Source organism: Phyllostomus discolor, chromosome 14, assembly GCF_004126475.2.
Source record: "Phyllostomus discolor isolate MPI-MPIP mPhyDis1 chromosome 14, mPhyDis1.pri.v3, whole genome shotgun sequence".
Taxonomy (NCBI): domain Eukaryota; kingdom Metazoa; phylum Chordata; class Mammalia; order Chiroptera; family Phyllostomidae; genus Phyllostomus; species Phyllostomus discolor.
Genome location: NC_040916.2, coordinates 28,329,423 through 28,395,653, shown reverse-complemented (window position 1 = coordinate 28,395,653; position 66,231 = coordinate 28,329,423). Strand labels below are relative to the sequence as shown.

The following is a 66,231-nucleotide window of genomic DNA, read 5'->3' as shown; positions in this document are numbered from 1 at the left end:
CTAATGTAAATAACACTATTTGTGAAAAATAACTTCTTTGAGAAGCAAAATTAATGCTGTGCCATTGTTCAGTTTGTTACGTCTGGCTTAACAGAAGCCTGGATGCTCATGTCTGTTGACGTGAGAACGTGGAATCCTGCAGAGAGTTTTCATGAGAGTTAATCTGAGGCCGACTGCCGTCGTGATGGGGGGAGGACCTGACCGCTCTGGGGAATGACAGGTGGGCAGCTTCTGTTGTGTGTGCACTGAGGGGACATGAGGGTGCCAGGAAGGAGGGAGAAGGAGAGGGACCACGACCCCGAGCTCCTTGGAGGGCGGCCACTCTCCCAGGGGCTGAGGGACAGGGTGACCTCTGCCCCTCAAACGCAGGTTAATCCAGGGGCCCGAGGACAGTGGACAGGGTTTGCTGAAGGTGAAGGAAACCTCTTACCAAAGACTTATCGACCTGGGCCTGACTCCCACCCTGACCTGCCCAGTGAGAGGTCTGTGGTCAGATCACCCTGTGAGGTCACTGAGGTCACTGATTTGTTCCAGAACCTTCTTCACTTTGTAGCACCAGAGTCTTGAGAGTAAAACAGAGGGAGAGGCATCTTAAAATTCAAAGTCCAGATAAATAGATAATTCTGGTTTCAATTTCTGCTTAGGGGAATTTACCGTGTGAGAATTCCCTTCTTTCTTATTTTGTCACTGTCCGTCCCTTCTCATTATCACACCCACGTCCAGGGACTGTCCCTGTGTCCTGTCTGTTGCTTCCCTGGAAGTCCTCACCTCCAACCCTGGTCTTCCTCTGACCCGAGTCAGAGCTCCCCCAGTGAGAGCAGCCTCTTCTCCAGGGGCAGTTTGTGAAACCAGTTGGTGGCAGTGATTTAACTTGCATCTGCCTGAGACGGTTGGTGCTCAGCAGTTTGAGGGAGACAGGGGCTCACCCCCGCCATCCATGGAGGGGAGTCTGCCTCCAGGTGACAGACAAGCCCCTTTCTACACAAGTGACAGCACAGCTCAGCCAGGAGGAACCTGGAGCAGCCGCCCAGGTCCACAGGAGGCTTTGTTCCCAACCTACCCCCCTCCCCACCAGCACCCTCTGCTGTGGCTGCAGCAGCCCCGGCCTCTCCGCCTCCCCAGCAGTTACTCTGTCTGCAGGGCGTGTGGCCTGGACAGTTGTTTCCCCCAATAACACGGTCTGACCCCGCAGGGTGTGGTGGAGAGCCCGGGCTCCCACCCCTGCCGCCCTTAGTAAGTAACGGGGGTCCTTCCCTGCCCCTCACCCTGTGCGGTTGAAACGCGGAATGAAAGAGCTCGGAGGAGAGGCCGTCAGAGGAGATGGCGTCAGCGCGCAGGCAAACCAGCGGAGGGCCTTCCCGCAGACACGCAAGTGGAGCTTCCGTCGTCTGTGCATTTGGCCAGAACATGGGACTGACCCGCTTCTGTCTCCACGGGAAACGGGAGGGAGACAGCATTGATATGAAGAGAAATATGTGGATTTTTAGCTTTCAGAATTATTTTTTAAAACCCATGTCAAAACCTAGAATTTGAAGTTCAATTTTTGAGTTTCAAAGTCGGTCCCTTGGACAAACAGAGCAGAGCCCCGCGGGCCTGGGGGCGCCGCGTTCCCGCGGACAGACGGTCCTCCCGGAGCAGCGCCACCTGCAGGGCCTGCGCCGCCGGTGGGGGACACGCACACACTGCGCAGTGAGCGACGTTTATGTGAGAAACTCGAGCTGAACTATGAGACCATAAAGCGTGTGTATATATATATACATCTGAGTGTGTCTCCTCAGTTCCAATATAAACTGTATTTCTCACCGTGTTTCGCAGTTTTAAAAAACGATTTGCATTTATATTACACAAACTTTGGGAACCTGGCGGGACTCCCTGGTGGATGGAGCGCGCACGCAGTTCCCAGGCGCCCGGACTGCAGTGAAGTGCTGCAACCACTAGGGGGCGGAGGAGCCTCAAGATCCTGATCTGAGAATTTGGAGGAACAGGGGTTGGGTGGAGGAGCTGGGTGACACTGATCGGATGGAGAGGGGTCAAGAACTGGGGAGAGAGATGGCACACGTGTCCTGTAGCTCCTGCCCCAGAATGGAGACACCCACGGAGCTGACGGGACCAGACCTGCAGCCCCCCATCAGCCAGGCCCCAGCGAGCCCGCCGACCCAGCTGCACCACGTGTGCTGCAGACCCACGACAGAGAAAAAGAAACGTCCGTAGAATCCCCTGAGATTTCGGTGTTTGCTTTATGACGCGATTGCATCAGCAACTTGTCTAATACGCATGCGCCCAGCGCAAAGTAAGCATTAGTCCAGTTATTCTTCCTCTAATGACGGTAACTCCTCGCCACTGATTATTCGGGGGTCGATTCAGGCTGGTCTGTGGATCCCGGCAGCTGACTCGCCTTGCTGAGCACGACGGTGGGGGAGGACCAGGAGGAGGAAGCGCTCCCGCTGATCCTCCCCAGGGAGGGTGTCGGAGACAGGGTGAACTCTGGGGCTTGACTTGGATGAAGGGCCTTGTAGCATCCAGCAAACGTGAGAACAAATATCGGAGACTTTCAGGGTATCAAAGATATTACTTTATTGGCCAAGTTTAACCTGCGCAGGGGCGAACTCTCAAAGTGTCCAGCGACACAGTGCCCACAAGGAGCTGCAAATGAGAGACGCGCCGAGCGCTTACAACTACGTTCTTATATAGGGGCGGGCAAGCAAGCGTTATACAGAAGCAGACTTGGCACTTAGCAATTCGCTTACAAAGACCGCGCGTGAATTTCAAACCAAGCATTCTTGCATCAGGCGGGAAGGCAGGATGTTTGTTCATTAACCTAGTAATCTATCTCCTGGCTCTAGCTAGCTAGGTTCTTATTTTCTCATTAAAACTACAAAGCACCGCTTATCTAGCCTACTCAGGGGAGAGCGTCTGCTCCACACAGGATGTTTGCTTAACTGCACTTTGTCTCTTTTATCATTTCTTTTTAGCTACAATGTGGTTCTTGTTTACTAAAGTGAAATTTAGTTCTTAATTTCCGTATTCCCAACAGGCCCCAGGAGTGAGAAGACGCCCCTGCACCGGAAAATCCGTTTCCAATCTGCGGACTTTCCCTGAAGCCTAGTGAAGTGAGGAGACAGCGTCTTATCCCACAGTGGAAATAAGAGATCTCAGATGCAATGTAACGGAATGGATCAGGTGAGTTTTAGGATACACAACGATGGAAATGTCTCTCCGTGTGTCTTTATATCTTTCTCTTTATTTAACCAGAGGCTTGGGCAGCTGCCTGTGTCTCTAACTCCATTTCTTCAAGTGTGCAAATGTGAAACAGGTACAGGACTTGTGGGCAGATAAGGTCAAACATTCAGCAGGCCCTGGGCATCTGAAACTGGGGACACTTTCCACAAATTGGCCTCAGGGGCAGTGCAATTATGAAACACACAGACTCGGATTGGAAGGCCCGCGCTCCTTATTTCAGGGCCCCGACCAGCCTTTACCGGTGCCCTGACTCAGTGAGACACTGCCCTCCCTGCAGCTGAGACGAACATCTCTGGAGGACATCTGGCCTTGGCTCACAAAACCGCCCCATCCACACTCCTCACCCCCCACGCCCGTCACACACGGAGCAGAACAGATCATCTGCAATGCCCAGGTGAAAACTGGATATGTCTCCGTTTGTTGGCCCATGTCACGCACATTTCCCTCCCAGCGCCGCCCACAGGTCTGTGTGAGAACTGCGCCTGGGACGCTGGATCCCGGGAAACTCTAAAGAGGTGAGAAACCATCTGCCCAGAAGCTCCCCTCCAGGTGGGGACGAGGCGGCTTCTCTGTGTCAGGGAAACCGGGGTGCTCCAGACAAGACTGGCATGTGTCCCGCTTACTGATACGACTTCTAGCGGCAAAGCTTTCGGTGGATGAATCTGTGGGTGAGACAGCAGGGGCCTCAGAGAAGGGGCTCCCCCCCACTCTGTGGCTGCAGCCTGACCTGGGCAGGAAAGTCACGCCCTGTCCCCCGCGGGGTTGGCTGGGAGGGACGCGCCTGTCGCCCCCGCCTGACCACGGGCAGGGAGAGTTCTCGTGCAGCCCCGGTGCTCTGCGCCGCAGGGCCCGGCTCCCGCTGGATTTACCCTCTGGGCCAACCGCGGGCCTGTCCGCAGCTCCCTGCCGGCGCCCACAGGCCCGGCCGATTCAACAGCAACAGTGACCCCCAGACTGGGGGGCAGGGAAGGGATCTGCTCCGTGCAAATCAGCTCCACTGGAATGGAGCAGCGACGTGGGAACCGGGCTGTGGGACTGTCCGGGGGACAAGAGGCCCAGGGACCAGTCCACTGAGTGACTGGACAGCTGCCCCCAGTCAGCTCTGCGCCCCTGCTCTGCCCCGGGAGAGATGTGCCCCCTCTGCCCCAGGTTCAGTCCCAGGTGGGAAGAGAACCTGCGTCTCCAACACAGAGGAGAGCTGGTTACCTGAACAGAAATTCCATTCCTAGTCCCTCATTGGTCCGCTGTCAAGCAAACAAGGACTCCAGATCTACAATTTGATTGGTCCGAAGGCCACTGTCCTGTTTGAGCCTCTGTGATTGGCCGGGGCTGCACTCCTATGACTGGAATTGGAAGCCGGGGTCCTATTGCTTGAAGTGGGATTCCGGGAGGTTTCCGCAGAAGGGCGGGCTCCGCGGGAAGAATCACCTGCGGGAAGGGTCAGCGTGGGGGCCGACAGCCCAGTGCAGGCCTCTCCGTGACGTCCAGTTTGTGGGAGGGGCCCTGAGCAGAAATGGCCGCCAGGCTCTGTTCTTCAATGTGTGAGCCCAGGTAGCCACCAAGACCCCTTGTTAGTGGGTGTCTTTTTTTCTCAGGCTTCACACTGCCATTCTTCAGGGGATTCATGGAATCCCACATCCTACAGGTCCCCAGGAACGACAGTCCCCTGCTGTGGCATCAGCGGTGAAGCCAGAACCTCTGTCATCAGATGCCAGGGGACCAAGGGAAGGGGCCTGAGTTGGAGCTTGTCCTGTGTCAGGCTGTGGGGAGCATCCTGCTGACAGGCCTTTGGATGTGGCCTTGACCTTAGCAGGAGGGGCCAGGGACCTGGGTCAGACCATCCGTAAAAAGGAGGGAGACTAGACATTTAGAAGTGAGGGATACCCACTGAGTGTTTTCAAATTACAACTGAAAATTACTCCTACATCCATGTTTTAAGCACAGCTTCGGTGTCTTGCGCATTTCAGGACTGAGTTCTGTGTGACAGGTGTGTGCAAGTTCCCAGGGGAAGGTGTGCTGACGCTCCCAGCTTACTTTAAAAGGCTGCAGATAACTAAGTGCAGGGACATCAGCAGAAGGATGGATGACTATGAAGTAAGCGTGTGTTATAAACGTGCACTGTGGATTCTCAACAGCAGGTGTGCAGAGGCCTGGATGCACAGGACAGACTGACAGCCGTCAGAAGGGAGGGGTGGGGGGCTGTGTGGAAGAAGGTGAAAGAATGAGCCATAAACACACACACACACACACACACACACGCACGCACACCTGGGTGTGTGGTGACAGCCAGGGGGGAGGGGTGGGTGGAGGTGGGCAAAGGGACAAAAAATGGGGACAGAAAGGGACTTTCCTTGCAACAACAGGTGCACAAAGCAGTGAGCAGATGAAGTTTTATTGGGTTCTACACTTCAAAACTGAGTTTGTGAGTCAATATCATCCCAATACATTCAATTTTAAAACTATAGTGCAATTTATAAAAGGAAAAAGAGAAACTATTAAAAAACAAGCAGTAGGTATATTCAGTGTTCATTGAAACATTCTCTCAGCTGTGCTCTATCTTTGTAGTTTTCCTGACAAACTGCTGACAGAGGGGGTGGGGCGGGAAGAACCGTGTTCTGCTGCTGGTAACAGAGACCAGAGGTGCCAGGGGCTTCAACTAAACACGGTCCACGTTCCTCTCACGGGAGATGACCCCAGAGGGCGGTGGTCCAGAGCTGGTCTGAGAGCTCAGAGAGGCATCCACATCCCAGTCTCCACCTCTCTCCATTCTCTGCCCTCTCAGTGTGTGCCTTCCACCCCCAGGCAGCCTGTTGGTGACAAGATAGCTGCTGAGCTCCAGGACCAGAGATGGTGTCCACCCAAGAGGAAGGAAGAAGTGGGGGGAGTGTGGGTCTCTTGAGAAACACAACCAACAACTTCAACCTGCAAACCATCAGCTCAAAATTAGTCCCTAGAATTCAGGTTTGTCAAACTCATTTTCACTGGAGACAACATCAGCCTCACGGTTGCCCTCAAAGGCCGGAATGTAATTTTAGGACCGTATAAATGTAACTGCGCCTTATTAGGGGCAAGGAGCTCGGCACTGATGCCAGGTAGAAACTAGCTGCTGGGCCGGATAAAACGAAGCAGAGGGTCGGTTTTGGTCGTTGGGCCTTGTGTTTGCCTCCTGTGCCCTAGATGCTCCCGTCATTGACAGGGATGGACACACGAAGTACCTTCCCCCCAGAAACAAGGTGTGTTCACTGAGAAGCAGCAGGGAACAGATGGGGCACAGGGAGCAGCCTCCTCCACCCCAGAACCCACATTCACACGACGGAATGCATCACAGTCCATCAGCCACAGTCACACTCTGCCCTGGGGGCACAACTCACAGCCTTGAGACCTAAAAACAGTGTCTCTGGAGGCCCCAGGCCACAGGTGGACCCTGTTGGTCCCCAAGTCCCCTGAAAGACATACTCACATCCTCTCCCATCCAACCTCAGAGAACACAGACCCTGCAGCAGAGAGAGGTGAGCACACCTGAAACCCAGGTGCAGCTCAGATGAGGGGCAGAGGGTGGATGGACCCTCTCAGCAACGCCCCCATGAACCTTCCCTGGAAAACCTGGAACCTGCCCATGGGTCCCTGACAGCACTGCCCGTGGGAACCTGAACACGGTGCTGCCTGGGAGTGGATCTCAGACCTGAGTGTCACAGGGGCCAGGACAGGTGGCGGGGGCCTGCCCTCTCTCTGTCACACCTGCACTGGGCTCTGCTGTCAAAGACATTAGCAAAGGACCACAGTGACCCTGTAATTCCTGCACCCTCCTCTCCTCCCACACTGCCCTCTGCTGCTCTGTCCTGGTTCCTCTGCTAAACACACTGTGACACAAGGGACATGAAGCAGGTGTGTGCAGTGAGGTACTGCTCACACACCCCCACACCCAGGACTGATTCACGCAGGTGAGCACACAGAGACACACAGAGGGAGGGAGTCAGGGCTGGAGCTGGTCTGCACTGCCCCATCCAACTTGGGGTCCCTGTTCATGCCAACCTTGTCCGCTGGTTTCTGCCCAGCAACTGATGAGACCCAGGCTCTGAACCAATCAGAGAACAAGTGTTTTCAAAGAGAGACTTTTGCCCTGTTTCCCTTGCTGAGCACCCTTTCTCCTTCCCCACCCTTTCATCCACGTCAGAGACTCACCTATAATAAAGAGCTCTGGAGTACCTTTGCTCTGTGATTTTCATCTGGGAGTGTCAAGGTTAATTGAGGGCAGTTGGTGAAAGCCAGGGTGCCAGCCCCTTTGGGAGGGAAGCTGAGGAGCTGGGGGAGCCTGCAGGGTGTCCTGCACCCAGAGAAGGAGTGTGGGGCTGTGAGCCTGCAGGTGAGGGCACAGGGGAGCGTGGAGCAGGGCAGGTAAGGTCTGCACTGGAACACTTGTGGGAGGGAGACAACGGGAACCAGGGAGCTGGACACCTGCCCATCCCTGGGAACTTCCTGTGGTCAGAGAGGAGCAAGGCCCCTCACAGTCTCTCCTGCTCGTCCTTGGGAACGTGTTCTAGGAGATTCTAGAAGAGACGTGGACATCAAACCCAGGTTCACCTGCCTGCTGCTCAAAAGCCAGTAATTGAGAGACAAGGCCTGGTGGGAGGAAAGTAGGTCCATTCAAGGACCCACAGCTGGAGAAGACGGGGGTCTGTCCTGACAAATCTGAACAATGGACACAGACAAGGGATTTTGTAAGGAGAGAGAAGGAAGGAAACAAAAACACAACAAAGACACGGAAAGGAGGGTGCTGAGAGTTCTGTGTCGAGGGGACAATGTGCCAACAGCACAGTCTGTTCAGGTGACTGGTCGAGGTCAGCAAACCTCCTAGAGCTGAATGTCTGAGGGTGGAGTGAGCTCCTTCTGAAGTCAGTGTCTGGAATTATTCAGCAAACTGGCTGTTTATCTGAGTCACATGTAAGTTAACAGGTCATCATTTACAGAAATAATGTGGAAAGAACAGTGGGGTGAGTTACCAGGTGTGTGTCTTAAAGATTAATTGTAAAACCCTGGCCAGTGTGGCTTAGTTGGTTGGAGCATCATCCCACACACCAATAGGCTGGGGGTTCGATTCCTGGTCAGGGCACAGACCTAGGTGTTGGGTTCCATCCCTGGATTTTGCAGCCTTGGAGAGGCAGCCAACTGATGTGTCTCCTTTATGTCCATATTTCTCTCTCCCGCCCACTCTCTTCATCTATTTATCTCCTTCTCTCTCCTCCATCCTTCTGCTCCCTCTGAAAGTAATGGAGAAAAATGGCCTTGTGTGAGGATATAAAAAGATGTATGTGTAAAGAAGGTTGTTAAAGACATACTTGTGACATGGAACAATCTGCAGCATCCACACACACAACGGTTGAGGGATGCATGACTACACAGTGTCTGACCACAGAGGGGGTCCAGGCCGTGTGTCTGTACCTCCTTTTTGGAGAAATGTCCATTCTGGTCCACAGCTCATCTTCTAAATCAGATTGTTTGGTTTTTTGGTGTTTAGTTGTATGAGTTCTTTATAAATTCTGAATATTAAACACGGTTTAAAAAGTGATTACTATTACTATCTGCTTTTTATTTTATTTATTTGTTTAGTTTAAGATTCCATTTATTACCCTGGCTGGCATAGTTCAGTGGATTGAGCACGAGCTGCGAACCAGGCATCGCAGGTTCGATTCCCAGTCAGGGCTGGTGCCTAGGTTGCAGGCCACGGCCCCCAGCAACCCCATATTGATGTTTCTCTTTCTCTCTCTCTTTCTCCTTCCCTTCCCTCTCTAAAAATAAATAAATGGAATCTTTTTTAGAAGATTTTATTTATTTATTTATTTTTAGAGAGGGGGAAAGAGAGGGAGAGAGACATTGAACTACAAGAGAAACATTGGTTGGTTGCCTCTCACATGCTCCCTACCAGGGACCTGGCCAGCACCCCAGGCCTGTGCCCTCCCTGGGAATCAAACTGGCAACATTTGGGTTCACAGGTTGGCACTCAACACACTGAGTGACATAATTCAGGGCTAAACACTTTTTAAATGTATTATTGGCAAATATCTTCTTCATTTATTGCATGGTGTTTACATTTTGTTGATGGTTTCCTGTGCTGGGCAAACACTTGTTACTTTGAAATGGTCTCATTCATTTATTTTTTCACTTTTTGTCCTTGCCCAAGGGGACATGCCCAAAATGATATTGTGAACAGTGATGTTAGAGAATTAATGGCCCATGTTTTCATCCAGTTTTATGGTTTCAGATTTTACATTTAAATCTTTAATTTTATTCTGTGTTCTTTGTACTTGGTTTAGGAAAGGGATGCAGTCACACCCTTTTGCACGTATCCGTCCAGGGTTGTCAACAGCATTTAGAAGAGGGTCCCTTCACCTCAGACCGATTGCCCACAGAAGCGAGGACTCGTTGCTGGCTCTCTGGTCTGTCCCTTTGACTTTGGTGACTGCTGTCCTGCCAGGTCCTGCTGTCTCTGCAGTGCAGACGTGTGACGTCCTGTCATGTGAGGGAGTGTGACACCACCGACTTTGTTCTGTCTCAGGGTTTCTCTGGCTGTTCAGAGTTTTTGTGTTTCCACATACTTTTTAGGGTTAGTTGTTGTGCTTCTGAGAAGTAGGTGGTTGGTACTGTAGTAGGGATTGCACTGAGTCTGTGTATTGCCTTAGGCAGTGCGGACATTGGGACAATATGAACCCTTCCCAACACCAGCACACTGCATGTCCCCACTCATTTGTGTCTCCTCAGTTTCTGTCCTCACTGTCCTACAGTCGTCACTGTGTAGGTCTGTCACTCTTCACTTACATTTAGCCCTAGGGACTTTGTCCTTTTGGATGATATTGAAAGTGGGATTTGAGGACTGTCTCATTCTGAATATTCAGTGTAGCTGTGTAGACAGGCAGCAGGTTTCTGCTTTTATATCCTGCAGTGTGACTGCATTCATACTAGTTCTAATAGTTGTTTGGGGTTTTCTCGAGTGGAATTTTCAGGCTTTTCTCTATTTTGTATCATGTCATCTGCAAATGGTGAGAATTTTACTTTTTCCTCTCTGATTTGTATGATATTTATTTCTCTGTCCTGTCCAATCAGTGTGGCCAGGACTCCCAACCCTGTACTGAATGGAAGTGGTCACTGTGGGCATCTGTTTCTTCTTCCTAATCCACAGGAGCAGCCTTCAGCTTTGCACCACTGAGACTGTGTGGGTTGTTGGTGTAGGAATCATGTTTTTTATAAAAAGGTTTTCTATGTATTTGTAACAAAATTAGTTGTAGTTTGGCTATTTAAATTGTATCTACACTTTGCTATTGCAGATTTTACCGTGGTGAACACACTTAAATATAAGCCTTTGTGATAATGCCTGATTTGTCTTCTTTGAGATTAATTCTTGCAAAGGAAAACATTCTTAAACCAGTGTGTGTGACTGTGTGTGTGTGTGTATATATATCACATTCAGTAATATTTACATTCATGTGAAGCAAAGTATATGATTTCCGTTATAACATAATTTTTTATTTTATTATTGTTATTACTACTAATATTATTTGGGTTATTTTAAACTTGTATATGATCGGGATTAAAAAACAATAAATATCTCCAGAAATAAATGAAAATACATCCCACACTGTGAAAACTTTTAATTTAAAACATTCAGGTAATTGTAAAAGTACAGGGTGCGAAGGACTCAGCTTCTGCTCTGGATGGAATGGGGGCCCCTGGGAGGGGCTGAGCAGCAGGGAGGGGAGGGGTCAGGACGTTGTGGATGCTGTGCGGAGCACGGCCTGCAGGGGGCAGCAGTGGGAACAGGGACTCAGAGCAGTGGGGCCTGTCTTCCTCAGAGGGTGATGCTGGGGGCTGGGCAGCTGTCGGGTGCAGGGAAGTGTGGGCGAGTGGAGGGATTCTGAGCACGTTTCTGAAAGGAGACCCAAGGACTCTCTGCTGGTGAGGGTGAAGGTGCTTGCATTACTGTGCCATGTTTTGGGTGATTTCCATGTTGGGATCCAAGGTGAAGAGACTCTCCAGAGGATATTTGCAGAGGAGGCTCTCCTGTCAGCAGGGATCCCGATTGCACCCAGGGTCTGCCCCAAGGAGGACGCGTCTCCAGTGGAATTCTCCGCCTTCTCCCAGGTCGTCACTGCCACCCAGCCCCTCCTGGCATCTGTCTGCCCAGCAGGGAACGATGGTGAGGCGCCTGGTCCTCCGTCTGCCGGCCCTCCCTGTCTGCCTCGCCGTGGTCCACCTGCTCAGCCCCTGCTCAGGTAGGACCTGCTCTGCGTTTGTGCATCTGAACCTTTCCCTTGGGGCCCAGTCAGAACCCTGGACTCCCCCCACCCCTGCAAGGCCTGTCCACACCGCACCTGTGTGAGGACTGAGTTCCTGTCTAGGTGTCTCTCTCCTCGCCCTCCCTGCTGGGGCACACCCTGGTCCTCTGGCCCCAGCTCCCTCTGATGGAGCCCCCCCTTCTGATGACCAGCTCAGTTTGCTGTGGTTGGACCCCCCAAGCCCATCCTGGCCATGGTGGGTGAAGACGCTGAGCTGCCCTGTCACCTGTCCCCGGAGATGAGCGCTGAGACCATGGAGCTGAGGTGGGAGCGACCCAGCCCCAGGCAGGTAGTACACACGTATGCACATGGGCAGGAGGACACGCCGGCAGCAGAGTATGGAGGGAGAACTTCGATTTCAAGACAGGACATCACTGCGGGGAAGGCTGCTCTCCGGATTCAGGACCTCAGAGCCTCTGACAGAGGAACCTACCTGTGTTATTTCCAAGATGGAGACTTCTTTGAAAATGCCCTGGTGCAGCTGCAGGTTGCAGGTGAGCCTCAGGTTTGATCTGTGCTTGTTTCCCTGGAGTCAAGGGCAGAGGGTCCATGCCCACCAGGGAGCACTGAGGGCTCCTCACCACCAAGGGTCTCCCAGGGCCCCCCCACCCTGCCTCCAACTCTGCTTCTCTGAGGCCCGAGACAGACCCAGGTCTTCCCCCAGGAAGGGCTCCTCCTGCATCCAGTAAAGAGGCCCTCACGCTGCCCACCAGGTCTCAGCAGGGAAGTGGAGGTCGGGGACAGGAAGGAGGAGGACACGCCCCCGCAGTGGGTGGCACACAGGTGTTTGGGTTCAGTGTGTTCCAGACAGTGGCCGTGGGCCCCCAGGTGCCCGCTGCTGTGGGACCAGGGGGCTGAGCTACAGGGACAACACCTGTGGTGCCCACACCCTCCAACCAAAGGCCCCGGGACACACGTGCAGTTGAACAGGGTGTGTCCATCCCTGGGGCAGGGAGGGGGGACACACAGGGAAGGAAACCAGGGTGTCTCAGAGAGGGGGTGTCAGGAAGGACTCGGTGTGACCCCTGGGCTGTCAGGGGACTTGGGGGAATGTGGAAGCAGGGCTCTGCTCTGGGCTGGATGCTGTCAGGAAGGTGCAGGGTGTCATGGGTCACTCCCAGCCAGGACAGGGGAGGGTGGTCACTGCTGAGGTCTGCACACTGTTCCTGCTTCCTCTGTGCTCAGACCGACTGCTGGGTGGTCTTGACCTTGTCCTGACCTGTCCCAGTGACAGAGTGACCTTGTCTGAGGTGCTGCCCCGTGAAAGTGCTCGTGTCTGGGTGTCAGGGCCGCACTTCACCTTCTCAGGACACAGCCCCGCCCTGGGCTTCTGCCTGGTGGGTCCCTGGGGAGCCCGGCAGGGGATGGGCTGTGGAGGGTCTTGGCTTTGTCCCTGCAGGGCCTCCTGAGCCAGACACTGTCCCTCCCTGTAGACCACAGGTCCTTTGAAGAGAGCCCTCCCCACAGGACTCTGTCCTCTCAGGTCTGTAAGGGCTCCCTCCCTGCTCCCCTTGTGTTTAGGGATTCAGTGTCAGTAGGAAAAACCCCACAGTTCCTGCCTGGGTCAGCGCTCCTCTGTGGAGAAGTGTTCCCCTCTCCACAGTCAGGTGACAGAAACCTCTCATGGTACAGAGACGCCAAAAAGAGGTTGACACCTGCAGCATGAATTACATCAGAGTTTCCCACGGGGACAAGCACACAGAGCACAGCTGGGGCGGCAGCAAGATGAGGGGCAGATCCATCCCCCACACGGCAGGGCAGAGGCTCACACAGGACAGGCGGGAAGGATGGGGCACTGGGGTGGGACTTGCTTCAACCAAAGGAATTTACATCCTTGCCCTGGGCGGGGTGAGGGGCTGTTCCAGGAACCAGCATGTCTGGGCCATGGGGGAGGGGCGGGTCCAGCAGTCTCTACAGGGGATTTAGGGGAATCAACCTCTGCTCTGGCCCAGATCCCCCTGGATCCGGCACGAGGGTCCAGCCATGGTCAGGCCGTGGTCACACTGTGGGTCAGTCTCTCCTGCACAGCACACTCTGGGACCAGCTCCTGGTGAATCCCTGCTGGGCTCATCCAGGGTGGGTGTGCCCCTCCCTGCTGTGGAGACCCCCACCAGTGCAGAGGGCTCCCCAGGATTCAGACTCACTGTTCCTCCCCAGCGCTGGGCTCTGACCCCCACGTTGAAATGAAGGGCTACGAGGCTGGAGGGATCCGTGTGGAGTGCACGTCTGCCGGCTGGTACCCGCAGCCCCAGATCCAGTGGAGAGACGCCAGGGGACACAGCTTGTCTGCTGAGGTGGCCACAGGGGCTGCAGACCCCCAGGGCCTTTATGCAGCCTCAGCCTCTGTGATCCTGGAGGACAGCTCTGGGGAGGGGGTGTCCTGTGTCATCAGAAACCCCCTGCTGGGCCAGGAGAGGTCAGCCATGGTTTCCATCCCAGGTGAGTGCCCTGCCCACTCCATGGGCTCCTGGGCAGAAAAAATATGTGCAAAAAAAGTCTTAGAAAAGGGGGTAATTTCCTTAAAATATTCAAAAACCCGGTAGAAAAACAAGCGAAGAACAGGGATTGTCAGGTCACAGAAGAGGGAATAGCCCTTGAGAGGATGCTCAGTCTCACTGACCAGGGAACGTTTCCACCTGTGAGCCTGTCACCAGAACAGAAACGAGGTGGTTGGCACCACGTTCTGATGGCGGATTGTGCAGAGACAGTGGGTCTTACATGTTTCTTGCTGTTGTTTGGTATATTTTTGGTGTAAGTTGGCAGAACTCTTATGGAGGTAATAGGGCAATCTTTATTCAAAGTATTAATTATTAGTAATGACCCACATAAAAGGTTACTTCCTGCACCATTAACTATAGTAACAAATAGTCAGAGACGGTGCAAGTGCCCCCGAGGGGGCGTGTGTGCAGGGGGCGCTGCCCTGTGAGAGCAGACACAGACCTGCCCCCTGTGCTGAGGCGGGAAGGTCGCCCAGACCCAGGATGAACCTGCAGATGAGCTTGTATAGAGTGCTGTCTGTGGTGTAAAACACATATTTTTAATTTATTAAGTGCTCAGGTGTCACTCTCTATGTGTCAGGCACTGTGTAAACATTAATCCTCTTATCCATCAGGACACCAGGAACAGATGGTTAAGTCATTAGTTCAAGGTCACAGACCTAGTCAGGCAGAAGATCTGGAATTTGAACCCAGACCCTCTAGCCCCAAAGTTCACCATCTTCATCACCAGATCAAGATGACTGGGGTTTGGAGAGGACACTTTAACAACTTTGTAAATCTGTCCGATATTCGAACTTCTCCCATGTGAGGAGCAGACATTTCAATAAAACGGTACTAATTATGTGACAGTAAGAGTTCTGGGCACTTTGGGAAGAGAAGGATCGCCTTGTGCCCTGTGATGCCCTGAGAAGACTCCCAGCTAATGGCTCAGGCTCACCCTTCGCAGGACCCTTCTTCCGGAACACGCAGCCCTGGGTGGTGGTCCTGGGCGTGACCTTGGGCGTGACCCTGCCGGCTCTGCTGGGGCTCCTGGCTGGGACGTGGTACTTCCTGTGGCGACAGCAGAAGAAGAACCAGGCCCTGTCCCAGGAGAAGGAGAGGGAGCGAGCGGAGAAAGAAGCAGCTCAATTGGGAAAACAAGCAGCTCAGGAGGAGAAAGAAGCGATGAGGGCAGAGCTGCAGAGGGAGCAAAGCTGCAAAGGTGAGGCCCCGCAGCGGGAGAGCACAATATCCTGCTCCAGCCCACGCCCTCCACCCATCACTCGGGTCTCCCCTCAGTCCCCATGACAGGAGTTTTCTTCTGCTTATTCCCAGAGCGCCTTCAGTATGAAATCAGTAAGTACTGATCGCTGTCCCCGCATGTCCCTGGGGCCCGGCCTTAGGCGAGTCACCAACATCCCTCACCTTGTTCCCTGCAGGGTGGACAAGGACCTCGTACCGACCACGTGAGTGCCCTGGACCCACAGCCCAGCCCCTGTGCTCTGATTTTTCAGCCCCTTCCTCACCCCTGACCGCCCAGGGGAAGCAAGGAGGGCGCTGTTGTAGCCTGGGCAGGGGTGGGGAGGACCAGGCAGGTTTTGTCCTGGGGAAGGGGCTGCGGTCTCTCCCCACCAGGGGGCGCTCGCGCGGGACGCCTGGGAGCCCTGGGAAGGAGGGGGGCGGGGCAGGGGACTGGGCCCGTGAGGTCCTCCCTCCCTGGTGACTTCACAACATCTGCAGCACACGGACCAGAAGAGCAGCAAAGAAAAATCACAAAAAGAGTGTGGCCACAGTGTCAGTTGGTACAGATCTGTCGTCACTGCTGAAAAATAGTGTCTGAAATTTTCTAAGTTGCCCAGTTCTTTGCAGCAGAAGCAGGCAGGGATTAACACAGATCGATGAGGATGGATTCTAGCACACAGGTGCACACTCGTGTGCACAGGCTGACCCAATGCCCAGCATCCCCGGGTTCGGGGTAAGGCGGTCACCCCTTACCCGATGGAGGTACCGTCCACTACCAAACCCTGAACACACGAGGGTTTCCTTTCCGTGTGCAGGACGGCTCCTCATCGGCACAGCAGCACTGCAGCGTCGCTGTTCTGTGCTTGGGGACGTTACTGGGTAAAATACGGGTGACCGAGCACCAGCGCTGTGATGCTGGGACCCTCCGTCTGTCACAGAGACGCTCCTCAGGGACTAAGGGGGGGGGGGACGGTCCATAGGGTGGACGTGCAGGACTCAGGGAAGACCCATGAGGGGGCAGCGTGGTGGTGCAAGATCTAATCACGCTGCTCAGAATCATGTGCAATTTAAAACTTATAAATTGTTTTTTTCTGGAACTTTCTGTTCAATACTTCCCCAGCACAGTGGACAGAATTTAACTGAAAGTTGGAAAGAAAAAAGTCAGATGAGGGGTGACTGCTGCACACAGACAGGACAGCTGTGCGGTGACCCTGGGACAGCCCGTGCAGGGCGCCTGGGGGTCTTGAGCTGCAGCTGATGGAAAGAGGAGGGGGAGGAGCCCGGGAGGGAACAGGCAGAGGGGGAGGTGGGGAGGGTGGGGGGCACACAGGAAGATGACAGGGGGCACAAGGGAGAGGAAGGAACCAACTCAGAAAGGACAGCTCAGGTGACTGTCTGTCTCCATTGCAGGTGGGGAGCAGTCTCAGGTCTATGCAGGTGAGTGAGCCTGAGGCTCTCTGGTTTCCCGGCTCCTGTGTGGGAAGCACGTGCAGCCTTTCCTGCTGGGGGAGGGGCCATCCCATCCGGCTCAGAGGCTCATTCTCTGTGTCTGCACCACCCCCTCCTGCCTGGTCACTCAGAGAGGACCTTCCAGACCCAGTGTCCCCTCACCCTGCTGACACCCACGCCCACACCCGGCACAGCCTGGTGGTGTCTCCACAGCCCCAGCATGATGGGGGGAAGCCCAGCACTGGGAGAGGGTTCAGCCTGGCCCGCAGAGCTGCAGATGAGGGGAGTGGATGTTGGAGGGGACTGAGGAGAGGAGGGAGAAGAGGCTCAGTGAGGACAGTGGGGGGGGGGGGGGAGGACAGAAAGAATGACCTTTCCTTGTCTGTGTCTCCTTCCTTCCAGAGTGGAAGACGGCCCTCTTCCAGCCTGGTGAGTGGGTCCCTCTGTGTCCCCAGGACAGCCCCGAGGGCCCCTGTTCCCTCTTTCCTCTGCAGCTCTTGACAGGGACAGTTCTGGTGGGTGACCTGAGGTCCTGGTCTCAAAGGTGTGCCCACCTGCTGCCCAGGGCCCAGGGACCAGGGACGGCAGGTGTCCTGGGGCCCACAGGTCTCTGTGGGAGGAAGAGGCAGGAGGGGCGGGGCTGGAGGGAGGGGCTGCAGGGAGAGGGAGGGGGGACCTGACCAAGTTCCTCCCCTCCTGCCCCCGTGTGTCCCCGAGTTCTGCCGTGTTCCACAGTCACTGCTGCTCTGTGAGGGCTGGGACAAGGACCGAGTGAGGTGGTGACTGTGTGTTGTCAGAGCACCCGCAGGAAACAGAGGCCTGTTTGAAGGGGGTGTTTGTCTGATGGTAATGACCATGGTGAGGAGAAGGTGTCATAAGACCTAAAAACGATGCAGACAACTCCTCAGACTGTGACAGACTGTGTTGTAGGGTGACTCACTCCCAGGGGTGCAGGGTCAGAGAGGACAGAGGACCCCACAACCTGCACAGATTATCCCCTGACAACACACCCCTCACAGCACTTTCTCACACTGTGACTCAGGCACTGATGACTGACAGGAACAGGGACAAAGAATGGGGCAGCACCAGCCACACCTCCTGGTGGTCCTGTGACAGGTGACCCTTTATCATCCACACAGTTCCCAGTGTGGAGTTGACCTCGGTGCTCCTGTTACTCTGGCTGTTGGTGACAAAAATGCTCATGGCCGTGTTTAAGGGACATGGATGACCGTCACCTGGAGGCTTTGGTGTGCTGGCTGAGGACAGTGAGCTAGGTCAAAGGTCACAGAAGGGAGAGGTGAAAGAGATCCCTGACACAGAGACGGGGTCGGGTGTGTTCACAGTGACAGGTGGGTTGACATTAGGGAGACCAACAAGGACAGATGAGGCCCCAGGGCTCCCCGCAGTGGGAGCTGTGACGACCCCTGGGCCGAGGGCAGAGGGACAGGGAGGACTCCCTGGGGCCTGGAGGGGGCAGCTGGGGCTCAGGGGGGGCTCCTTGGGGAGGTGCTGGGGTGGAGCGTCTCCCTGGGGGTCGTGGGGGTCAGTGCTGTGCCCCCCTCCTCCCTCCTTCCCTGTGTTCAGCCTGCACCTCCCCTTGGCCAAACCCAACAGTAACCAGAGCCCAGGGGCCCAGGGGTGCTGTCCATGGAGGACTGAGTTCTGGGCCAGAGGGGGTGGCACAGGTGGGGAGTGGACCCCAGAGCAGGTGGAGCCCCAGCCTGGCCCCGAGCACAGGAGGGACACGGTGTCTGTTGTCACACCTGGCACTTCCTCTGTGCCCAGCCTGGGGCTCAGTCTACCACCCATTTGTCCTGTTCCTCCCCAGAGATCAGCGTTTTACCCCCAGTTCACAGACATGATATTGAACTTGAGATATTCCGCAGCTGGTGTCTGAGGAAAGGGAGACTGTGCAGGAAAGGACGTCCCCCAGCTCAGGGGGCAGAGCCAGGGCTGACGTTTAACCCATGTGACTGTGCAGCACAGGTGGGCTCGGACATTCTGGGGCAGAAACAGGAAAATGGTAGAAGGAAGCATCCAGCTTCAGATGGTGGGAGGTTCCTCACCAAACACAAGGCCCCTGTGGACTCTCTTGGCATGGCCAAGGGTCACATCCAGGGTGGGCTGGGGACCCCGGACTGTGAGCTCAGGCCTCCTGCACAGACCCATGTCATGAGGCTGAGGCTCAAGTTTGACAACCACGGCTGACCCCACGCCCTCTGACCCCGTGCAGCGGATGTGTTTCTAGACCCAGACACCACCTACCCCGTCCTCCTTGTTTCTGAGGACAGGAGGAGCCTGCAGCGGGCACACACATGGCAGAACCTGCCAGAAAACCCCAAGAGATTTCAGGGGAATCTCTGTGTGCTGGGCTGTGAGAGCTTCACGTCAGGGAGACACTTCTGGGAGGTGGGGGTGGGGGACAGGGCACAATGGTGTGTTGGGGTGTGCAGGGAGAACGTGGAGAGGCAATTCATTGAAAAGACACCTGAGAATGGATTCTGGGTTATAAGTAAGTCTTTTGGGGGTCAGGTCCTCACAGTCCCCAAAACCATACTAACAAATGTGCGCCCCCCTGAGAGGGTGGGGGTTTTCCTGGACTGTGAGCTGGGGCAGGTCTCCTTCTACAATGCCCTCGACGGGTCTCCCATCTTCACCTTCCCACACACCCGCTTCTCTGGGCCTCTGAGGCCTGTTTTCTGCATTATGGTGTTTGAACCCACTCCCTTGACCATTTGCCCAGCCCAGCCCAGAATTGAGGGGGAATGTCCCTGTGTCTGACCCAGGGCCTAACCCTTCCCTGGAGACCCCAGTGGCCCCGGGCTCAGCTGCTGGGAATGGGGACCCTCAGGCTGAAGAAACGTCTGTGCTTCTCGCTGCCCCGCCTGGAGCTGAGGGCCTCCTGGACAGCAAAACGTCTCAGCAGGAAGGGACTGAGGATGCAGAGAAGGGACCAGCGGCCACTTTCTGAACCAGCCTGTGACCCGTGGGCACAGAGCAGACCCACCCTCCCACCTGCCACCTGAAGGTCCTCTGTGAGCAGGACGATGGGGGAGGGGGCAGACAGACATCAGTGGAAGTTTCATCACACGGTGGGACCCACGTGCAGGACAGGGACGCCCACCGCTGACCACCCACTGAGGTTCCCGAGGTCCCTGTCACCTGTGGGTCCTGGGGAAAGGCCGCTCTTCCTCCTCATCATTGTCACTGTGACTGTTCACCAGGTGTCCCCTCCCCCGGCATGTGGATGTCATGTTACCTGTGCTAAATAAATGTGTCAATAATAGTCACACTTCAACACAGCTCTTTCTAGGTCTAACCCCATGGGTGACTCACCAGGGTCACAGTTTACCTCCTGGGCACAGGTTTCCTAATCCTTATTGGGTTAACTTTCTATTTTTGCTGTAATAGTATAAATTTCATGACCCAATACAACACAAATCTGTTATCTCACAATTCTCTGGGTCAGAATCCAGCACGGCTCTCGCCAGACTTTGTTTAAGGTGTCTGCAGGCTGCCATTTCTTGTTTGTTTGTTTGTTGTTGTTTTGGGGGTGACCCAGGGACGAGTCTGCGTTGCTGACTCTGGCTGCTGGCAGAGCTGAGTTCCCTGCAGTGACGGGACCCAGGTGGCCCCTCTTGCTGCTGTCAGAGGAGCTGAGACCCTCCAGGCTGGGAACGTCTGGGGTTGTTCTCCCAGGGACAGATGTGAGGGAACAAATCAGGTGAAGGATCGACAAGGGGACAGGGTCCCAGGAGTGGAGTCATTGTTGGTGGGGCCCTTGCTCGTGAGCTACCTGCAGCGTGGATGGTGTCAGAAGGAATCCGGGTTCCAGAGGAGGTGTTCTGGCACAGGCGGGAAATGTTATGCCTGTGCTTTGGGAAGATTATTCTAGCAGAAATGTACCCAGTGGCCCAGTTGGGATCTGCAGACCTGGGAAGGGAGCATCGTGTGGGTGCAGGGGAGCTGGACCCAACCAGACCCTCTGCCGGCCGAGGAGGAAGCCGTTGCTCGCTGCTGTTGTTGCAGGCCCTGGAGACTGAACCAGAGGGAAACTCATCCTAAAAACCAGAGTCCAGATAAACAGACAATTCTGGTTTCACTTTCTGCTTCGGGGAATTTACTGTGTGAGAATTCCCTTCTTCCTTATTTTGTCACTGTCTGTCCCTTCTCATTATCAACAAGCCTCTCTGCTCAGTCACCTCCCCCTGCTCCCTGCAACACTCTGGTGCATGAGGGGGTGGAGAGGTGCTGGTCCCCTTGCAGGAGCAATGCTGTGCTCTCCGGGGGAGAAGCTGTGGCTTCCCGGTGAGGGAAACAGGCGTACACTCCCCTTCTCTCTTTCTTATTAACAACTAGTGAACTACCCACAGTAACTCCGTGTGGTTACTTTCAGTCTCTGAGGTTCTGAGTTTCACCGTGCAGCCTCCCCTGTGCTTGTCAGGGGTAGAAAGTGGCCCCTTTGTTGTCCACAATTGGTACCAATAAACTACAAGGAAATTCTTGTCTTTGGACTAGGGACCTGGAACTGCTTCTACTTTTTCTTCTTTTTCATTTAAGGGCTGGACATTACAGATTTTTGGCTTTGAGGACCACGTGGTTCCTGCCACAGCCCCTTTTGTGACCCAGTCCTCGATGACAGTGTTACCCTGATTTTCAGTCCTTGTCTCCAGATGTAAAAGAATTCAGACCAGGGACACTGATGAAAGCAAAGGCAGGTTCACTGAGCCTCTGCAGAGGATGAGAACCCTCAGCTGGGGCCTCGGGGTCCGTGCCCCACATGTGGGGTGAGGGGTTTTCACTTTTGGGGAACAGAAGTGCTGGGACTAACCAATCCAGGTGGAGGTTGGCCAGCTGTTTCCTTTTTAGGAACACTGGGCTCTGACTGAATTCTGGGTACGTGTCAATAAAGCAGGGCATTCTGGGATTGTGCAAATGTTATTATGGGATGCAGAAATGAGCTATACCAACCAGGTACTGAGTTTGTGGCTGGGTTTGTGGCTGGACTTTAGATCTGGAAACAAACATAAAAGACGTCGGGGTCATTGCTGGACCCTGGTTACAGCTGCCTGTTGGTGCTGCCGCAGCTCTGGCAGGGCCAGGTCCACGGAGCACTTTGTGGGAACTTTGTATTCCGCCTGGTCCAAGTGGATTGTCTGCATCCCAGTGAAACCTTGTCTGTGGGGGCTGACATTTCCATGTCCTGTAGCTGTGACTAGTCCCTGAATGGTCTGTGGATCCCCCCCGTGTCCAGCAGAGAGAACATGACTGCAAGGAGGACAACAGCGTGCCGCCACATCCCAACCTCAGTGCTCTTGTTAACTGAGGAGAGTCTGCACTGTTCTCCCCAGTAACAGGGTCTGACACCCCAGGGTGTGTTTGGAGAGCTGAGACCTTCTGCATGCCAGGCCCATTCCCCCACCCCTGCCGCCCTCAGGAACCTGGGTCCTGTCTCTCCCCCTCACTGAGGTGAGAAAGGTCAGATGAAGGGGTGAGGAGAGGGGAGAGGGGTGCAGCAGGAGTCCTGTAGCCTTGGGCCCGGGGATGGAGGGACCCCGGGAAGCTGGTCCGATGCGACCTGCAGCCTGGAGTCCAGCGGCATCAGCCCGGCCCAGGTGAGCCCGCTGGACCAGCGGCACCCGGCGCGCTGCAGACTGACGGCGGGGAAAGACGATGTCCCTGGAGTCCCCTGAGATGCGGGGTGTTTGCTTTGAAGCTCGATTGTCATAGTGTCTCTGGAGGCCCCAGGCCACAGGAGGACCCTGTTGGCTCCCAAGTCCCCTGACAGACGCATTCACAGCCTCTCCGGTCCAACCTCAGAGAACACAGACCCTGCAGCAGAGAGAAGTGAGCACACCTATAAACCCAGGTGTAGCTCAGATGGGGGCAGAGGGTGGATGGACCCTCTCAGCAACACCCCCATGAACCTTCCCTGGAAAACCTGGAACCTGCCCATCGGCCCCTGACAGCACCGCCCGTGGGAACCTGAACACGGTGCTGCCTGGGAGTGGATCTGAGACCTGAGTGTCACAGGGGCCAGGACAGGTGGCGTGGGTCCGCCCTCTCTCTGTCACTCCTGCACTGGGCTCTGCTGCCAAAGACGTTAGCCAACGCCCACAGTGACCCTGTAATTCCTGCACCCTCCTCTGCTCCCACACTGCCCTCTGCTGCTCTGTCCTGGTTCCTCTGCTAAACACACTGTGACACAAGTGACATGAAGCAGGTGTGTGCAGTGAGATACTGCTCACACACCCCCACACCCAGGACTGATTCACGCAGGTGAGCACACAGAGAGACCCAGAGGGAGGGAGTCAGGGCTGGAGCTGGTCTGCACTGCCCCATCCAACACGGGGTCCTGGTTTTCATGCCAACCTTGCCCACGGGTTTCTGCCCAGCAACTGATGAGACACAATGTTCTGAGCCAATCAGAAAACAAGTGTTTTCAAAGTGGGACTTTGTCCTGTTTCCCTTGTTGAGCACCCTTTCTTCCTCCCCACCCTTTCTATCAGATCAGAGACTCGCCTATAATAAAGAGCCCTGAAGTACCTTTGCTCTGTGATTTTCATCTGGGAGTGTCAAGGTTAATTGGGGGCAGTTGGTGAAAGCCAGGGCCCAGGTCCCTTTGGGAGAAAGGCTGAGGGGGGCGGGGGGAGCCTGCAGGGGGTCCCTCACTCAGGGAAGGAGTGTGGTGCTGTGAGCCTGCAGGTGGGGGCACAGGGGGAGCGTGGAGCAGGGCAGGTAAGGTCTGCACTGGGACACCTGTGGGAGGGAGACAACGGGAACCAGGGAGCTGGACACTTGCCCGTCCCTGGGAACTTCCTGTGGTCAGAGAGGAGCAAGGCCCCTCACAGTCTCTCCTGCTCGTCTGTGGGAAGGTGTTCTAGGACATTCTAGAAGACACATTGACACCAAACCCAGGTTTGACTGCCTGACGCTCATAAGCAAATAACAGAGAGACCAGGACTGGCAGGAGGAAAGTAGGTTCATTCAAGGGCCAGGTATTGGAGATGATGGGGGTCTCAGCTCAAAGACCATCAGAACAATCACACACAGAAAGGGGTTTCTGTAAGGAGAGAGAAGGAAACAAAAAAACACAACAAAGACATGGAAAGGAGGGTGCTGAGAGTTCTGTGTCGAGGGGACAATGTGCAAGCAACACAGTCTGTTCAGGTTCCTGGTCGAGGTCAGCAAACCTCCCAGAGCTGAATGTCTGAGGGTGGACTGAGCTCCTTCTGAAGTCAGTGTCTGGAATTCTTCAGCAAACTGGCTGTTTATCTGAGTCACATATAAGTGAGCAGGTCATCATTTGCAGAAATAATGTGGAAAGAATGACTGGGTTACCAGGTGTGCATCTTAAAGTTTAATTGTAAAACTCTGGCCAGTGTGGCTCAGTTGGTTGGAGCATCGTCCCACACACCCAAAGGTTGGGGGTTCGGTTACTGGTCAGGCCAGGAACCTAGATCTCAGGGTCCAACTGTGGCTTGGGCAGCCTCTGAGAGGCAACCAATTTATATTTCTCAACTGATATTTCCCAAGATTGAACCAGAAATATTAAAATATTAATATTTCCATAAAGCAAAGTATAAGATTACCATTACGAATTATTTTATTTTTATTATTTCTTTTTCATTTTAAAATTGTTCACAATCAGAAATTTAAAAAATGATATTCACAAAATATGTGGAAATGTATTCCAACTTAGAAAAAAATTTTAATTGAAAACATGCAGACAATATTTACCGTACAGAATGCAAAGGACTCCCCTTCTGCTCTGGGTGGACTGGGAGCCCCTGGGAGGGGCTGAGCAGGAGGGAGGGGAGGGGTCAGGACGTCCTGGCTGCTGTGCGGAGCACGGACTGCAGGGGGCAGCAGTGGGGTCCGGGACTCAGAGCAGAGCTGCCTGCCTTCCTCAGAGGGTGATGCTGGGGGCTGGCAGCTGGTTGTGGCAGGGAAGTGTGGGCGAGTGGGGGTCCGGACTTTGTCCCTGCAGGGCCTCCTCATCCAGACACTCTCCCCTCCTGTAGATCACAGGTCCTTTGAAGAGAGTCCTCCCCACAGGAATCTGTCCTCTCAGGTCTGTAAGGGGCTTCCTCCCTGCTCCCCTTGTGTTTAGGGATTCAGTGTCAGTAGGAAAAACCCCACAGTTCCTGCCTGGGTCAGGGCTCTTCTGTGGAGAAGTGTTCCCCTCTCCACAGTCACGTGACAGAAACGTCCTTGGTCAAGACACTAGAGGAAGAGGCTGACACTCCAGCATTAATCACAGCAAGTGTTTCCTGAGGGGACATACACATAACACACAGCTGGGGCGGCAGCAAGACAAAGAGCCAATCCTTCCCCCACACGGCAGGGCTGGGGCTCACACAGGACAGGCACGCAGGAAAAGGGCACTGGGGTCGGACCTGCTTCAGATAAGGGGTGACCACCTCCATGCTTGCCCAGGGTGGGGTGAGGGGCTGTTCCAGGAACCAGCATGTCAGGGTCATGTGGGAGGGGAAGAGTCCAGCAGTCTCCAAAAGGGATTTCGGGGAAACAATGTTATTTCCAGCCCAGATCCCCCTGGATCCAGCATGAGGGTCCAGCCATGGTCAGGCAGTGGTCACACCGTGGGTCAGTCTCTCCTGCACAGCACACTCTGGGAGCAGCTCCTGTGAATCCCTGCTGGGCTCATCCATGGTGGGTGTGCCCCTCCCTGCTGTGGAGACCCCCACCAGTGCACAGGGCTCCCCAGGATTCAGACTCACTGTTCCTCCCCAGCACTGGGCTCTGACCCCCACGTTGACATGAAGGGCTACGAGGCTGGAGGGATCCGTGTGGAGTGCACGTCAGCCGGCTGGTACCCGCAGCCCCAGATCCAGTGGAGAGACGCCAGGGGACACAGCTTGTCTGCTGAGGTGGCCACAGGGGCTGCAGACCCCCAGGGCCTCTATGCAGCCTCAGCCTCTGTGATCCTGGAAGCTGGATCTGGGGAGGGGGTCTCTTGTGTCATCAGAAACCCCCTGCTGGGCCAGGAGAGGTCAGCCAGAGTTTCCATCCCAGGTGAGTGCCCTGCCCACTGCCCTGGGCTCCTGGGTGTCCCCTGGGGAAGGTGTGGTTGTCTGCTGCTGACCTGGGTCTGTGCAGGGAACAGAAGGGACAGAGCAGGGACCTGCTGCTCCTTCCCCATGAAGCTGTTTGTGTCACAGACACCTTCTGAACACTTCCTGCAGCCACACATGGTGCCAGGGGATGGGGACTGGGGACAAATGATCAAGATCAGCAAAGTCATCATAAAGGGGGAAAAATGCATATAACCCAAATTTTCAAAAAACGACTAATGTCCTTAAAAAACAACCCAGAGGAAAAATGAGCAAAGAACAGGAATTATCAGTTCAGAGAAAAGGAAAAGACTCATGAAAATGTGTCCAGTCTCACTCAGGGAATCGCTGTCCACCTGTGCATTAGCAATGAAGAAACGAGGTGGTTGGTAACGTGTATTTTACGGCAGGATCCTGGGAGACGGTCACTTTCAGATGCTTTGCTGCTATAAGTTGGTATATTTTCAGAATTAATTGGCACAACTATTGGGGGCAATAGAGCAATCTTCATCTAAACTGCTTATTTATGGGGCCAAAGTCCCAGTTCTGGGAATTTATCTGAGAAATCAGCTTGCATTTATGTGAAATGACCCATGTAAAAGATTATTTATTATATGATTAGTCATTTTAACGAAGAGTCAGAGACGGTGCAAGTGCCCCCGAGGGGCCGTGTGTGCAGGGGGCGCTGCCCCGTGAGAGCAGACACAGACCTGCCCCCTGTGCTGAGGCGGGAAGGCCGCCCAGACCCAGGGGAGCAGAGGGAACCACCTGCGGACCCGCTGGTGGGGAGTGCTGTCTGCGGTGTGAACAAAGTAAAACAAACATATACTTATGTTTTTTATTTAAAAAACTTTTGACTGGCACTCAGTATGTGTCTGGCACGTTGGAAGTATTAATTTAGTCCTCTTACTGATCAGGACACCAGGAACAGGTGGTTAAGTCCTTAGTTCAAGGTCACAGAGCTGGTCAGGCAGACGACCCAGAATCTGAACCCAGGTCCCCCAGCTCTGAAGGTCACGATCCTAATCACCGGATCAGCCTGGCTCAGGGGAGAGAAGCCAGCAAATGGGGATGGAGGGAGGGGGGAGGAGACTGTCATGACTGTTAACAGTTTTTTGATGTTGGAACCGCTCTCGTGTGAGAGCGGTTCTTTCAGGACAATCATGTTCACGTCGCAGTGACAGGTCTGGGCGCTGTGGGGAGAGAAAGGTCACTTTCAGGAGCCGGTCTATCCCTTTGCAGGCCCCTTCTTCTGGAGCCCGCACCGCTGGCAGCTGGCCTTCTCGGGGACCCTGCTGGCTGTGCTGGTGATTCTGGCGGCAGCGGGGTTCCTCCTGTGGAGACAGCAGAAGAAAACCAAGGCCATCCATCAGGAGAAGGAGTGGGAGCAAAGAAACAAAGGTGAGCCCCCCTGCCAGGGGTCACGACTTTCCCCCCACAGCCCGCACCCACCCCTCCTTTGGGTCCTCCCCATGACACCCCTTTCTCTTTTCCTGCTTATTTCTAGAGAAGCTGCAGCAGCAACTCAGTAAGTCCCGATCCTGTCCCCGCGCATCCTGAGGTCCCTCCATTAGGGACTGTTTTCCAGTCACCCACTCCTCGTGTTGTTCCCTGCAGGGCGGATGAAGATCCAGGTCCTAGACCGTGAGTACCCGGACCCGCATCTCAGCCTCTCTGTTCCGATATTTCAGCCCCTTCCCTCCCCCCTAACCGCCCAGGGGAAGGATGAGGACGCTGGTGGGGGGACCAGGCAGGGGTCTGTCTCAGTGGGGAAGGGGCTGCGGTCTCTGTCCACCAGGGGGCGCTCGCGCAGACACCCTGGGAACCTCAGAGAGTAGGGGGCGGGGACAGTGGTTCAGAGTGTGAGTCCTTCCCTACCTGGTTGGTTCACAAACTCTGTATTCGGTGGAGAACAAAAGAAGGACAGAGAAAAGTGTCCCTTAAAAAGAGGAGTGGCGGACGGGAAGATGGCGGCTTTACTCTAGGCAGTGTTTTTCTCGGCTTCTGTGAAGAGGAGGGAAACTCGAGGATCGGTGGAGAAACAGAGCAAGTGGACTAGGTTACCGAATCACTTTTGAAAGCAGGACATCAAAAATTATTGTGATCACGGAAAAACCAGACAAGTAGGGGGAAGCTGTGAACACCAGGATACACGAAGGAGATTGCACCACTGAATCTCACAAATATTCTACCACAGAAGTTCACACCATAATTACAGGGAATCAGAACAGATCAAATTAGCAAACAAAAAGAAACACACGAACAGTGAGAAAACAGAGAAACAACCCCCAACTGAAGGGAAACGAGGAAGCCTCAGAAAAAGTGCTAAATGAAATAGAAGCAACTCAACAATCAGATAGTGAGTTCAAAACAATGATTACCAGGAAGTTCAATGAGCTCACATTGAGTTTTCAGAAATTAGAGGGAAACTACATCAATCTCACTGCAAACTATATAAACATGAAAAGGGAAGTAGAAACTCTCAACAAAGGTCAAGAGGAAATGAAGAATACAATTTCTGAACTGAAGAACACAGTAGAAGGAATGAAAAGCAGGATTGATGAAGCAGAAGATCGGATTAGTGAGCTGGAAGAGAAAGTAGAAAACAACATCCAGAAAGAGCAAGAAAAGGAAAAGAGGCTCAGAAAGAATGAAGAGGGATTAAGAGAAATGCAAGACAATATGAAAAGTAATAATATCCGTATAATAGGGATACCAGAAGGAGAAGAAGAAGAGCAAGGGATCGAAAACCTAGTTGAACAAGTAATGAAGGAGAACTTCCCTAATTTGATGAGAGAAAAAGTCCCACAAATCCAGGAAACACAGAGAGTCCCAATCAAGAGGAACCCAAAGAGGCCCACCTCAAGACACATCATAATTAAAATGTCAAAATTTCAAGACAAAGAGAGAATCTTAAAGGCAGCAAGGGAGAAAAAGGAAGTAACATACAAGGGAGCCCCAATAAGGCTAACAGCTGACTTCTCAATGGAAACACTTCAAGCCAGAAAAGAATGGCAAGAAATACTCCAGGTAATGAGAACCAGAGGTCTGCAACCAAGGCTGCTATATCCAGCAAGGCTCTCGATCAAGATAGAAGGCCAAATAAGAAGCTTCCCAGACAAAAGAAGTCTAAAAGAATACACCTCGACCAAACCAGCTCTGCAAGAGATCCTAAAGGGACTGCCTTAAGGAAGGGAAGGAAAAGAGAGAGAGAGAGAGAGAGAGGGAGAGAGGAACATATGTACATAAAAGAAAATGAATAAGTACCTATCAATAATAACCTTAAATGTAAATGGATTAAATTCTCCAATCAAAAGACACAGAATAGTTGAATGGATAAGAAAAAATGACCCACATATCTGCTGTCTACAAGAGACCCACCTCAGGATAAAAGACCTACACAGGCTGAAAGTGAAGGGCTGGAAACAAATTTTCCAAGCAAATGGACAGGGAAAAAAAGCTGGGGTAGCAATACTCATATCAGACAAAATAGACTTCCAAAAAAGGTCCATAAAGAGAGACCCAGAAGGTCACTTCATAATACTCAAGGGAAGAATCCATCAAGAAGACATATATATTGTAAATATATATGCACCCAACATAGGAGCACCTAAATACATAAAGAAAATCTTAGAGGACTTCAAGAAAGATATGGACAGCAACACAACTATAGTGGGAGATTTTAACACCCCACTATCAAAAATGGACAGATCTTCTAAACAAAATATCAACAAAGATATTGTGGCATTGAACAATACCCTTGAGGAAATGGACTTTACTGATATATACAGAGCCCTCCATCCAAAAGAAGCTAAATATACATTCTTTTCAAATGTACATGGAACATTCTCAAAGATAGACCACATGATAGGACACAAAACAAGCCTTAAGAATTTCAAGAAAATTGAAATCATACCAAGCATTTTCTCAGACCACAAGAGACTGAAGCTAGAAACCAACCCTAAGGAAAAAAAACAAAAACACTCAAAATCATGGAGATTAAATAGCATGCTATTAAACAATGAATGGGTCAAGAATGATATTAGGGAAGAAATCAAAAGGTTTCTGGAAACAAATGAAAACGAACTCACAACAACCCAAAACTTATGGGACACAGCCAAGGCAGTCCTGAGAGGGAAGTTCATAGCGATACAGGCCCATCTAAAAAGGTTAGAAACATTCCAAACAAACAACCTAACCCTATGTCTACAAGAACTTGAGGAACAACAACAAAGGCAGCCCAGAACAAGCAGAAGGAAGGAAATAACCAAGATCAGAGCAGAATTAAATGACAAAGAGACTAAAAGCACAATTCTAAGGATCAATGAATCCAAGAGCTGGTTCTTCGAAAAGACAAACAAAATCGACAAGCCTTTAAGTAGACTCATCAAGAAAAAAAGAGAGAAGACCCAAATAAACACAATCAGAAATGAAAGAGGAGAGATTACAATAGATACCACAGAAATACAAAGGATTGTAAGAAATTACTACAAAGAACTGTATGCCAAGAAATTTGAAAACCTAGGTGAAATGGACAACTTTCTAGAAAAATATAATCTTCCAAAACTCAATGAAAAAGAAGCAGAAAGCCTGAACAGACCAATAACAACAAAAGAAATAGAAGCAATAATCAAAAAACTCCCAACACACAAAAGCCCTGGACCAGATGGTTTCACAGGAGAATTCTACAAAGCATTTAAGGAAGAGCTAACCCCTATCCTTCACAGACTATTCCAAAAAATCCAAAACGATGGGAGTCTCCTAAACTCTTTTTATGAGGCCAACATCATCCTAATTCCAAAACCAGATAAAGACACAACAAAGAAAGAAAACTTCAGGCCAATATCGCTGATGAACATTGACACTAAAATCCTCAACAAAATACTGGCAAACCACATCCAACAATACATTAAAAAGATCATACACCATGACCAAGTAGGATTCATTCCAGGGATGCAAGGATGGTTCAATATTCGCAAGTCAGTAAATGTAATACATCACATAAACAAAAGCAAAGACAAAACCCACATGATTATATCAATTGATGCAGAAAAAGCATTTGACAAGGTACAGCACCCATTCATGATAAAAACACTCGGCAAAGTGGGAATAGAGGGAACATTCCTCAACATAATAAAAGCCATATATGAGAGACCTACAGCCAGCATCATACTCAATGTGCAAAAATTAAAATCTTTTCCACTAAGATCAGGAACAAGGCAAGGCTGTCCACTTTCACCACTTCTGTTCAATATAGTACTGGAAGTTTTAGCCACAGCAATCAGACAAGAAAAAGTAAAAGGCATCCAAATCGGAAAGGAGGAAACAAAACTGTCACTGTTTGCAGATGACATGATAGTATACATAGAAAATCCTATAGACTCTACCAAAAAACTGCTTGACCTAATAAATGAATTTGGCAAAACAGCGGGATACAAAGTCAATATCCAGAAATCAAAGGCATTTCTGTATACGAACAATGAAACAGCAGAAGCAGAAATCAAGGAAAAAATTCCATTTGAAATAGCAAAAAGAAAAATAAAATATCTAGGAATAAACCTAACCAAAGAGGTAAAAGACTTGTATTCAGAAAACTATATAACACTCAGGAAAGAAATCAAGGAAGACACAAACAAATGGAAACATATACCATGTTCATGGATTGGAAGAATTAATATCATCAAAATGTCCATACTACCCAAAGCAATTTACACATTCAATGCAATTCCTATTAAAGTACCAATGGCATATTTCACAGACATAGAACAAACACTTCAAAAATTTATATGGAATTATAAACGACCCCTAATAGCTGCTGCAATTTTGAGAAAGAAGAGTAAAGTAGGAGGGATCACAATACCTGACACTAAACTATACTACAAGTCCACTGTAATGAAAACAGCCTGGTCCTGGCATAAAAACAGGCACATAGACCAATGGAACAGAACAGAGAGCTCAGAAATAAGCCCAAGTCTCTATGGTCAATTAATATTTGACAAAGGGAGCAGCAACATAAAATGGAGTAAAAATAGCCTCTTCAACAAATGGTGTTGGGAGAACTAGACAGCCACGTGCAAAAAAATGAAACTTGAGCACCAACTTACACCATATACAAAAATAAATTGAAGGTGGATAACAGACTTAAATATAAAACGTGACACCATTAAAGTCCTAGAAGAGAACGTAGGTAGGAAAATCTCAGATATTTCACAAAGAAACTTTTTTACTGACTTGTCCCCTAGAGCAAGGGACATAAAGGAAAGAATAAACAAATGGGACCTCATCAGAATTAAAAGCTTCTGCACAGCCAAAGAAAACAGTATCAAAATTAAAAGAGAACAAACTGTATGGGAAAACATATTTGCCAATGATACCTCAGACAAGGGTTTAATCTCCAAAATATACAAAGAACTTACAAGACTGTACTCTAAGAAGACAAGGAATCCAATTAAAAAGTGGGCAAAGGACTTGAACAGACACTTCTCCAAGGAGGACATACAGAAAATCCAAAGACACATGAAACGATGTTCAATATTGCTAGCTATCAGAGAGATGCAAATTAAAACCACAATGAGATACCACTTCACATCAGACAGAATGGCCATCATAAAAAAGCAAGAAACAACAAGTGTTGGAGAGGTTGTGGAGAAAAGGGGTCCCTAGTACACTGTTGGTGGGACTGCAGACTGGTACAACCACTATGGAAAGCAGTATGGAACTTCCTCAGAAAACTAAAAATGGATCTGCCTTTTGGCCCGGCAATTCCACTGCTGGGACTCTATCCTAAGAACACTAAAACACCGATCCAAAAGAACCTGTGCACCCCAATGTTCATAGCAGCACAATTTACAATAGCCAAGTGCTGGAAGCAACCTAGATGCCCATCAGTAAATGAATGGATCAAAAAACTGTGGTACATTTACACAATGGAATTCTATGCAGCAGAAAGAAAGAAGGAGCTCCTACCCTTCGCAACAGCTTGGATGGAGCTGGAGAGCATTGTGCTGAGTGAAATAAGCCAGGCAGTGAAAGACAAATACCACATGATCTCACCTTTAACAGGAACCTAATCAACAAAACAAAGAAACAAGCAAAATATAATCAAAGACACAGAAACAGAGGACAGGCTGACAGTGACCACAGGGGAGAGAAGAGGGAATTTTAGGGGAGAATGGGAAGGGTTTACAGGAACAAACTTAAAGGACACATGGTCATAAACTAAGGGGAGGGTGGTAATGGGAGGGAAGTGGGGAGGGTGGAAGGGGGGACTGGATTGGGAGTAAAAAGGAGAAAACTGTATTTGAACAATGATTAAAAAAAAAAAAGAGGCGTGGCCAGTGTCAGTTGTCACAAATTTATCATCACTGCTCAAAAAATGTTATCTGAAATTTTCTCTGTAACTTCCCTAATTGTTTCTGAAAGTTGGCAAGAAATAATACAGATTGAGGTGGGTGGATTCCAGCAGACAGGTACACACACACACACACACACACACACACACACGGTCAGTCTATGTCCAGGTACCTGAGTGGGTGGTCACCCCTAATCCGAGGGGGGCACAATCTAAGTCCCCCAGGAATGTCAGACCACGGGTGATACCAAATCCTGAATAAAAGCAGAAAGTTTGTCCTTTTTACATGAAGGAAGGTTTCAGGTTGGCACAGCACCGTTGCAGCATCACTGCTCTTGCACTTTGGGGCCGTTATTGAATAAAATAAGGGTGAATGACACCAGCGCTGTGATGCTGCGCCCGCCCATCTGTCACCGAGACGCTCCTCAGGGACGGAGGGGGGGTCTGCTGGTTGGACCTGCTGGACGAAGGGAAGATTTCACAGGGGCAGGGTGGAGCAGACGGCAGAAGGTCCCATCACACTGCTCCTGATGTGCAGTTTGAAATTTATGAATTGTTTATTTTGGGAATTTTCCACTTAACAATTTTACAACCGTGGTTGACAGAAGGTAACTGAAACTTCAGAAGCTAAAGCGGGGATGAGAGGTGACTGCTGCACAGACACGGACAGGACAGCTGTGCGGTGACCCTGGGACAGCGCGTGCAGGGCGCCTGGGGGCCCTGAGCTGCAGCTGATGGAAAGAGGAGGGGGCACCGGGGAGGGAACAGGCAGAGGGGGAGGTGGGGAGGGTGGGGGGCACACAGGATGGTGACAGGGGGCACAAGAGACAGAAAGGAACTGACTCAGAAATGACAGTTCAGGTGACCGTCGGTCTCCATTGCAGGTTGGGAGCGGTCTCAGGCCTATGCAGGTGAGTGAGCCTGAGGCTCTCTGGGTTCCCGGCTCCTGTGTGGGAAGCATGTGCAGCCTTTCCTGCTGGGGGAGGGGCCATCCCATCCAGCTCAGAGGCTCATTCTCTGTGTCTGAACCGCCCCCTCCTGTCTGGACACTCAGAAAGGACCTTCCAGACCCAGTGTCCCCACACCCTGCTGACACACACGCCCACACCCGGCACAGCCTGGTCGTGTCCCCAGAGCCCCAGTGTGATGGGGGGAAGCCCAGCACTGGGAGAGGGTTCAGCCTGGCCCGCAGAGCTGCAGATGAGGGGAGTGGACGTTGGAGGGGACTGAAGAGAGGAGAGAGAAGAGGCTCAGTGAGGACAGTGCGGGGGGAGGATGACAGAAATAGTGACCTTTCCTTGTCTGTGTCTCCTTCCTTCCAGAGTGGAAGACGGCCCTCTTGCAGCCTGGTGAGTGGGTCCCTCTTTGTCCCCAGGACAACCCCTGAGGGCCCCTGCTCCCTCTTTCCTCTTCAGCTCTTGCCTGAGGCAGGTTACCTGAGGTCATGGTCTCAAAGGTGTCCCCACCTGCTGCCCAGAGCCCAGGGACCAGACACAGAGGCCATCCTGGGGTCCGCAGGTCTCTGTGGGAGGAAGAGGCAGGAGGGGCGGACTGGAGGGAGAGGCTGCAGGGAGGGGGAGGGGTGACCTGACCAAGCTCCTCCCCTCCTGGCCCTGTGTGTCCCCAAGTTCTGCCGTGTTCCACAGTCACTCCTGCTCCGTGAGGTTTGGGACAAGGACTGAGTGAGGTGGTGACTGTGTGTTGTCAGAGCACCCGCAGGAAACAGACGGCCTGTTTGAAGGGGGTGTTTGTCTGATGGCAATGAACACAGTGAGAAGGTGTCATAAGACCTAAAAACAATGCAGGCAACTCCTCAGATTGTAACAGACTGTGCTGCAGGCTGATTCCCTCCCAGAGGTGCAGGGTCGGAGAGGACAGAGGACCCCACAACCTGCACAGATTATTCCCTGACAACACACCCCTCACAGCACTTTCTCACACTGTGACTCGGGCACTGATGACTGACCAGAACAGGGAGAAAGAACGTGGCAGCACCAGCCATACCTCCCGGTGGCCCTGTGACAGGTGACCCTTTATAACCCACACGATCTCCAGTGTGGAGCTGACCTCGGTGCCGCTGTCACTCTGGCTATTAGTGAGAAAAGTGCTCATGAAAGTGTTTAAGGGACACGGATGACCGTCACCTGGAGGCCTTGGTGTGTTGGCTGAGGACTGTGAGGTGGGTCAAAGGTCACAGCAGGAAGAGGTGAAAGAAATCCCTGACAGAGAGATGGGGTTGGGTGTATTCACAGTGACAGGTGGGGTGCCATTAGGGAAACCAACAAGGACATATGGGGCCCCCGGGCTCTAGCAGTGGGAGCTGTGACCACCCCTGGGCCGAGGACAGAGGGACAGGGAGGACTCAGTGGGGCCTGGAGGAGGCAGCTGGGGCTCAGGGGTGGCTCCTGGGGGAGGTGCTGGGGTGGAGCATCTCCCTGGGGGATGTGGGGGTCAGCACTGTGCCCCCTCCCTCCCTCCTTCCCCTGTTCAGCCTGCGCCTCCCCTTGGCCAAACCCAACAGTAACCAGAGCCCAGGGCCCAGGGGTGCTGTCCAAGGAGGACTGAGTTCTGGGCCAAAGGGGGTGGGACAGGTGGGGAGTGACCCCAGAGCACATGGAGCCCCAGCCTGGCCCCGAGCACAGGAGGGACAAGGTGTCTGTTGTCACACCAGGCACTTCCTCTGTGCCCAGCCTGGGGCTCAGTCTACCACCCATTTTTGTCTTATTCCTCCCCAGAGACCAGTGTTTTACCCCCAGTTCATAGACAGGAAATTGAACTCGAGATATTCCGTAGCTGGTGTCTGTGGAAAGAGAGACTGTGCAGGAAAGGACGTCCCCCAGCTCAGAGGGCAAGGCCAGGGCTGACATTTAATCCATGTGACTGTACAGCACAGGTGGGCATGGACACCTTGAGGCTGAAATAGGAAAATGGTAGATCCCAACCCTCCTCACCCTCCCCTTCCTCACTGAACACAAGACCCCTGCAGTTTCCTTGGCATGGCTGAGGGTCATGTCCAGGGCAGATTGGGATCCAGGCTCTGTTCCCGAGCCCCCTGCGCTGACCGAGGTCTGACAGCTGTGCCTCTAAGGGCCAAGAACCATGGCTGAGCCCACACTCTCCCAACTCTCTGCAGTGGATGTTATTCTGGATCTGGATAGCATGCATCCCAAACTCTGTGTTTCTGAGGACCAGAGGAGCCTGCAGCCAGCACACAAAAAGCATAACCTGCCAGAACACCCAAAGAGATTGACTGGCATTACAGCGCAGTGGGCTATAAGAGCTTCACGTCGGGGAGACATTTCTGGGTGGTAGATGTGAAGGACCGGAGACAGTGGCAAGTGGGTGTGTGCAGGGAGAACATGGAGAGAAAAGTTAGGGTTAAAATGAACCCTGAGAATGGATTTTGGGTAAGGGGCTGTATCCTGAGAATGACTACCGAGCTCTCACGGAACCCCGGAACAAACTGACAGTTGTCAACCCCCCTGAGAGGGTGGGGGTTTTCCTGGACTGTGAGCTGGGGGAGGTCTCGTTCTACAATGCCCTCGACAGGTCTCACATCTTCACCTTCCAGGACACCCGCTTCTCTGGGCCTCTGAGGCCTGTTTTCAAGATTTGGGTAGAGGACCTCACCCCCTTGACTATTTGCCCAGTCCAAAAAGAAGTAGGGAGATCCCTTGGACCTGACCCAGGGCCTGATCCTTCCACAGAGACCCCAGTGTTCCCAGGCTCAGCTTGAAGTTGATTATTCATTCTCACTGCCCAGCGTGGAGCTGAGGGCCTCCTGAACAGCAAAACCTCTCAGCAAGAAAACACTCACTAAAAACACACTGAGTGACGGACTTCACTAATATTCATTCACATGAGATGGATAAAGAGATGAGTTAAAGAAGGGGAATTAACTTTCCAAAGATGACTCAGTCAGCTTTGAACAACAATGCCTACCATTCGTGGATAACTTCAAATGTACCAATGCTGTGCTAATTTCTTCAGGTGAATTTCACTGACCATCACTGCAACCCTGTGAGGCAGGTCTAAGTTAGATCTCTTTTCTAATTCACGCAGAAAGTAGTGCTGCTGCAAGAAGGTCACCCCTGCCCCTCCCCCTCCCTCTCATCTGTCCCTTTGCAGCTGAGTGTCCTGTCGGGCAGGATCATGGGCAGCCCCGAGGGTCCCTCCCAGGGCACCAAGGGTAAAGGTCACTGCAGGTGACTGTGAAGGCCACACCCACTTGGATCCTTCAAGGTCAACTGTCAGAGCCATGGTCCACCCCTTCACTGACGGGCTCTGCAGGACGCCGTGGTCCAGAGGGTGAACTCACAGTGACCCCATTACACAGGCTGAGAAGGGACCAGCGGCCACTTTCTGAACCAGCCTGTGACCTGTGGGCTCAGAGCAGACCCACCCCCCCACCTCCCACCTGAAGGTGCTCTGTGAGCAGGACGGTGGGGGGAGGGGGCAGACGGACGTCAGTGGAAGTTTCATCACACGGTGGGACCCACGTCCAGGACAGGGACGCCCCCCGCTGACCACCCACTGAGGTTCCCACTGTCACCTGTGGGTCCTGGGGAAAGGCCACTCTTCCTCCTCCTCATCATCATCACTGTGACTGTTCACCATGTGTCTCCTCCCCCTGCATGTGGGTGTCATGTCACAAGTGTTAAATGAAGTTGTCAATAATGCTCAAGATTCAATTGCACTTATAGATTTAATCCCCTACAGTTTACCCACCACACGTTCACAGTTTAGCTCCTTCCAACATTCTCACACAATCCTTGTTGTACTGGTTGTGCATTGCTACTGTGGTACACACCCACACATGCCCTGACCTGACACAGCACGCATTTGTTACCTCACATCCATGTAGGTCAGAACACCAGCATGGCTCTCGCTGAGCTGAAAGCTGAAATCAAGGTGTCTCAGGCTGGGTCCTTGCTGGAGGACCCAGGGACGAGTCTGCGTTGCTCACTCTGGCTGCTGGCAGAGCTGAGTTCCCTGCAGTGACGGGACCCAGGAGGCCCCTCTTGCTGCTGTCAGAGGAGCTGAGACCCTCCAGGCTGGGAACGTCTGGGGTCGTTCTCGCAGGGACAGATGTGAGGGAACAAGTCAGCTGAAGGGAACGACATGGGGACAGGGTCCCAGGGGTGGAGTCACTGCTGGTGAGGCCCTTGCTCGTGACACTACTGGGAGGCGGGTGTGGAGAAGGTAACTCCATGGCCGTGGGGGTCTGTGCAGACAGTGTGCAGAGGAAGGGGGAGGCCCGGCTGGTCCCTCAGAATGGCTTCTGGGCCCTGGAGGGTGGTTTCTGGCCTTTCAAGTTATGGTATATTAATCTAGATGCCCAAGGACAGTGGACAGGTTTGCTTGTGGAGAACAAAACCTTTTATTAAAGAATTGTCAGCCTCTGCCTTGACCTTTTCCCTGACCTGCCCAGTGACGGGTCTGTGGTCAGATCACCCCGTGAGGTCACTGAGGTCACTGATCTGTTCCAGAGCCTTCTTCACTCAGCGCCATAGCCTTGAGAATGAAAGAGAACAAGAGGCATCTTAAAATTCAAAGTCCAGATAAAGAGATAATTCTGGTTTCATTTTCTGCTTAGGGGAATTTACCGTGTGAGAATTCCCTTCTTCCTTGTTTTGTCACTGTCCGTCCCTTCTCATTATCAACCCAAGTCCAGGGACTGTCCCTGTGTGTCCTGTCTGCTGCTTCCCTGGAAGCCCTCACCTCCAACCCTGGTCTTCCTCTGACCCGAGTCAGAGCTCCCCCAGTGAGAGCAGCCTCTTCTCCGGGGGCAGTTTGTGAAACCAGTTGGTGGCAATGATTTAACTTGCATCCACCTGAGACGGTTGGTGCTCAGCAGTTGGAGGGAGAGAGAGGCTCACCCCCGCCGTCCATGGAGGGGGGTCTGCCTCCAGGTGACAGATAAGCCCCTCTCTACACAAGTGACAGCACAGCTCAGCCAGCAGGAACCTGGAGCAGCCGCCCAGGGCCACAGGAGCCTTTGTTCCCAACCTCCCCCCAACGCCCCACCAGCACCCTCTGCTGTGGCTGCAGCGGCCCCAGCCTCTCTGCCTCCCCAGCAGTTACTCTGTCTGCAGGGAATGTGATCTAGAAAGTTGGGGTTCCCCCCATTGTTCTACAAACACAGACATGAAACCCCTCTTCCTGCAGAATGGCACAGGTTGAGTTGTATGCAGGTGAAGTGGCTTCTCACCTCCCTGGGACTGTGAGCTCCCGCCCATCCCATGGATCCAGAGCCTCAGGATGCACAGAAATGGACACAGTGAGGGTATCTTTCTGGTGAGGACAGAGTAGAGATGGGGTTGAATTGTCCTCTTCTCCTCAGGAGACCAGCAGGGCTCTTTGACTGTGTCCTTAAAATTGGCTGACCTATTATTTCTCCTTCCACAAGTACCTTGAAGGCTTACTAACCTAGTACAGATTACTGTAAAATAGAGTAATGTTGGGAGGGGTATAGGAGTTGGGGGCTGGGAGTGGAGAGCTGTGAACCAGGAAAAACAGGTCTTCTGAGGACCTGACAATTCCCACCACTCTGTGTCATTACTAGGAGAAAAAGAGATGTCTTCTGAATCCCGCATTCTCTTCGTCTCAGCCTCTCCATCCTCTCTCTCCCTCTCTCTCTTTCTCTCTCTCTCTCTCTCTCACTCACACACACACACACACACACACACACACCCTCACCCCTACGTGTTCATCCTAGGAGGCCCTCAGCCCAGAGGAGCTGGACTATGGGTGAGTCCTTCTGCATTCTCACCCTTGGTGACAATTCTGAGTTGCTGACCTCCAGTTCCACATGAGCTCTCAGAGGGTCCCCAGCAAGACTGAGCCCCAGGTGCACCCACAGCACCCAGGTTGCATCACACTCTCTAGGCTCCTCCCCGTCTCATTTGCTCACTTCCCCACAGAGTTCCCTGGGACCCCATCCCAGACAAATTACTGGCTTCCCAGCTGTCCCAGGGTCTGCCTCTGGGGGCTCAGACCAAGAGCAGGTCTGGTGAGGGAGCAAGAGCCACAGCTGTGACAAGAGGGGAGCTGGCTGACTGAGTTCATGGCCTGCTGCCGATGCCCCTGACCTCTGCGTCCTCGGGTTTCCCGGAGCCGGTGCTCCGAGGGCCCTCACAGCCCTGGCTCTGCCCCGCCAGGGCAGGGAGAAGCTGCCCTGGGGCAGGTGCAGGGGCAACTCAGAGCAAGTCAGCCCCCCTGCCCACCCCCGCCCTCCCTGCCCCTCCCCCCCTTCTCCCGGCTCAGTCCCCCAACTGACGGGGCGTCCCTCAGCTCCCTGTCGGCCCCTCTGCTCCCCTGCAGGGACCCTCCTCTCCAAAGGCGTTTCTGGGGCCAGGGTCAGGGCGGTCTCCCCTGCACGGGCCCCAGGGCCCCTCCAGGTGCTTCAGGCCCGCTGGTCCCTCCTCTGCCCCCGAACCACCAGCCCCTTCCCCAGGCCCCTGGCTTCCCTGCCCGCCCCGCACGGACGCAGGCCCAGGGTGCACAGTGCCCAGAAACTGGACAGGGGCTTGGAAATCAGGGGGACGATGTCACCCTTACAGTGTCAACGTATCATTGGGTCACATCTGAGTGTCCCCAGGGTGCCCACAGCCTGTGCCCAGGACAGAGCGGGGACACCCAGCTCAGGAAGGAGCCCCGGAGCACAGAGCCCTGGCGGGGGGCGGGGGGGGGGCCTCCCCAGCGCTGTGTCTGAGCGTGGCTCCTCCACAGGCTACAGAGATGAGCCCTAAACCCGGGGCCTGTGCCCTGTCCGGGGCGTCCCCGGGTCAGGGAGCCGGCGGCTGGAGGAGGGGGGCCGGCACCACCGTCCAAGGCCTGAGCGGGGGCTGAAGGCTGAGACCAGCACAGCCCCACCCAGACTCGGCCGTGGGCGGGGCGGCCGTGGGGAGCAGGGAGGGGAGGAAGGGGCAGGAGAACGCTAGACCCGACAGCGTGTTGGTGACCACACCGAGGGGCCGGGACTCGGTGCTGGGTCACGGAGGGGACGTGCGGGGGCCTTAGGCAACAAGTGGCTGGATCAGATTTGCTTTGGGGAAGAGGTTCTCCTGGGGGGGTGGGGGAGGGGTCAGTCCTTTGTGGGCCTTAATCATCAACCCAATTAAAAGGCCAAGAACTAACTGAAGATGAAGGTTTTTTGCCTGTAATAAAATACAGAATTGACTTTTTTAATTTATGAAACAGTCATCCAGAATAAGAAACAGCACCAGGATCTATCTGTTCAGGAAAAAAAAAAAACGGCAATTGGCCTGAGGAGCTCGCTTGGGGAATGTGATAAGTGGTCAGCGCGGACAGTGACCGGCCGGCCTTAGCGCCGCGCGAAGCGCAGGGCCGCGGTGCCCCCACCCGCGCCTCCCGCCCTCCCGGTGGCGGGGGAGCAGCAGCCCCAGCGCAGGGCGGTGGGTGAGAAGGGCGCTCCCGGAGCTGCTGGGGCGGCTCCTCGTTCAGGAAGGGACCTTGCCCACGGCTCGGCCCTGGGACCCGATGAACACACTTCAGCATCTCTGAGGGGTGTTTTTGAAACACGCAGAACTCGGACTGACAGCCGTGTCCTTCTTCCTCCCGGGCCGGACCGGCCTTCCCGGTGCCCGACTCAGTCGGACGTCGTCCTCGCCGCCGTGGGGACGAGCGTTGCTGGAGGACACCTGGCTGATAATACCCCGCCCCCCCGCACACCCAGAGCAGAAGGCATCACCTGCCACACACAGCTTTCTCTAGAGAAAAGGGACCTTTCTGAGTTTGTTGGCCCATGTCACACCCATTCCCCTCCCAGCGCCGCCCACAGGTCTGGGAGAGAACTGCGCCTGGGACCCTGGATCCCGGGAAACTCTAAAGAGGTGAGAAACCATCTGCCCAGAAGCTCCCGTCCAGGGTGGGGACGAGGCGGCTTCTCTGTGTCAGAGAAACCGGGGTGCTCCAGACAAGACTGGCATGTGTCCCGCTTACTGATACGACTTCTAGCGGCAAAGCTTTCGGTGGATGATCTGTGGGTGAGACAGCAGGGGGCCCTCAGAGAAGGCGCTCCCCCCACTCTGTGGCTGCAGCCTGACCTGGGCAGGAAAGTCACGCCCCGTCCCCCGTGGGGTTGGCTGGGAGGGACGCGCCTGTCACCCCAGCCTGACCACAGGCAGGGAGAGTTGATATCCAGTCTCACTTCTCTTTACTGTAAGGTCCACGCACACATTTTATTTAATTTCTCAAATCCACCTCATGCCTTTCCGCAGCTCCCTGCCGGCGCCCACGGTCCCGGCCGATTCAACAGCAACAGTGACCCCCAGACTGGGGGCAGGGAAGGGATCTGCTCCGTGCAAACCGGCTCCACTGGGACGGAGCAGGGACGTGGGAACCGGGCTGTGGGACTGTCCTGGAGACAAGAGGCCCAGGGACCAGACCACTGAGTGACTGGACAGCTGTCCCCAGTCAGCTTTCCGTTGCAGTATCTGCCCAAAGTTCAGTGTCAGCTGGAAAGACAAACTGTATCTCTGAGACAGTGGCGAACTGGCTCACAGGGACAGGGGCCCACACCCCTATCCCATCCTCGTGCAAATAAGGACTCCAAATCCTTACAGTTTGGTTGGTTCAGAAGGCACTATCCTGTTTGAGACGCCCTAATTAGCCCTAGCTGTGCACCTGTGATTGGATGGGGAAGCCGGGGTCCTTTTGCTTGAAGCGGGATTCCAGGAGGTTTCCGCAGAAGGGCGGGCTCAGGGGAAGAATCACGTGCAGGAAGGGTCAGTGCGGGGCCGGCAGCCCAGTGCAGGCCTCTCCGTGACGTCCAGTTTGTGGGAGGGACCCTGAGCAGAAATGGCCACCAGGCTCTGTTCTTCGATGTGTGAGTCCAGGTAGCCACCAAGACCCCTTGTTAGGGCTGTCTTTTTTCTCAGGGTTCACACTGCCATCTTGAGGGGATTCATGGGGTCCCACATCCTACAGGTCCCCAGGAACTACAGTCCCCTGCTGTGGCATCAGCGGTGACGCCAGAACCTCTGTCATCAGATGCCAGGGGACCAAGAGAAGGGGCCTGAGTTGGTGCTTGTCCTGTGCCAGGCTGTCAGGGAGTGTCCAGCTGACAGAACATTGGAGGTGGCCTTGATCTTAGGAGGAGGGGCCAGGGGCCTGGGTAAGACCATCCATAAAATTGGGAATGACTAGGCATTTAGAAGAAAGGGATACCCACTTATTGTGTTTGAACATATGACTGAAAATTACTCCTACATCCACGTTTTAAACACAAGTTTGGTGCCTCGAGAATTTCAGGACTGAGTTCTGCGTGACAGGTGTGTGCAAGTTCCCAGGGGAAGGTGTGCTGACGCTCCCAGCTTACTTTAAAAGGCTGCAGGTGAGTAAGCATAAGGCATCAGCAGAAGGATGGATGACTATGAAGTAAGCGTGTGTTATAAACGTGCACTGTGGACCCTCAGCAGTGGGCGTGCAGAGGCCTGGATGCACAGGACAGACTGACAGCCGTCAGAAGGGAGGGGTGGGGGGCTGAGTGGGAGAAGGTAAGGAAGGAGCCATAAACACACACACACACACACACACACACGTAACTCACAGACGCAGACAACTGAGTAGTGAGAGTCAGGGGGAGGGGGTGGGGGAAGGTGGGCAAAGGAGTCAAAACCGGGGACAGTCGTTTGGGGTGATGGGTACACGATGCTGAGTGCAGATGATGGTTTTTGGTTGTACACTTTGATCCTGTATGGGTTAGTGAATCAGAATCACCCCAATACATTCAATCTTTAAAACTATAGGACAATTGAAAAAAAGAGGAATTAGTAAAAAATGAGCAGTAGGTATGTTTATGTTCATTGAAACATTCTCTCAACTGTGCTCTATCTTTGTAGTTTTCCTGACAAACTGCTGACAGAGGGGGTGGGGGCGGGAAGACCCGTGTTCTGCTGCTGGTAACAGAGACCAGAGGTGCCCAGGGCTTCAACTAAACACGGGTCCACGTTCCTCTCACGTGAGATGACCCCAGAGGGCGGCGGTCCAGAGCTGGTCTGAGAGCTCAGAGAGGCATCCACACCCCAGCCTCCACGTGTCTCCATTCTCTGCCCTCTCAGCGTGTGGCTTCCATCCCCAGGTGGCCTCTTGGTGACAGGATGGCTGCTAAACTCCAGCCCCAGAGACAGTGTCCACCCAAGAGGAAGGAGGAAGTGGGAGGAGCATGGAACTCTCTGGAGAAACACAACACACAGCACCCACCTGCAAACCATCAGCTCAAACTCAGTCCCTCAGCCTCTCCCAACAATAAGGGGGGTGGGCACAGTGCAGTACCCTCCCCCCAAACTTTGGTCTGTTCAGTGAGAAGCAGCAGGGAACAGATGGGGCACAAGGGCGCAGCCTCCTCCACCCCAGACCCACATTCACACGATGGGATGCATCACAGTCCATCAGCCACGGTCACACTCTGCCCTGGGAGCTCAGCTCACAGCCTTAAGACCTAAACACAGTGTCTCAGGGGCCCCAGACCACAGGTAGACCCTGCTGGTCCCAAAGTCCCCTGACAGATGCATTCACAGCCTCTCCCGTCCAACCTCAGAGAACACAGGACTCTGCATCATAGAGAAGTGAGCACACCTGAAACCCAGGTGCAGCTCAGGTGAGGGGCAGAGGGTGGATCGACCTTCTCAGCAACGCCCCCATGAACCTTCCCTGGAAAACCTGGAACCTGCCCATCGGCCCCTGACAGCACCGCCCGTGGGAACCTGAACACGGTGCTGCCTGGGAGTGGATCTGAGACCTGAGTGTCACAGGGGCCAGGACAGGTGGCGGGGGCCTGCCCTCTCTCTGTCACACCTGCACTGGGCTCTGCTGTCAAAGTCGTTAGCAAATGACCACAGTGACCCCGTAATTCCTGCACCCTCCTCTCCTCCCACACTGCCCTCTGCTGCTCTGTCCTGGTTCCTCTGCTAAACACACTGTGACACAAGTGACATGAAGCAGGTGTGTGCAGTGAGATACTGCTCACACACCCTCACCCAGGACTGATTCACGCAGGTGAGCACACAGAGAGACCCAGAGGCAGGGAGTCAGGGCTGGAGCTGGTCTGCACTGCCCCATCCAATTCGGGGGTCCCAGTTCATGCCAACCTTGTCCGCTGGTTTCTGCCCAGCAACTGATGAGACACAAGGCTCTGAGCCAATCAGAGAACAAGTGTTTTCAAAGAGAGACTTTGCCCTGTTTCCCTTGGTGGACACCCTTTCTCCTTCCCCACCCTTTCTATCAGATAAGAGACACACCTATAGTAAAGAGCCCTGAAGTACCTTTGCTCTGTGATTTCCATCTGGGAGAGCAAAGGTTAATTATAGTGAGCTGCTGAAAGCTAGGGCCCCAGGCCCCTTTAGACAGAGGCTGAGAAGCTGGAGATCAGGCAGGTCATTCTTCACCCAGAGAAAGAATGTGGAGCTGGAAGCAAAAAGGTGAGGGCGCAGGGGGAGCGTGGAGCAGGGCAGGTAAGGCCTGCACTGGGACACCTGTGGGAGGGAGACAACGGGAACCAGGGAGCTGGACGCCTGCCCGTCCCTGGGTACTTCCTGTGGTCAGAGAGGGGCAAGGCCCCTCACAGTCTCTCCTGCTCGTCTCTGGGAGCATGTTCCTAGAGATTCTAGGAGAGAGGTTGACACCAAACCCAGGTTGGGCTGCCTGCTGCTCATCAATATTTGAGAGACAGAGACTGGTGGGAGGAAAGGAGGTCCATTCAAGGGCACACAGCCTGAGATCGTGGGGGTCTCAGCTCAAAGACCAACTGAATAATTGGACATGGGCAGTGTTTTTGCAAGGAGAGAGAAGGAAGGAAAAGAAACACAGTGAAGACACGGAAAGGAGGGTGTTGAGAGTTCTGTGTCGAGGGGGACTATGTGCAAACAACACAGTCTGTTCAGGGGACTGGTCAGGTCAGCAAACCTCCCAGAGCTGAATGTCTGAGCGTGGAGTGAGCTCCTTCTGAAGTTAGTGTCTGGAATTCTTAAGCAAACTGGCTGTTTACCTGAGTCACATATAAGTGAGCAGGTCATCATTTACAGAAATAATGGTAAAAGAATGACTGGGTTACCAGGTGTGCATCTGGAAGGTATGTTGTAAAACCCTGGCCAGTGAGGCTTAGCTGGTTGGAGCATCATCCCACACACCGAAAGGCTGGGGCTCAGTTCCTGGTCAGGGCAGACACCTGGTTTCCTATCGCCAGTTAGGCAGCCTATGAAAGGCAACCAATTCATGCTTCTCAGTTGATAGTTCCAAAATACAAGAAATATAAAATCATTACTATTTATATAAAAAAGTATAAGATTACCATTATGAATTATTTAATTGTTATTATTTATTTTTTATTTAAAATTTCCGAAAGTTGGAAATTTAAAAAATGATAAACATTCACAAAATATGTGGAAATGTATTCCCTACTTAGAAAGAAATTTTAATTGAAAACATGCAGACAATTTTTAAAGTACAGACTACATATCTGGGCTCTGACCCCCATGTTGAAATGAAGGGCTATGAGGCTGGAGGGATCCGTGTGACCTGCACAACTGCCGGCTGGTACCCGCAGCCCCAGATCCAGGGGAGAGATGCCAAGGGACTCAGCTTGTCTGCTGAGGTGGCCACAGGGGCTGCAGACCCCCAGGGCCTTTATGCAGCCTCAGCCTCTGTGATCCTGGAGGACAGCTCTGGGGAGGGGGTCTCCTGTGTCATCAGAAACCCCCTGCTGGGCCAGGAGAGGTCATCCAGGGTTTCCACCCCAGGTGAGTGCCCTGCCCTCTGGCCTGGGCTCCGGGGTGCCCCCGGGGGAAGGTGTGGTTGTCTGCTGCTGACCTGGGTCTCTGCAGGGAACAGAAGGGACAGAGCAGGGACCTGCTGCTCCTTCCCCATGAAGCTGTTTGTGTCACAGACACCTTCTGAGCACTTCCTGCGGCCACACACGGTGCCAGGGGACGGGAACTGGGGACAAAGGGTCAAGATCAGCAAAGAGATGAGAAAAAGGGGAAAGATACCTACAATGCAAATTAGAAAAAGGGCTAATCTTCAAATATAAAACAAGAAAATAGAACAATATGTAAAACAGGAAATTCAGTTTACAGAAAAGAAAATAACTCATAAAAATGTGTCAAATCTCACTGACTAGGGAGGGTGATTTCCACCTGTGAGACTGGCAACACAGGAAAAACCAAAGTGATTGGTAACACATTCTGATGGCGGAATTGTGGGGAGACAGTGACTCTTAGAGGTTTCTGGCTATTGTTTGTTCTAGTTTGTTCTAATCATACGCACAACTTCCTCTGGGAACACTAGGGACACCTCATCCAGTGTACTCGTTCAGTTATGCGAGACCCCATCTGGGACTTTACCTGACCGATCAGCTCACACTTCTGTGTAGTGACCCATATAAGGGGTTATTTCCTGTACACTAATTATAACAACAGGGAGTCAGACCCTGCGAGGGCCCCCCAATGGGGACCCTGCTGCCCTGTGAGAGCAGACACACACCCTGCTCTCTCTGCTGAGGTGGGAAATTTGCCCAGACCCAGGATGAGCAGAGAAATCATGCAGACCAGCTTGTATAGAGTGCTCTGTTTGCTGTACACAAAGTAAGTAAAACTGTATTTGTGGTTTTAAAATGTACCAAACACTAGCATGGCACTCACTATGTGTCAGGCACTGTGTAAGCATGAATTTACTCGTCTACAGATCAGGTCACCAGGAACAGGGGGTTAAGTCATTAGTTCAAGGTCACAGAGCTAGTCAGGTGGAAGACCCAGAATTGGAACCCAGGTCCTCCAGCCCCAAACTCCACGTTCTTAGTCCCCAGATTAAAGTGACTCAGAAGAGGATAATAAATAGCAGAGGAAGGAGGAGTGGAGAGATTTCAGTGACTTTGTATCCTGTTTTTAATATTCAAAATATTCCCATGTGAGAGGCAGTTACTTGAAGACAACGGTGTTACGTGCCAGTGAAAGTTCTGGGCACTTTGGGGGGAGAACGATTATTTTCAGTCCCGAGATACCTTGTGACCCAACTCGGGGATCAGCTGAGGCTCACCCTTCGCAGAGCCCCCGCCGCCGCCTCCTCGGGATTGCTGCAGCCCTGGATGGTGGCCGTGGGCGTGGGCGTGATTGTGCTGATGGTGAAAACGCTGTGCTTCTCGTCGGGACAACAGAACACGCAGGAGCAAAGCGCCAAAGGTGAGGCCCCGCTGCAGGTGGTCGCCACCTCCCCACCCACCCTGCACACCACCACGCAGGCCCTCTATTCCATCCCCATTTAAAGGAGTTTCTTTACCTGCTCATTTCCAAAGAAGCTGCAGGACAAACTCAGTAACTGGTGGTCCCCGGCCACCACGTCCTGGGGTCCCTGCATTACACGTGTCACTGACACCCTCACGTTGCTCCCTGCAGGGTGGACAAACATCCCGTACCTACCACGTGAGTGACCCGGACCCCCCATCTCAGCCTCTCTGCTTGGATAGTTCAACCCCTTTCCTCCCCGCTAACCTCCCAGAGGGAGAAAGGAGGACTCTAATTGGGGGACCAAGTAGAGGTTTTCACAGTGGAGAAGGGGCCTGCGGTCTCTCTCCACCAGGGGGCGCTCTCACGGACACCAGAGAACCAAGGAAAGAGAGGAGGCAGGGACACTGACTCAGTGTGGGAGTCCTTCCCTCCCTGCTTGGTTAGCAACCTCTGTAGCGCACTGAGAAGGAAGGCAGAAAGAGGAAAAGTGTCTTAAAACAGGAGTGGCCCTGTCAGTCGTCACAGACTTACCGTCACTGCTGACAAGTAGTATCTCACACTTTCCATTAGGTTGCCCCGCTGTTTCCGGAGTGGGGCAGGAAATAGTGCAGATTGAGGGGAATGAATCCCAGCACACAGGTACTCACGTGTGTACACAGGGCAGTGTGTGTGCAGACACACCCAGGTCCTGAAGGACTGGTCACTGCTTATATGAAAGGGTCACAGCCCAGGTCCCGTAGGGGGTGTCTGATCACATAGAGGACCAAACCCTGAATACACGAGGTTTTTCCTTTTCACGTAACGGAAGGTTTCTCTTGGCACACCAGCAGTGCAGCATCGCTGTTCTTGCACTTTCAGGTCATTATTAAGTAAAATACGGGTGACTGAACACCAGCGCTGCGATACTGTGACTGTACGACTGTCACAGAGATGGCCCTCGGTGGACTAAGGGGGGGAGGGAGCCCCAGGGTGGACGTGCTGGACTCGGGGGGATTCGTGAGGGGCCAGGTCAGAGCAGACAGCAGGGGACCTCATCATGCCACTCAGACTGATGTGCAGTTTGAAACTTCTGAATTGTTTGTTTCTGGAATTTTATATTCACTGTCCCCAACCGTGGTTGTCAGAAGGAACTGAAAGTTCAGAACCTAAAGCAGGGATGTCAGGTGACTGCTGCACAGACACGGACAGGACAGCTGTGCGGTGACCCTGGGACAGCCCCTGCAGGGCGCCTGGGGTCCTGAGCTGCAGCTGATGGAAAGAGGAGGGGGAGCCCGGGAGGGAACAGGCAGAGGGGGAGGTGGGGAGGGTGGGGGGCACAAGGAAGATGACGGGGGGGCACAAGGCAGACGAAGGAACCAACTCAGAAAGGACAGTTCAGGTGACTGTCTGTCTCCACTGCAGGTCAGCAGTCTCAGACCTATGCAGGTGAGTGAGCCTGAGGCTCTCTGTTTTCCCGGCTCTGTGGGGGAAGCACGTGCAGCCTTTCCTACTGGGTGAGGGGCCATCCCATCCAGCTCAGAGGCTCATTCTCTGTGTCTGCACCACCCCCTCCTGTCTGGCCCCTCAAAGAGACCTTCCAGACACAAGTGTCCCCTCACCCTGCTGACACCCACGCCCACACCGGCACAGCCTGGTGGTGTCTCCACGGCCCCAGCATGATGTGGGGGAAGCCCGCACTGGGAGGGGGTTCAGCATGGCCCGCAAAGCTGCAGATGAGGGGAGTGGACGCTGGAGAGGACTGAGGAGAGGAGAGAGAAGAGGCTCAGTGAGGACAGTGGGTGGGGGGGGCAGAAAGAATGACCTTTCCTTGTCTGTGTCTCCTTCCCTCCAGAGTGGAAGACGGCCCTCTTCCAGCCTTGTCATTGGGTCCCTCTGTGTCCCCAGGACAACCCCCGAGGGCCCTGCTCCCTCCTTCCTCTCCAGCCCTTGCTGGGGACAATTTTGGGGGGTGACCTGAGCTCATGGTCCTCAAGGGTGTGCCCGCCTGCTGCCCAGAGCCCAGAGACCAGGGACAGCAGTGTCCTGGGTCCACAGGTCTCTGTGGGAGGAAGAGGCAGAGGGGGGGCTGAGGAAGGGCTGCACAGAGGGAGGGGGGACCTGACCAGCTCCTCCCCTCCTGCCCCTGTTGTCCCCGAGTTCTGCCGTGTCCACAGTCACTGCTGCTCTGTGAGGGCTGGGACAAGGACTGAGTGAGGTGGTGACTGTGTGTTGTCAGAGCACCCAGGAAACAGACGGCCTGTTTGAAGGGGGTGTTTGTCTGATGTATGACCACAGTGAGGAGAAGGTGTCTTAAGGACTAAAAAAATGCAGACAACTCCTCAGACTGTAACAGACTGTGTTGTAGGGTGATTCACCCAGGGGTGCAGGGTCAGAGAGGACAGAGGACCCCACAACCTGCACAGATCATTCCCTGACAACACACCCCTCACAGCACTTTCTCACACTGTGACTCGGGCACTGGTGACTGACAGCAACAGGGACAAAGAACGGGCAGCACCAGCCACACCTCCTGGTGGTCCTGTGACAGGTGACCCTTTATCATCCCATGGTCCCCAGTGTGGAGCTGACCTTGGTGCTCCTGTTCACTCTGGCTGTTGGTGACAAAAGTGCTCATGAAAGTGTTTAAAAGGGACACGGATGACTGTCACCTGGAGGCTTTGGTGTGCTGGCTGAGGACAGTGAGGTGGGTCAAAGGTCACATCAGGAAGAGGTGAAGGAAATCCCTGACACAGAGATGGGGTTGGGTGTGTTCACAGTGACAGGTGGGGGTGACATAGGGAAACCACAAGGATGGCTGGATCCCAGGGCTCCCAGCAGTGGGAAGCTGTGACCACCCCTGGGCCGAGGGCAGAGGGACAGTTAGGACTCACTGAGGCCTGGAGGAGGCAGATGGGGCTCAGGGTGGGCTCCTGGGGGAGGTGCAGGGGTGGAGCATCTCCTGGGGGACATGGGGGTCAGCACTGGGCTCCCCTCCTCCCCTCGTCCCGTGTTCAGCCCTGCGCCTCCCCTTGGCCAAACCCAACAGTAACCAGAGCCCCGGGGCCCAGGGGTGCTGTCCATGGAGGACTGAGACCTGGGCCAGAGGGGGTGGGACAGGTGGGGAGTGGACCCCAGAGCAGGTGGAGCCCCAGCCTGGCGCCGAGCACAGGAGGGACAACGGTGTCTGTTGTCACACCAGGCACCTCCTCTGTGCCCAGCCTGGGGCTCAGTATACCACCCTTTGTCTCATTCCTCCCCACAGATTAGAGTTTTTTACTACTTCAGAATAGGGAATTGAGAATCAAGATATTCCGTAGCTGGTGTCTGTGGAAAATTAGACTGCAGAAAAAGACCTAACCTGCTTCGGGCTATTGTTTGTTCTAGTTTGTTCTAATCATACGCACAACTTCCTCTGGGAACACTAGGGACACCTCTCCAGTGTACTCGTTCAGTTATGCGAGACCCCATCTGGACTTTACCTGACCGATCAGCTCACACTTCTGTGTAGTGCCCATATAAGGGGTTATTTTCTTACACTAATTATAACAACAGGGAGTCAGGACCCTGCGAGGGCCCCCCAATGGGGACCCTGCTGCCCTGTGAGAGCAGACACACACCTGCTCTCTCTGCTGAGGTGGGAAATTTGCCCAGACCCAGGATGAGCAGTAGAAGAATCATGCAGACCCAGCTTGTATAGAGTGCTCTGTTTGCTGTACACAAAGTAAAGTAAAACTGTATTTGTCGTTTAAAATGTACCAACCACTAGCATGGCACTCACTATGTGTCAGGCACTGTGTAGCATGAATTTACCTCGCCCTACAGATCAGGGTCACCAGGAACAGGGGGTTAAGTCATTAGTTCAAGGTCACAGAGCTAGTCAGGTGGAAGACCCCGAATTGGAACCAGGTCCTCCAGCCCCCAAACTCCCACGTTCTTAGTCCCCAGATTAAAGTGACTCAGAAGAGGATAATAAATAGCAGAGGAAGGAGGAGTGGAGAGATTTCAGTGACTTTGTATCCTGTTTTTAATATTCCAATCTTCCCATGTGAGAGGCAGTTACTTGAAGACAACGGTGTTATGTGCCAGTGAAAGTTCTGGGCACTTTGGGGGGAGAACGATTATTTTCAGTCCTGAGATACCTTGTGACCCAACTCGGGGATCAGCTGAGGCTCACCCTTTGCAGAGCCCCTGATGCCACCTTCTGGGATCCTGCTAGCCTGGACAGTGGCCCTGAAGGTTTTGCTGGGTCTCCTGGCACGGTTGTGGTGGCAACAGCGGAAGAAAATCCAGGACCTGTCCCAGGAGCAGAAGAGGGAGCGAGAAGAGAAAGAAGCAGCTCAGGCGGAGAAAGCTGCAGCTCAATTGGAAAAACAAGCAGCTCAGCAGGCGGAGAAAGAAAAAGCTCAGGAAGTGAAAAGAGCAGCTCAGGCGGAGAAAGCAGAAGCTCAGAAGGAGAAAGAAGCAGCTCAGGAAGCGAAAAGAGCAGCTCAGCGGAGAAAGCAGAAGCTCAGAGGAGAAGGAAGCTGCTCAGGCGGAGAAAACAGCAGCTCAGGCCAAGGAGCAGCGGGAGCGAGTCGCCAAAGGTGAGGCCCAGCTGCGGGTGGTCACCACCTCCCGGCCCCACCCCGCACCCACCACGCAGGTCCTGTATTCCATCCCCTTTGAAGGACTTTCTTTTTCTGTTTGTTTCCAGAGAAGCTGCAGGATGAACTCAGTAAGTGGCGATCCCCATCCCACATGTCTTGGGTTTCCTGCATTACACGTGTCACTGACTCCTCACGTTGTTCCCTGCAGGGTGGACAAAGATACCCTACCTACCACGTGAGTACCTGGACCTGCATCTCTGCCTCTCTGCTCAGATACCTCAGTCCCTTCCCTCCCCCGTAACCTCCCAGGGAAAAAAGAGGACGCTGATGGGGGGACCAGGCAGTGGTCTGTCTCAGGGAGGAAGAGTCTGCGGCCTCCCTCCACCAGGGGCGCTCGCGCGGGACACCCGAGATCCCCTGAAAGGAGAGTGTGCGGGGGAGGGGGAGGTGACTCAGTGGGAGTCCTTGCTTCCCTGATTTGTTCACAAACTCTGTAGCCCACCGAAAAGAAAGGCAGAAAGAGAAAAGTGTCTTAAAAACAGAGTGGCCGTGTCTGTAGTCACAGACTTACCGTCACTGCTGAAAAAAGTAGTATCTGAAATTTTCCCATTAGGTTGCTCCTGTTTCCGGAGTAGGCAGGAAATAATGCAGATTGAGGAGAATGAATCCCAGCACACAGGCACACACGTGTGTACACCAGGGCAGCATGTGCGCAGACACACCCAGGTCCTGGAGAACTGGTCATCCCTTACATGACAGGGTAGTGGTCCAGGTGCCCCAGGGGCTGTCTGACCACAGATGGTACCAAACCCTGAATACACGGCTTTTCCTTTTCACGTAAAGGAAGGTTTCTCCTGGCACACCAGCAGTGCAGCATCACTGTTCTTGCACTTCGGGGTCATTACTGGAAAAATAAGAGTGACTGATCACCAGCGCTGTGATACTGCGACCGTCCGTCTGACACAGAGACGCTCCTCAGTGACTAAGGGGGGGGGGGGTAGGGACCCCAGGGTGACGTGTGGACGTGGGGGGATTTCTGAGGGGGCAGGTCGTAGCAGATAGCAGGGGACCTCATCACCCTGCTCAGACTGATGTGCAATTTAAAACTTATGCATCGTTTGTTTCTGCAACTTTTATTCACTTCCCCAACCGTGGTTGTCAGAAGGTCACTGAAAACTCAGAAGCTTTAAAGCGGAAGATCCAGAGGTAGGGATGCGAGGTGACTGCTGCACCGACAGGACAGGACAGCTGTGCGGTGACCCTGGGACAGCCCGTGCAGGGCGCCTGGGGGTCCTGAGCTGCAGCTGATGGAAAGAGGAGGGGGAGCCCGGGAGGAAACAGGCAGAGGGGGAGGTTGGGAGGGTGGAGGGCACACAGGAAGGTGACGGAGGGGGGGGCACCGGGAGAGAAAGGAACCACTCAGAAAGGACAGCTCAGGTGACCGTCTGTCTCCATTGCAGGTGAGGAGCGGTCTCAGGTCTATGCAGGTGAGTGAGCCTGAGGCTCTCTGGTTTCCTGGCTCCTGTGGGGGAAGCACGTGCAGCCTTTCCTGCTGGGGGAGGGGCCATCCCATCCGGCTCAGAGGCTCATTCTCTGTGTCTGCACCCCCCTCCTGCCTGGTCACTCAGAGAGGACCTTCCAGACCCAGTGTCCCCTCACCCTGGTCACACAATGCCCATACCCGGCATAGCCTGGTCGTGTCCTTGAGGCCCCAGTGTGATGGGGGAAGCCCAGCACTGGGAGAGGGTGCAGCCTGGCCTGCAGAGCTGCAGATGGGGAGTGGGCGTTGGAGGGGACCAAGGAGAGGAGAAGAAGAGGCTCAGTGAGGACAGTGGGGGGGACAGAAAGAATGACCTCTCCTTGTCTGTGTCTCCTTCTTTTCAGTGTTGAAGATGTCCCTCTTCCAGCCTGGTGAGTGGGTCCCTCTGTGTCCCCAGGACAACCCAAGAGGGCCCCTGCTCCCTCTTTCCACTCCAGCTATTGCCTGAGGCAGTTGACCTGAGGTCCTGGTCTCAAAGGTGTGCCCACCTGCTGCCCAGAGGTCAGGGACCAGGGACACCAGCTGTCCTGGGTCCACAGGTCTCTGGGAGGAAGAGGCAGGAGGGGCGGGGCTGGAGGGAGGGGCTGCAGGAGAGGGAGGGGGACCTGACCAAGCTCCTCCCCTCCTGCCCCTGTGTGTCCCCGAGTTCTGCCGTGTTCCACAGTCACTGCTGCTCTGTGAGGGCTGGGACAAGGACCGAGTGAGGTGGTGACTGTGTGTTGTCAGAGCACCCGCAGGAAACAGACGGCCTGTTTGAAGGGGGTGTTTGTCTGACTGTATTGACCATGGTGAGGAGAAGGTGTCTTACAACATAAAAACGATGCAGACAACTCCTCAGACTAACAGACTGTGCTGTAGGGTGATTCACTCCCAGGGGTGCAGGGTCAGAGAGGACAGAGGACCCCACAACCTGCACAGATCATTCCCTGACAACACACCCCTCACAGCACTTTCTCACGCTGTGACTCGGGCACTGATGACTGACAGGAACAGGGACAAAGAATGCGGTAGCACCAGCCACACCTCCTGGTGGTCCTGTGACAGGTGACCCTTATCATCCACATGGTCCCCAGTGTGGAGTTGACCTCAGTGCCCCAGTCACTCTGGCTGTTAGTGACAAAAGTGCTCATGGCCGTTTTTAAGGGACACTGATGACTATCACCTGGAGGCTTTGGTGTGTGCTGGCTGAGGACGTGAGGCAGCTGGGGCTCATGGGGGGCTTGGGGGAAGTGCTGGGGTGGAGCATCCCCCTGGGGTTGTGTGGGTAGCGCTGTGCCCCTCTCCTCCCTCGTTCCCGTGCCTAGCCTGAGCCTCCCCTTGGCCAAACCCAACAGTAACCAGAGCCCAGGGGCCCAGGGGTGCTGTCCATGGAGGACTGAGTCCTGGGCCAGAGGGGGTGGGACAGATGGGGAGGGACCCCAGAGCACATGGAGCCCCAGCCTGGCCCCGAGCACAGGAGGGACACGGTGTCTGTTGTCACACCAGGCACTTCCTCTGTGCCCAGCCTGGGGCTCAGTGTACCACCCGTTTGTCCTATTCCTCCCCAGAGACCAGTGTTTTACCCCCATTTCATAGACAGGAAATTGAACTCGAGATATTCCATAGCTGGTGTCTGTGGGAAGAGAGACTGTGCAGGAAAGGACGTCCCCCAGCTCAGGGGGCAGAGCCAGGGCTGACATTTAACCCATGTGACTGTGCAGCACAGGTGGGCTCGGACATTCTGGGGCAGAAACAGGAAAATGGTAGATCCCAACCTCCTCACCCTCCCCTCCCTCAACAATCACCAGACCCCTGCAGTGTCCCTGGCACGGCTGAGGGTCTATCCAGGGTGGGCTGGGGACCCCAGACTGTGGACTCACCCTCTGCCCAGACCCAGGCCTTGAAGGCTGAGGCTCTGATGCCCGGGCACCACGGCTGACCCATGCCCTCTGACCCCTGCAGCGGATGTGTTTCTGGATCCAGAGTCTGCGCACCCCAACCTCTTCATTTTTGAGGAGCAGAGGAGCCTTCAAAGGGACACATACGGCAGAACCTGCCAGAAAACCCTGCGAGATTTTGCGGGAATGAGTGTGTGCTGGGCTGTGAGAATTTATGTCGGGGAGACACTTCTGGGAGGTGGAGGTGGGGACAGGAAACAGTGGCGTATTGGGGTGTGCAGGGAGAACGAGGAGGAAAGATGGTGTTAAATGGCCCCCAAGAATGGGTTCTGGACAGTGGGGCTGAATCCTGGGAATGAATACCTGGTTTTCACTGACCGGCAGACCCCACTGGCAAATATCAGCCCCCCTGAGAGGGTGGGGGTTTTCCTGGACTATGAGCTGGGGGAGGTCTCATTCTACAATGCCATCGATGGGTCCCACATCTTCACCTTCCCGCACACCCGCTTCTCTGGGCCTCTGAGGCCTGTTTTCATGCTTTGTAGAAATGAGCCCACTCCCTTGACCATTTGCCCAGCGCAGAAAGCAGTGAGGAGATGCCGTGTGCCTGACCCAGGGCCTGACCCCTCCCTGGAGACCCCAGTGTCCCCGGGCTCAGCTGATGGGAACAGGGACTCTCAGGCTGAAGCATTCTCTTTGCCTCAGACCTCTGGCCTGCATCAGAGGCCCTCCTCAGCAGCAAAACCTCACAGCAGGTAAATATTTACTAAACAACACTGAGTGGCACACTTCACTAATATTCATTCCATTTTTCCACATGAGAGATAGAAGATGAGGGTACACACAGTGAATTAACTTTCCAAAGGTGACTCAGGTGGCTTCAAACAACCAGAGCTGACATTTACAGGTGACTTCACATGTGCTGGGTGCTGTGACCTGCTTCAGGTGAATCTCACTCATCCTCACAATCACCTTGTCAGGCAGCCTCATTTGGAAACTGTGGCAACAGGCAGTGGCAAGTTAACTGACGTACATAATTCACTCAGATTTTAGTGCTGAATGATGTCCATCCCCTGCCCCTCCCCCTCCCTCTGGACTGTCCCTTTGCAGCTGATTGTCCTGTCGGGCAGGGTCATGGGCAGCCCCGAGGGTCCCTCCCAGGGCACCAAGGGTAAAGGTCACTGCAGGTGACTGTGAAGGCCACACCCCACTTGGATCCTCCAAGGTCAACTGTCAGAGCCATGGTCCACCCTTCACTGACGGGCTCTGCAGGACGCCGTGGTCCAGAGGGTGAACTCACAGTGACCCCATCACACAGGCTGAGAAGGGACCAGCGGCCACTTTCTGAACCAGCCTGTGACCCGTGGGCACAGAGCAGACCCACCCTCCCACCTCCCACCTGGAGGTCATCTGTGAGCAGGACAGTGGGGGAGGGGGCAGACAGAAGTCAGTGGAAGTTCCATCACACGGTGGGACCCACGTCCAGGACAGGGACGCCCACCGCTGACCACCCACTGAGGTTCCCACTGTCACCTGTGGGTCCTGGGGGAAGGCCGCTCTTCCTCATCATCATCATCACTGTGACTGTTCGCCATGTGTCCCTCCAACCTCATGTGGTCATTATTGTCCCATGTGTTAAATAAATTTGTCAATTATCCTCACGCTGCAATGGGGATTCTTCTAGACTTAAGCCCCCATGCTTACCCACCACACATTCACAGTTTAGCTCCTTCCAACATTCTCACACAATCCTTGTTGTACTGGTTGTGCATTGCTGCTGTGGTACACACCCACTCATGCCCTGACCTGACACAACACACATTTGTTACCTCACATCTGTAGGTCAGAGGTCCAGCATGGCTCTCGCTGAGCTGACATCACTGTGTCCACAGGCTGGGTCCTTTCAGGAGGACCCAGGGCCCAGTCTGCGTTGCTGACTCTGGCTGCTGGCAGAGCTGAGTTCCCTGCAGTGACGGGACCCAGTGGCCCCTCTTGCTGCTGTCAGAGGAGCTGAGACCCTCCAGGCTGGGACCGTCTGGGGTCGTTCTCGCAGGGACAGACGTGAGGGAACAGGTCACCTGAAGGGAACGACATGGGGACAGGGTCCCAGGGGTGGAGTCACTGCTGGTGGGGCCCTTGCTCGTGCGCTAATTGCAGGGTTGACAGCATCAGAGGGAATTTGGGGCCTCCAGAGGAAGCATTCAGGAAAATGCAGGAAATGTTTGGAAATGTTTTGTGAATATTATTGTAGAAGAAGTGTACAAAATGACCTAAATGGAGTCTTTGGGTCCAAGAAAGGGAGCATTGAGTGGGTGTAAGGGTGCTAGACCCAAGGAGACCATCTACTGGCAGAGGAGGGAACCTAGTTCTCTGCCATGGTCCTGCGGGCCCTGCAGAGCCACCTTCCATGGGAAGGAGAGGCCCTGCCTCTCACTCAGGGTCCTCACGTCTCTCAGCCCCCAGTTTCTGACTCAGACACAAGGTCTCCATAGCCACTCTGCAGCTGCTGTCTTGCTGTGTTCTCTAACCCTCAGCCTCTTGCTGCATCCCCCCACGGCCCCGCCCCATTACTAGCCCTGCAACTTGAAGGATATTCCTTGGCTTTTGAAAGAAGGTGCATATTCACCTCCACAGTTGTGCAACCCCAAAACAGTCGCCCCTGTCAGGCACGTGCACACATACAGGCCTCTGTCCTATCAGTTATCTGAGGCCCCAAGACACTCGTGGAATTGCAAGACAGTGAAAAAAAAAAAGCATTGGCTCTGAAAAGAGAAAAGGGAATTTTAAAAGCCAGGTGCAGTATCTGTGTATTCTACCTCAACTGGTGGGGACTAGACTCAGGAATGCCACTGGCTGGCTGGTCCTCAGCCGACCAATCCTGGACTTTGATCAGTCACTGGAAATCTTGGGGCTCTGGCCACAGAGGACTCAGGGTCCCAGGTCCCCTGCCTCACACAGGCACTGATGGGAGAAGAGGAGAAATGTCTTCTCCACTTCTGCATCCTTGGTTGTCTGGTCTTGACTGTTCCCAGGGGCGGGTTAGCGAGAAGGGGACAACAGGAAGCAGGCTTTTCAGCTTCAGCGGAGGAAAGGAGACACCGGGGTAAACTCTGGCAGGTGGGACAGAAGGGGCGCTGTCCTCTGAGCTCAGGGTGGAGAGGGGTCCCACCCAGCGAGGAGGGCAGGTCAAGGATATGGGCTTTCAGGGCTCCTCACCTGACCTCACCTTGGATGGCTGACATGATGCCGGAATAGGGACCTGAGATGTGGAAAGCTGTCAGGTGACAACAGCAGAACCTGAACTCTGGTCCCAGAAAAGAGAGAAGCGAGAGGATCGTGGTTCCTCAGTTTACTCCATGGAACATGCATGAGTCAGTCTGGGGAGACATTCCTCAATCAGAAGAGGGAGGGGGTCTCTTGGACACAAGTGGGGGCTCTGATGGCAGCAACCTGTGTCACAGGGACTCTCACCTAGGTCAGGACTGTGGTGGTAAAGTCCCCTAGTGATTCTCCAAGGTCTGCGTCCCGAGGCCTGCCGACTCCTGCATGAGCAAACTCTAAAGAGGCCCGAAGCTTTAGGAAACTAGGCATATTCTCTGTGTCAGAGCAACCAGGGTGCTCCCAACCACGCTCGAGTGTGTACCCCTTACGGATACGACTTCTAGCGGCAAAGCTTTCGGTGGATGAATCTGTGGGTGAGACAGCAGGGGCCCTCAGAGAAGGGGCTCCCCCCCACTCTGTGGCTGCAGCCTGACCTGGGCAGGAAAGTCACTCCCTGTCCCCCGTGGGGTTGGCTGGGAGGGACGCGCCTGTCACCCCAGCCTGACCACAGGCAGGGAGAGTTGATATCCAGTCTCACTTCTCTTTACTGTAAGGTCCACGCACACATTTTATTTAATTTCTCAAATCCACCTCATGCCTTTCCGCAGCTCCCTGCCGGCGCCCACGGTCCCGGCCGATTCAACAGCAACAGTGACCCCCAGACTGGGGGCAGGGAAGGGATCTGCTCCGTGCAAACCGGCTCCACTGGGACGGAGCAGGGACGTGGGAACCGGGCTGTGGGACTGTCCTGGAGACAAGAGGCCCAGGGACCAGACCACTGAGTGACTGGACAGCTGTCCCCAGTCAGCTTTCCGTTGCAGTATCTGCCCAAAGTTCAGTGTCAGCTGGAAAGACAAACTGTATCTCTGAGACAGTGGCGAACTGGCTCACAGGGACAGGGGCCCACACCCCTATCCCATCCTCGTGCAAATAAGGACTCCAAATCCTTACAGTTTGGTTGGTTCAGAAGGCACTATCCTGTTTGAGACGCCCTAATTAGCCCTAGCTGTGCACCTGTGATTGGATGGGGAAGCCGGGGTCCTTTTGCTTGAAGCGGGATTCCAGGAGGTTTCCGCAGAAGGGCGGGCTCAGGGGGAAGAATCACGTGCAGGAAGGGTCAGTGCGGGGCCGGCAGCCCAGTGCAGGCCTCTCCGTGACGTCCAGTTTGTGGGAGGGACCCTGAGCAGAAATGGCCACCAGGCTCTGTTCTTCGATGTGTGAGTCCAGGTAGCCACCAAGACCCCTTGTTAGGGCTGTCTTTTTTCTCAGGGTTCACACTGCCATCTTGAGGGGATTCATGGGGTCCCACATCCTACAGGTCCCCAGGAACTACAGTCCCCTGCTGTGGCATCAGCGGTGACGCCAGAACCTCTGTCATCAGATGCCAGGGGACCAAGAGAAGGGGCCTGAGTTGGTGCTTGTCCTGTGCCAGGCTGTCAGGGAGTGTCCAGCTGACAGAACATTGGAGGTGGCCTTGATCTTAGGAGGAGGGGCCAGGGGCCTGGGTAAGACCATCCATAAAATTGGGAATGACTAGGCATTTAGAAGAAAGGGATACCCACTTATTGTGTTTGAACATATGACTGAAAATTACTCCTACATCCACGTTTTAAACACAAGTTTGGTGCCTCGAGAATTTCAGGACTGAGTTCTGCGTGACAGGTGTGTGCAAGTTCCCAGGGGAAGGTGTGCTGACGCTCCCAGCTTACTTTAAAAGGCTGCAGGTGAGTAAGCATAAGGCATCAGCAGAAGGATGGATGACTATGAAGTAAGCGTGTGTTATAAACGTGCACTGTGGACCCTCAGCAGTGGGCGTGCAGAGGCCTGGATGCACAGGACAGACTGACAGCCGTCAGAAGGGAGGGGTGGGGGGCTGAGTGGGAGAAGGTAAGGAAGGAGCCATAAACACACACACACACACACACACACGTAACTCACAGACGCAGACAACTGAGTAGTGAGAGTCAGGGGGAGGGGGTGGGGGAAGGTGGGCAAAGGAGTCAAAACCGGGGACAGTCGTTTGGGGTGATGGGTACACGATGCTGAGTGCAGATGATGGTTTTTGGTTGTACACTTTGATCCTGTATGGGTTAGTGAATCAGAATCACCCCAATACATTCAATCTTTAAAACTATAGGACAATTGAAAAAAAGAGGAATTAGTAAAAATGAGCAGTAGGTATGTTTATGTTCATTGAAACATTCTCTCAACTGTGCTCTATCTTTGTAGTTTTCCTGACAAACTGCTGACAGAGGGGGGGGGCGGGAAGACCCGTGTTCTGCTGCTGGTAACAGAGACCAGAGGTGCCCAGGGCTTCAACTAAACACGGGTCCACGTTCCTCTCACGTGAGATGACCCCAGAGGGCGGCGGTCCAGAGCTGGTCTGAGAGCTCAGAGAGGCATCCACACCCCAGCCTCCACGTGTCTCCATTCTCTGCCCTCTCAGCGTGTGGCTTCCATCCCCAGGTGGCCTCTTGGTGACAGGATGGCTGCTAAACTCCAGCCCCAGAGACAGTGTCCACCCAAGAGGAAGGAGGAAGTGGGAGGAGCATGGAACTCTCTGGAGAAACACAACACACAGCACCACCACCTGCAAACCATCAGCTCAAACTCAGTCCCTCAGCCTCTCCCAACAATAAGGGGGGTGGGCACAGTGCAGTACCCTCCCCCCAAACTTTGGTCTGTTCAGTGAGAAGCAGCAGGGAACAGATGGGGCACAAGGGCGCAGCCTCCTCCACCCCAGACCCACATTCACACGATGGGATGCATCATCACAGTCCATCAGCCACGGTCACACTCTGCCCTGGGAGCTCAGCTCACAGCCTTAAGACCTAAACACAGTGTCTCAGGGGCCCCAGACCACAGGTAGACCCTGCTGGTCCCAAAGTCCCCTGACAGATGCATTCACAGCCTCTCCCGTCCAACCTCAGAGAACACAGACTCTGCATCATAGAGAAGTGGCACACCTGAAACCCAGGTGCAGCTCAGGTGAGGGGCAGAGGGTGGATCGACCTTCTCAGCAACGCCCCCATGAACCTTCCCTGGAAAACCTGGAACCTGCCCATCGGCCCCTGACAGCACGCCCGTGGGAACCTGAACACGGTGCTGCCTGGGAGTGGATCTGAGACCTGAGTGTCACAGGGGCCAGGACAGGTGGCGGGGGCCTGCCCTCTCTCTGTCACACCTGCACTGGGCTCTGCTGTCAAAGTCGTTAGCAAATGACCACAGTGACCCCGTAATTCCTGCACCCTCCTCTCCTCCCACACTGCCCTCTGCTGCTCTGTCCTGGTTCCTCTGCTAAACACACTGTGACACAAGTGACATGAAGCAGGTGTGTGCAGTGAGATACTGCTCACACACCCTCACCCAGGACTGATTCACGCATGTGAGCACACAGAGAGACCCAGAGGCAGGGAGTCAGGGCTGGAGCTGGTCTGCACTGCCCCATCCAATTCGGGGTCCCAGTTCATGCCAACCTTGTCCGCTGGTTTCTGCCCAGCAACTGATGAGACACAAGGCTCTGAGCCAATCAGAGAACAAGTGTTTTCAAAGAGAGACTTTGCCCTGTTTCCCTTGGTGGACACCCTTTCTCCTTCCCCACCCTTCTATCAGATAAGAGACACACCTAGTAAAGAGCCCTGAAGTACCTTTGCTCTGTGATTTCATCTGGGAGAGCAAAGGTTAATTATAGTGAGCTGCTGAAAGCTAGGGCCCCAGGCCCCTTTAGACAGAGGCTGAGAAGCTGGAGATCAGGCAGGTCATTCTTCACCCAGAGAAAGAATGTGGAGCTGGAAGCAAAAAGGTGAGGGCGCAGGGGGAGCGTGGAGCAGGGCAGGTAAGGCCTGCACTGGGACACCTGTGGGAGGGAGACAACGGGAACCAGGGAGCTGGACGCCTGCCCGTCCCTGGGTACTTCCTGTGGTCAGAGAGGGGCAAGGCCCCTCACAGTCTCTCCTGCTCGTCTCTGGGAGCATGTTCCTAGAGATTCTAGGAGAGAGGTTGACACCAAACCCAGGTTGGGCTGCCTGCTGCTCATCAATATTTGAGAGACAGAGACTGGTGGGAGGAAAGGAGGTCCATTCAAGGGCACACAGCCTGAGATCGTGGGGGGTCTCAGCTCAAAGACCAACTGAATAATTGGACATGGGCAGTGTTTTTGCAAGGAGAGAGAAGGAAGGAAAAGAAACACAGTGAAGACACGGAAAGGAGGGTGTTGAGAGTTCTGTGTCGAGGGGACTATGTGCAAACAACACAGTCTGTTCAGGGGACTGGTCAGGTCAGCAAACCTCCCAGAGCTGAATGTCTGAGGGTGGAGTGAGCTCCTTCAGTTAGTGAGACACTAACTGAAGTTAGTGTCTGGAATTCTTAAGCAAACTGGCTGTTTACCTGAGTCACATATAAGTGAGCAGGTCATCATTTACAGAAATAATGGTAAAAGAATGACTGGGTTACCAGGTGTGCATCTTAAGGTTTATTATAAAGCCCTGGCCAGTGTGGCTTAGTTGGTTGAGCATCATCCCACACACCGAAAGGCTGGGGGCTCAGTTCCTGGTCAGGGCAGACACCTGGTTTCCTATCGCCAGTTAGGCAGCCTATGAAAGGCAACCAATTCATGCTTCTCAGTTGATAGTTCCAAAATACAAGAAATATAAAATCATTACTATTTATATAAAAAAGTATAAGATTACCATTATGAATTATTTAATTGTTATTATTTATTTTTTATTTAAAATTTCCGAAAGTTGGAAATTTAAAAAATGATAAACATTCACAAAATATGTGGAAATGTATTCCCTACTTAGAAAGAAATTTTAATTGAAAACATGCAGACAATTTTTAAAGTACAGACTACATATCTGGGCTCTGACCCCCATGTTGAAATGAAGGGCTATGAGGCTGGAGGGATCCGTGTGACCTGCACAACTGCCGGCTGGTACCCGCAGCCCCAGATCCAGGGGAGAGATGCCAAGGGACTCAGCTTGTCTGCTGAGGTGGCCACAGGGGCTGCAGACCCCCAGGGCCTTTATGCAGCCTCAGCCTCTGTGATCCTGGAGGACAGCTCTGGGGAGGGGGTCTCCTGTGTCATCAGAAACCCCCTGCTGGGCCAGGAGAGGTCATCCAGGGTTTCCACCCCAGGTGAGTGCCCTGCCCTCTGGCCTGGGCTCCGGGGTGCCCCCGGGGGAAGGTGTGGTTGTCTGCTGCTGACCTGGGTCTCTGCAGGGAACAGAAGGGACAGAGCAGGGACCTGCTGCTCCTTCCCCATGAAGCTGTTTGTGTCACAGACACCTTCTGAGCACTTCCTGCGGCCACACACGGTGCCAGGGGACGGGAACTGGGGACAAAGGGTCAAGATCAGCAAAGAGATGAGAAAAAGGGGAAAGATACCTACAATGCAAAATTAGAAAAAGGGCTAATCTTCAAATATAAAACAAGAAAATAGAACAATATGTAAAACAGGAAATTCAGTTTACAGAAAAGAAAATAACTCATAAAAATGTGTCAAATCTCACTGACTAGGGAGGTGATTTCCACCTGTGAGACTGGCAACACAGGAAAAACCAAAGTGATTGGTAACACATTCTGATGGCGGAATTGTGGGGAGACAGTGACTCTTAGAGGTTTCTGGCTATTGTTTGTTCTAGTTTGTTCTAATCATACGCACAACTTCCTCTGGGAACACTAGGGACACCTCATCCAGTGTACTCGTTCAGTTATGCGAGACCCCATCTGGGACTTTACCTGACCGATCAGCTCACACTTCTGTGTAGTGACCCATATAAGGGGTTATTTCCTGTACACTAATTATAACAACAGGGAGTCAGACCCTGCGAGGGCCCCCCAATGGGGACCCTGCTGCCCTGTGAGAGCAGACACACACCTGCTCTCTCTGCTGAGGTGGGAAATTTGCCCAGACCCAGGATGAGCAGAGAAATCATGCAGACCAGCTTGTATAGAGTGCTCTGTTTGCTGTACACAAAGTAAAGTAAAACTGTATTTGTGGTTTTAAAATGTACCAAACACTAGCATGGCACTCACTATGTGTCAGGCACTGTGTAAGCATGAATTTACTCGTCCTACAGATCAGGTCACCAGGAACAGGGGGTTAAGTCATTAGTTCAAGGTCACAGAGCTAGTCAGGTGGAAGACCCAGAATTGGAACCCAGGTCCTCCAGCCCCAAACTCCACGTTCTTAGTCCCCAGATTAAAGTGACTCAGAAGAGGATAATAAATAGCAGAGGAAGGAGGAGTGGAGAGATTTCAGTGACTTTGTATCCTGTTTTTAATATTCAAAATATTCCCATGTGAGAGGCAGTTACTTGAAGACAACGGTGTTACGTGCCAGTGAAAGTTCTGGGCACTTTGGGGGGAGAACGATTATTTTCAGTCCCGAGATACCTTGTGACCCAACTCGGGGATCAGCTGAGGCTCACCCTTCGCAGAGCCCCCGCCGCCGCCTCCTCGGATGCTGCAGCCCTGGATGGTGGCCGTGGGCGTGGGCGTGATTGTGCTGATGGTGAAAACGCTG

At 53.6% G+C, this 66,231-nt stretch overlaps 1 pseudogene; it reads left to right on the top strand.

The window, feature by feature from the left end:
• The first annotated feature begins 11,464 nt into the window (after positions 1-11,464).
• On the top strand, positions 11,465-20,026 carry LOC114489459 (annotated as a pseudogene).
• The last annotated feature ends 46,205 nt before the right edge of the window (positions 20,027-66,231 follow it).